Source organism: Microcebus murinus, chromosome 5 (genome assembly GCF_040939455.1).
Source record: "Microcebus murinus isolate Inina chromosome 5, M.murinus_Inina_mat1.0, whole genome shotgun sequence".
In the NCBI taxonomy this organism is placed as follows: domain Eukaryota; kingdom Metazoa; phylum Chordata; class Mammalia; order Primates; family Cheirogaleidae; genus Microcebus; species Microcebus murinus.
Window position 1 is genome coordinate 69,759,497 of NC_134108.1, and position 72,089 is coordinate 69,831,585.

The 72,089-nt window shown below is 40.0% G+C and overlaps 1 protein-coding gene across 2 annotated transcripts; it reads left to right on the plus strand.

Moving 5' to 3' along the window:
* The first annotated feature begins 11,386 nt into the window (after positions 1–11,386).
* TBX18 (T-box transcription factor 18) lies at positions 11,387–42,746 on the plus strand. Of its 2 annotated transcripts, XM_012755454.2 has the most exons (8): positions 11,387–14,265; positions 15,417–15,621; positions 17,836–17,937; positions 20,937–21,108; positions 27,465–27,632; positions 31,168–31,232; positions 36,186–36,280; positions 37,845–42,746. In XM_012755454.2, exons 1-8 carry the CDS (start codon positions 13,974–13,976, stop codon positions 38,567–38,569), a joined length of 1,824 nt encoding a protein of 607 aa, XP_012610908.2. In that variant the 5' UTR covers positions 11,387–13,973; the 3' UTR covers positions 38,570–42,746. The 2 variants fall into 2 exon arrangements, with proteins under 2 accessions (XP_012610908.2, XP_075859250.1); XM_076003135.1 differs by lacking the exon at positions 11,387–14,265 and having other exon boundaries at positions 14,761–15,621.
* The last annotated feature ends 29,343 nt before the right edge of the window (positions 42,747–72,089 follow it).

Here is a 72,089-nt window from a genome sequence, read left to right on the forward strand (position 1 = left end):
CCCTCAAATAAGCACAAGCATGACTGTGTGAGCCTAGCTGACATGGAGACAACAGAACTTGACAAAGAAGGAGCCTACATGTGCCAGCCCCATGAAATTTAGCTGTCTCTGTCATCCAATGGCAGAGTGTTAGCCTTCTTCTTTTTATACCAAATTGGTAGATTTTATAAATAAAGGGTCAGATTTTATTCAATCAAAAGTATTTATCAGTTCAGTTTTTTGAAGTAGACACATTTCCTGAACTCATGGAGCTTATATCCAATAGAGAAGATAAGAAATATTTGCAATAATTTATGTGCCTAAAAGAGGAAGAAATAAGATGCCATGAGGGGTTAATTCAGAGGAGGATAAAACTACTGTCAGCTGGAAAGTGGATTCAGGATGATAAAATGTTGTTGCTACACGGTACCACTGGGATCATCTTCTATAAATATTTTAGGTAGAAGCTAAGGATGTTGAGTGATTACTCAAGTTCATGAAACCAATGACAGAGCCAACAGGCTCTGGGCCCCTTCTTCTCACTACAACAACCCTTGGGCCCCCTCTTCTCACTCCAAGTCCTTGCCCACCCTGTTATATCATATGGCTTCTTGGCCCTTTAGTCACGAGGCTGTCTCAAGCTGAAGTAAATTATCTGTTGTTTTAGATTTGACCAATCAATGCATAAACATTATGAAGTTTCTAACCTTAGGAAGATAACAATCTGGCAAAACAAGTCAAACATGCACATATACTTCTCTATGCTTATCTAAAATATAACTAACCTTGGGAAATATAATATAGAGACTTAAATACACTGGATTTATATTTAACCTATTATCAACCCATACGTTTTAGTAGGAGGAGAAGGGTGAAAGTAGGTGCCAACCAAGTGAAACAGGTACAAAAAAGAGAAGACATCTTTGGAGGCCAGCTGTCTGGATAGTTTCAAGTGTGCATCCAGAACAGAGAATTTGTCTCCATAAAACCTAGCACCAGTGCTGGGTCTTAGCAGGTACTCAGTTCAAAAGCTCTACATAAGAAGTGGTAGGATAAGAAATGATGAGGGAAAGAGAATGTTACCTTGTGTTTTGTTCCTGCCCCTCGAAGAGAATACTTTCTGCAGTACCCTGAAAAACTTTAGTACTAGCCTCTCCCTCCAAAATAATATTCAGATATATTTACCTTCTTTTGGAACTTATTCATGCCATGACTCATCCCAATATCAAGGTGATCCAGACAGCTGCTACCCCCACTGGTGAGTAGGAATGGGGCTGCTACAGAGCCACAGCTGTGTAGCCAATGTGGCTACACAGAGCCACAGATGGGCCTGGCCCACTTCTACCCTTGCTGGTTCAAGGAAAGGCCCATATTACCAACACCCACTTCTCTCTCCCAGAAACTGGCTCCACTCTAAAGAGTGGAGAAATCAGGAAGGACAAGGAGAGAGGGTAAGGGAGCTCAGAGACCTTGCTTACTTGACTGTACTGATAGGTCTTAGAGTCCAAACTTCGGCATTCTCATTTGCTCTGAGGCCCCAAAGTAGAAGTCCCCTTGACTGTTGTGCAACTGTGGAAAAGGAAGAAGGAAACTCAAATTTGCCTCTTGTTGATGACAATAAAAACAGCAATAATAGGCTAAACACTTAATGTTTCCTTGGTGTCAGGCTCTGGAATATCCTCTCTATAAACCTATGGGATAGATTGTCCCCATTTTATAAAGAAAATTGGGTCTCCAAGAGAGAGAATGAGAGAGAGAGAGAGAAAGAGAGAGAGAGAGAGAGAGAGAGAGAGAGAGAGAGAGAGAGAGAGAGAGAGAGAACCTTGCCAAGGGTTATTGCAGAACCCCAACTGCAGAAGCCAAAAGCCAGAATCCAGGCCTGATTCCAAAGTTCTTTTCAGACACCAAATTGCCTCTATGTAGAGAAGTAGCTTTAATCTATATGTAACAAAGTAAAAATAGCATAAGAAGAGTCTGTGTGTGCTGAGGTGAGGCAAGGACAGTGGTTTCCCAAATGAAGCAGCATCTAAAACAACATGCCATTGTTGCTGCTGCTAGTATCACCACCACCATCATCATCATCACTACCTTAGGGAATATATTGCTTTCTATAAGGAACTGATATGATTTTTCCTTGTGTTTGATGAGGATCATGTTCCACTTTTTACCCCTGCTGCTAGAAAGCTCCTCTTTAATAACTGTCTGGTACTCCACATGCATATCAGAGTTCTTATTTTCTTCTCATCTTGACTTTGGATTGTGATTTCAATTTTACCAAGTCCTAATCTTTTACTCACCATTTACATATTTATTATATGTCTTCTCAAGAGACTTCTCAAAATATTAGTGGAATAAGGTAAGGTATGCATTGCATTAAAAAGAAAAATAATTTACCTGGGCAGGGCTTTCATCTGTAGCATCACACAGATTCTTTAGTCCTTTGAATTCTATTGCTAAAAAAAAAAAAAAAAAATCTGAAGAAAAATCAAGACACCATCTGGCTGCCTTTGGAAAGGCAGAGGTAATTCTGGTCTTTGATCTGCTCTGCACATGGACTCGGAGAGGGAGAGAGGACCAAATCTCTCTGACACAGACAATCGTTTGCTTTATTAAACAAGTGTCTTGTATTACACACAGAGAGTATGCATTATGTGGATGCACACAAAAAATTATGATGAAAAGTAGATACTGAGCATACTGAGTACTTTGGGTTTAGAAACATTAACGTCACAGCTGTTTCTAATAATTTTTCTCTAAATGCAAGCTTATTTCCACAACATGTACTAATGTAACTGCAACTGCCCCGAAATGTTTCATTTTTCTGAAATGAAGTCTTAGAAATAACTACGCAACTGAAAGTCCATAACCACCTTAGATCACAGCCCTATATGCAGGTTACTTTGCTTTCATTTTTTTTTGGGGGGGGGTGGTCTGCTATCATGCAAAATGGGGCAGTTTGAAACTGTTGACCTACTTATAAACTTGTGAAATGAGCCCTTCTAAAAAAAGGAGGAAGAGAACCTTATTAATGACAGAAGTCAAGAAAGTTACTAGGTGAGTGCCCTGGGATTTAAAATGGAAATGGCAATGGAAAAGCAGCTCATTTCTCGCCCACTATCTGGGGAGATGACAACAGTAACAGGCCGTGGGAACTTGACTGGGAAATATCCCGCGTGGAGACTTAAGTCTTTTTTGTTTGTTGGTTGATTTGTTGCATTAAAATTCTGGGGTCAATTCACACTCATGCAGAAGGAAAACATACATTAAGGTTCCTTTCAGGCTCCTCATCCAAATTACGTTTCATTTTCAATTGCCTCCCTCCATCGATGTGGATGCTCCCTTTTCCAGTTGGCTTTATATTTTTATAAACGGCTGTGAGATTTCTCTTACAGCCTCTCTCCGCGTGGGTTCCACACGGACAGACACAGGCCAGTGCAGCCTTTGAGCTGGTTTCGAGCAACTCCGAGCCGCCTCCATGGAGTCCACAGCAGAGGGCAACCTACAGGGCTTCCCTTTCCCGCTAGGTTCCAGTTGGGCACTGCTCCGGCTGGGCCCGGGGTTCCGGAATCTCCCAGAGCTGCCACCGGCGCCAAGTGGAGGGACAGGCACAGAGCCGCGCACAGGGCGCGGGGCCAGGCCTGAGTAGGCGGGACGCGCCCGGCGAGGCTGCTCCTCCTCAGGCGGGGCTCTGGGCAGTGCGGCCGACCGTCCCCAGAGGGCGCCATGTGCCCCCACCCGGTGCCCGGGTGGCGCCCGGCCGCCCACCGCTTGTGGGGGTTGGGGGGTTCGGCGGAACCGAACCCCCCACGAACCCCTTTCTGCTGGGGGTGAGGGGTGACACGCAGACCAGAGCCGGCCGGAATTATCTCCCAGACACTGAGGGGTGGTTAACAGTCTCTGCCAGACTCCGTCCTTCCCCGGCGGGAATACGCTGTCCCGCCAGCCCTCGGCAGCCCAGCCCGGCGAGGGCAGCTATCCCTGCTGTAACGCCCAGGAGGTTGAGTCCAGGGCGTGGTCAGGGTCACTCACTAGGCAAATACACGCGTTATCGCGTCGCAAGCTGAGCCTCCCTGCGCCCGCCAGTGCCCGGCAGCCGGGCGGGCGGGGCCGAGGCCCGAGGCCCGAGGCAGGGCGTGTTCGGTTTACGCCAGCGGGGGAGGCGGTGGGCTCGGCGGCTGGCGAGGTCGGCCAGGGCCTGGGGACGCCCGAGCCCAGAGTCGCGCCGCAGAGCCTGGGAGCCACAGAAAGGCCCGAGCTCCCCGAGACGCAGCCACCGCACCTCCGCAGCCAAGCGGCGGACGCCCAGCGCCCGGGCGCCCCAGCAGGAAAGCGGGGACCGCGCCTCCCGGGAACTAGAGTTCCGTGCCCGGAGGCTTAAGTTTTCACTCCCTCGGCTCTGAATCTGTTTTCGTTCAAAAATCTGGAGGACAATTGCAGTCCCAACTCCCCCCACTCCCTTCCGGCTCTCGCCGGGTAACCCGCACCGACTGCCCGAGGCGACTCCGCGCACTCGCTCGCGCGCCGCGGCCCTTCGCGGGCGCCCTCTCTGGGATGCGCTTCGCCTCCCGGGCTGCCTGGGCAGGGCGGTGGGAGCGTGGCCGGGCCGTCGCTCGCGCGGTGGCGCGGTCGTAGGGGCTCAGGAATGCTTCTGGGGGTCTCGATGAGCGTTATTAGCGCCTCTCGGGGAGCCGGGCGTAGTGCCGCGCGGGTGGCGCGCGTTGGCCGGGGCTGCGTGACCTTCTAGGCCGGCGCTGGGAGGCGCAGGCGCGGCGCGGGGGCCCGCACTACTCTGCAACCCTCTGCGGGCCCTGAAACACGGGGGGCTGAGAGGCCTTTTCAAGACAGACGCCCTGGGAGATGATGTATTTATTCTTCGCACTTACTGTGTGCACTTAGCACCGAGAGGGCTGTTCTTTGCACTGTAGCTACGGAAACCCACGGGTCCGCAGCCCCCGACTCCCTGCGGTCACTGAGCGCCTGGATGCAGCGGCCGGCGCGGTTCTCTGCCCTGGGCGCTCCAACAGGTGGCGGGGACCGCGGCGACCGGTCGGGCGACTTCCGTTAGCCTGGCACGCTCGGCCCAGGCGGTGGGGGAGGGGGCGGCAGCCGACCATTCCGCTCCGGGAAAGGCGGCGCGGGCCGGGCCGAAGCTAGGATCCGGGAACGGGGCGTGTGCTCGGGGAAGTGCAAACTCAGGCGGGCTCAGAACTCGGAGAGGCTACACCGCCGCCGCGGAGAGCTTCACTAGACGCGCCCTAAATCTCTCGTAAAAAGGATTTCATTGTGAATGGCTGAGACGAATCTCCTTTTCAAGTGACTCGAGCAATCAGAGGAACTCCTCAGGGATCCAAAAGAGTCGGGGATTGTCACTCTTTCCTCAACACCTCCCCCCCACACACACACACAAAACTTTGCCTCCTACGTCTTTTTTTACTTTACACGCACACACCTCGCTGGAGAATTCTCCATGTGAATTAATTAGGGGGGTCGTTTAGGCGTGGCCGTGCCTTTCTCCCCCAACACGCCCCTTCCACAGACGACTCCGAGCCCGCGGCCGAGTCTGACTCCCGCTCGGCCCCGGCCGAGCCCTGCTCGCTCGGGCCGGGCGAGCCCAGCGGCTGCGGAGCGTGGCGGCTGCAGCGGGCGCGCGGCTGGGAGCGCGCAGCTTCCCGCGGCCGCCGCGACGCCGGTGTGAGCGCGGGCCGCTCGCCAGCTCCCCGACGCCTCGGCTGGGTTAATTTTTGTCGATTGTTCCTCATCACGCTGAGATAGTCTGTAGCTTGAGGCGGTTTTTATTTATCACCCTGCACATTTGAAATACAGTCAGACATAAAAATAACTGACTCTGAGACTCTGCTGCAATATTGGAGCCGTCGGGGAATAATTTGGCTAACTGACTTGGACGTTCCACCTTCTAAACAGAAAGGCAACTCTCAGTCAAACTGTAAATCAGATTGTCTTCGGCAATGAAAAAAAAAAAAAGGCACCAAAACCAGAAAGAATGAAAACTAAATGAAAGAAAACTCAGATATTGACCAAAGCAATGCGAGCTTCAGAAACCCAGAGTGGATTTTAATTTCAGGTGTGGAACCTCATTGGAAATGTGAATTTCTGAAAGTTTTACCAGCGGGATCCGCCCCTGGGACGTTAGGGTATCCCCGAAACTGGACTGACTTCTTCCTTTTTACTTTATTGCTAGTTTTGTTATTAAGTAATATCAAGTAATAAATACTTAAAATATTAATAAACCCGAACTAAGCTTACTCTCTGGTGAAATCGTTGGAGTCCTCTTATAGAGCTCTCATTATAAATGGAAACAAGGGGACGCAGAATGGCCTGGAAAGGACAGCGGGGGAGCTTAGGGGGCCGCTAAAACACGGATAAGAAGGAAATCAGAAATTTCCCCGGTGCTTTCCTTGTTCCCAACGTTCCTAGGATAGATGAAGAAGAATCTGCTAGTTTTTTTCTGCGCCTCAGGGATTCCTCTCCGTGCATCTGGAAGCCCACAATATTAACCGCCGCGTTTCTCCCCGCCTCACGTAGACCCAGCGATCAAAAGCCTGGCCAGGACCAGCCCTCAGCAAGGCAGGAACTGGAAAAGAAGAGAAAACCAATACAGGCGACTACTCAATAACTGATCACAAAGGGGAAATTCAAAACACAACCAAATAAAACTTCTGCCTGAGAAGGGCGCATCTGCTATTATTTTGCATTATTTCTCTACCCAAGTAAATTTCATTCTAGCGCAACAAAGTGGAGACCAGTCTTGGTCAGAGCTCCACCACGGAGATCTGAGGATGGTTCTCTTGAAGTGAACCCATAGCGACTTTACTTGCAGACACCTGCCCCACTTTTAGGGTATTTAAACAGGTATATATTTGTTTGAACTTGATCAAGACCATTCGCATTACTTGCTTCGAATATTTCTCCAAATAAACTGGAACAAGAGAGCTGTGACTCTTAAAATCCACAAAATTGATTTAAATTTAAAGATAGCACAAGGAGCTTCAGGTAGAAAATTAGAGGAATTGTTTTAAAATAATTCTCACCGCGTAAGGGAAGATATCTTGGGTAGTTGATAGCACTTGATACCCATAGATAATACTGAATAAATCATTATTGCAATCTAAACGTGGTTTCAAACGCTTTAAATAAAATAATCAAAATTAAATTTAATATTCTCATGGGAAAAATATCAACAAGTACTTAAATTTTTTCCTCAAAAAGCAAATTGAATTGGTGCCGTTTTGACATTTGCCTGGTCCAGTTCTTAAGCTGGTGGTTTTTATACTGGCCTCAAGCTGGCTTTGCTCAAATTGATATCTCTGTTCTTCAGAACGGGAACTCAATAAATGCAGCATGCTCTGCTGACGGGTACCTCCTGGGTTGTGAGTAATCCTTTGCCAATAGATGGCCTGATGTCCTTTTCAGTCTAACCAGCTGGGAAATAAAAGAAAAATGCTTACCTCTCCACATATTTATTTTTATTTGTTAGGGGTTTTTTTTCTTTATTTCTAGTACATCAAGATGAGTTCCTTTTCTTAGAATCTCAAACCACAAATATCTCAAAAAATATATATTTCAAAAATTAAATCTACAGATGTAATACACACTGTGAACCCTATAAAATGCGTTTACAATGCTGACTTAAAGAAAGAAATTTATAACTTTCATATGTACCTTCCTTGTGCAATAGGCAACTGCCATATGTTTCCGACTTCCATAATTCAGTTTTCCTGGACATCTGTAGCAGGTAGTGAGTGCTTCTTAAAGTACATTTTATGTAATTTGAGAAGGAACCTGCACCAAAGACTAAAGGTGAACAGAAAAAAAAAAAAAGCACAAGTCTTTCTAGAAATGCTAGTTATTCTAAATTTACATCACCTCTTATGCATGGCCTGAGATAGTTTTTTTCCTTGGTCTTTCTTCATGTGACTGAATTTGGAAATGTAGTAATTTGGAAATTCCAAAACATATCAATATTTTGGTAGAATTCTTCTTGTTACTACTACTCTTTGGCCTTTTGCTTGAAGATTTTCATTTGACTCTTCCCAAAAATTCAATTTGGAAATCTATTCCAGTATGATTATTTTATTTGAAATAAAGTTTAAGAATATTATATTGAAAAGGAAAAAAAATCCTAAGCTCTTTCATTTTTCATCTATCTTAATTGTTCATGATACACTTCTTAAAGCATGGAAGAGTTTACACAATTAAAAGTGAAAACAGAACAAAACAAAACGTCATGTAGAAAAGTCATAGCTTCTTGCCAAATTTTTGCTTATGTGTTTAAATGCAGGGCTCATTCCCAGTGTTTATAGTATTTTTCAATAGCTCACTTCTTTTTACGCAATTCCAGTGCTAGCTTTAAATTAATCTGTTAAAAGTTCTTTCATTCAGCTGAAACTGAAATGCCTCATCTGTCAGTACAAAAATATGAATAAATTCCAGCCACATTTTTCATTGTTTATACTTTCAGCAGATTATATGAATGTGCACAAAATTTCCACTGTTTAAGAACTGTCGGTATCTACAGATGTAAAATATGAGAACAGGACCTAATTTACAGCCAATTAGAGAGTGTAATAATTTTTATTAAAAGCTAAACACCAAACCTAGTGATTCTTTAACAGGGCCTAACCTGGAACGTTTAGTTCCATTTTCAATTCATTTTGTAAAGCCAGCAGGCTCAGGGTAACCTTTGTCTATAGGGGAAAATAGTATTAAATATTTAATTCAAAGAATGTGAAGCTGCATATTTAAAAATATCGATTTAAGCATGATTCTATAGACCACAGACTATTAAAATGCCTATTAACTAGAGAGTATTATTTAATTTCCCGATTCAGTGTCTCAGTTTGATTCACATCCAAATCGATTTGTTGCAATATTGGTGTCAGCAATGTCCAGCTACCCATCTTCAGGTATTCATTTACATACGAGTGTTAATTCCATTACCTCCTTCAAGCAATCTTATAATTGGATCAGGTATTAGTAATAGAGACAAGTGTGGCCTTCTTGAAAATCTTCTCTTACTGAACCTTCACTGTAGTGTTGTGAGAGGAGTGTGGATCAATAAATAAAGAAGAGGGTGGTGATTCTGCCCCCCCCCCCACCTCCCGCACAGTGTGAAAAAAATAATCGAAGTATGGTGTGGAGATAGAGCAGATGCTGGCAGAGATTGATCATGAATCAGGAAGCTCATTAGCCCAGCGCGTGACTTTTCTTCTGGACGCATCACAAATTCATTATTTCCTCACTGCGCCCCAACTTGGATCAGAAGCCCTCTTCTCCCCTTTTCTTTCCCTTCTCCAAGCTGGAGAACTTGTGGGTAGAGGAGGGAGGGAGGAAGATATGTTTGCCCTGGGAGTACACACTCCTTTGACTCTCCTGAAACCGCGTGCACCTCCCTGAGGTCCAGGGAGAAGAGAGCATTGATTGACAACGCTAGACGAGAAACTCTATGAGCTCTAGCTCGACCGAGTCTGGCTCTCGACTTGAGAATCTCGGGGGCTGTTGGGAGGGAAGAATGAAAAACAGTGGCCAAGTGAGGGGGTGATGTCTGTGTGCGCAAGTCTGCGACTGGAGCGAGCAGAGAGGAATTGCGGCTCGGGATCTCTTTTTTCACGCGGCCTGCGTTTGCTGCGCAAGCTCCAGAGCCAGCTGGAAGTCTGCGAGAGCAGCCGTCGAGCCCCCGACTGCCTGACTTTACTCCCGTAGCCTTTGTAAACATACAGGCTATAACATTATTTTCATTAACCAATATCAGAGGGAGAGGCCAGAAGAGTACGTGCAAAGAGAAGGAAGAGAGAGTGAGAAAGCGGAGGAGCAGGAATGGAGAAGAGAGGAAGCCCTAGCCCCGCTATGCGGAGCTGCCTGGTGACTCCAAAGCGACGTCTGAAGTCCACTGTCCCCAGTTAGGATATGGCTCCTTCCCAGATTAGATTACAAAGGAAGACAGCCAAATGAGTACCCCTCTTGGTGCTTCGGTTTGGCCCTTGCTCCACCTCTACTTTCCTACCTGTTTCTTTATTTCTGTTCAGTTCATCTTTTAGCTAATAATAAAAGTATTTTTATGAGGGGGAAGGAAGTCTGGGTCCAGACTGGAAAGTCGGGGACCACCTGATGCGCCCCGAGTTCAGGGGCCAAAAACAGACTCTCACCTATGCCAGGGTTCACCTCCCTATGTCAGATCTTGAGGCTGGGAAATCAAACATAAGGATTAAAAACTTAGGCGATATTGTCAAATGTGAAAGAAAAACACATCAGTCTATCTAGAGATTGAAGTTCTGACGCCTATGGCTTTTACATTTACAATTAAAAAAACAATTATTTATAAATAAAATACAAATGCTTTATAAGTCAGGTAAGGCCAAATAGCAAACTAGATATATGCATATATATCAATGCTGTGTAAACAGGCTCCGGGCTAAAACGCACAGTGGGAGCCAACAGAAAGTATGAGTTTTTTAAAAAAAGAATCTTTCGGAACTGTCCAATTTCAAACTTCACCAAGAAAAATAAAGAAGAGACCGGATACGCTTTTCAAACATAAGTCCATCCACCCAACAGTTAGCGTTCCTTCCTGCGAGACTCGGATGCCACAGTGTACCATTATTCCAGATCAGGATGCTCAAGGATCTTCTGTCCTTCTGTTTCCCCCTAAGTCCCTGAGACTGACTCATTCTGTTCATGCTCGTCTCCGGGTAACTTTTATTTGATATAGAGTCCGGCTGGCTGCTCTTGCAAGAGGCCTGACAGCTTCTTTCAGTTTTGTTTCCTTAGCATAGCTCATTCTGAGAAAAGATATTTTCTCTCCTAAAACGATAGGAGGCACACACTCCCCCGCACGTACAACCCCTCATCCACCACGTTTACACTTGCACAGGTGCATACGCGCATGCACGCACAGGCACACAAACACACCGACACGCGCACGTGCGCGACCGCGCGTCGCCGACCTGTCCTCCGGCTAATACGTGCCCTGTCCTCCCTCTCTTTGTTCTCCCATAAAGAGCAAGAGCCTGGCTCTGCCCTGGCAAGAGCATGCCTCTCTTTTGAGGAAAGGCCTTGCTAGGGTGATGGCTTCTCCATCACTCTGAAGGCCGCTACTCCGCCTGTCAGCCAACTTGGGGTTTCTTTCCCTCTCCTGCCCAGGCGAGGTTCGACACCCCTTCACGGGGGCCAGGGTGGGGGAGGACTGCAGTCTGCGACCCTCTGTTCCTGGGTGGGGATAGGGTTAGCTGGTCCTGCCTGGTCGCGGTCCGGGAGCTTGAGCCAGATTCAGCGCAGGTCCGAAGTGGCGAGCAGCGGCGCGGCTCTACAGCTGTGGTTCTCGGTAGCCTAGACTAAGGGGCGAGTGCCCTTGTTCTGCCCTGGGCGCCCCGCACACACTTGGATTATTTCTAAGGGCTACATTCTGTCTGGCATCGCGGAAGTCGGTGAGGCCAGGCTTTCCATTTGTGGACTATGCGGTCACCAGTCCCCAGGTGTCCGCGCGCCGGGAGCCTGCTGCCAAGGGTAAAAGCGAAAGAAGTGGAGGAGGAAAAGAGGAGGGCTCGCTGCTGCTGTGTGATCCTGAGAGCGCCTGTGGCTTTGAGCTGCGGGACAGAAAAAAGGACAAGAACTCATCCACAGAGTAGGCTTCACATCAGAAACCGCGTTTGTCCCTGGCAGTTTCTGGGGACGAGCAGCTCCCCCTGCCCTGGCAGCGGGGCCCAAGCCGACCTTAGGGCTGGGGCGACTCCACCCCTGGGCCGCAGCGCCGCCAAGTCTCCGAGGGCGACTGCAAGGACGACTCGGAGGAGCAAGCGGGTCGCTCCTCCTTCGGGTCAACAACAGCCTAGGCCCAGGGCGGGGCGCTCTGGCTTCTCAGGCAGCTGAATAGGGCTTCAGGCGCCCTAGCCCTACAGAGCTTCGGGCCGCGACTCCTGCCAAGTCCACCCCCACAACCTCATCCCACTCCCACTCCCAGCCCAAGCTCTCCAGACGGCCTCTCTGCGCTCTGCTGCTCGCGGCTGCCTTGGGCCAAGCTTCAGAAACAGGGTTTACGCTTATTTTTTAGGCTATGATACAGGCCTAGGGTACCGCGGAGCCTGGAGTCCCACATACGTATGACCGGACTGCTCCAAAGCAGTCCAAAAGCTTTTTTTAAAAAAATGCAAAACAATTTCTTGCAATAGAGTTCGTTTCTCAAGCGTTTCAAAGAGCTCTCCTCGGTAAGGAAATTACAGAGTCCTTTTTGACCCTAAGGTTGCTGGGTCTGGCTGGGCGGCGTGCACGTGCCTCTGGGCACCACCTGTTAGGTTCCAGCTCCTGCCGCGGGGTCCGGACTCTGAGGAACCGCGCGTTCCCCCTAGCTACGGTAAAAAGATAATCCCAGAGGCAAAGCTACTCCCAGAAGCTACTCTACTGAAAGTTTACAGAGAAGTTCCAGGTAATCGCTCAGCAAATGGCTGTGGAGCTTGAACTGAACGAAGAAGAGGCAAAAAGAAATCTTTTGTCGTGTATCTTACACCGAAGATTAATAGTAATATGCATTATTAATTTTATTCTACATGAGATTTGTTCTGTTCACACCAAACATATTTTTTGTTAATCCTAACAAAATGTCGAATTGAAACTACAAAAACAACTGTAACGTCTGCATGTTTGGTATCATTCAATTAAAAAGCTCTACCTTCTTTAGAATTTGTTTTAAAGAAACAAGTGGACTCCTTAAAAGCCTGAGATAAATGTGGTAAATTGTCAAAAGCAGGACAAATACAAAGTGACGTTAAATCACAGAGAAAAAATTTTAGTGGGGAATTTTATTGCGTCTTAAAAGTTATTTCACTTTGAGAAGTTTTTAAGGGGTTTTAAAATTGTCTATATCATTAAAGACATACAGAATGACAATCCCTTGGCTTATGTCTTAAAATAATTACCACTCTTTGAAAGAAAAGGGAGGCTCTGGAAAGGGCATGATTTTTCTGGCTAGTTTATAAGAGGGACTGAGCGTTAATGTAACATTTTGCATTCTTAAGTATAAAGGTTTTAAATATTTGTGAGCCCGTCTCCCTCAAGAAAAACCTCACAGGAGTAAAACTTAAATAAGCCTAGCAGATGAAAAGTGGGTGCTACTAAACTCAGGAATGTTTAAATGAGAAAGGAGGGGCCTTGTGGCTGTGAATACTCCACACTCCCCAAATGTTCCGAGTTGTAGCGACATTTAAGTGATACGGAAATGGGACGGGAATTTAAGGTTCCTTGAAAGATTCTTGATATTCTAACTTGGTGAACGTCTGGGTTTGAAGCCAGGAGCCTCCGCCTTCTAGGTCCTGGGGAAGAAAGCTGGAGACTCCAGGGCTAGACTGGGATATGGGCTGCAAGACCGACTGGGTTCAGAGCGCGTGGGACTGGCACATCCAGGCCAGACGGCGGCGCTTTTCACTCCTACTTTTTCGCAACCATGTAAGGAAGTGGGCGCGGGCTGCGCGGAGTCGGCGCCTCTCGATTGGCCGGCCGTCTCGGTGATTGACAGGGCCCCAGGCTCCGCCCACGCCGCTTTATTGACACTAATGAGCAAGTTCTTCCCACCGCTCTCCTGCCTGGAAGTGCTGACAGATGAAGGCAACAAATTTCAATTACAATCCCTAATTTGTGTCCACAGAGTGTTTTTTTACCCATGTTAGTCCTCTCTGGCGCATCAGTCGAGGCAGATCTTGGAGCAGCAGGAGGAGGTGGAAGGGGTGGGAGCGAAGGAGTGCATCAGTGAGAGCGCGCGCGAGACCGAGGGAAGGAAACTTGGCGGGCGCGTCGCTGGTGCCTCGGATCCCGACAGGAGCGAGAAAAAGGAAACGCCAAATTTGTTTTTTTGCCTGCGGCGGGGCAGGGGGCAGACCTCGGGAGGCCCCGCGAGCGGTTCGCTTTTTGGTGGGGAAGAAAAGCGAGTGCGTGCGTGTGCCCGCGCGGGTGTATATGAGAGAGGGGCGGGCGGGCGCCGGGCGGCGGGGATGGCCGAGAAGCGGAGGGGCTCGCCGTGCAGCATGCTAAGCCTCAAGGCGCACGCCTTCTCCGTGGAAGCGCTGATCGGCGCCGAGAAGCAGCAACAGCTTCAAAAGAAGCGGCGAAAGTTGGGCGCGGAGGAGGCAGCCGGGGCCGCGGACGACGGAGGCTGCAGCCGCGGCGGCGGCGCGGGCGAAAACGGCTCCTCTGAGGGAGACGACTGCGCTGCGCTCCCGCTGCCGGCTGGGGCGGCGCCCGGGCCCGCCCGGAGCTGCGCAGACCTGGAGCGTGGAGCTGCGGGTGAGTCGGCCCCTTCCCGCCTAACTTCTCCTCCGTGCGTCCCCTCCTGGGCCCCGCCGGCCCACGCTGCCGCCTGGAATTGAACTTCTGTGAGTCTGTGCGTGTGCGTGCGCGCAGTGTCCCTACGTGGCCGGGGCAACTCAGCCACGAGCGCATTGGCCGTGGGTGTCAGGCGCAAAGCTCGCCGCGCAACCGGGTCACCTCCAGACGGTTGAAATGCCGCTTCCAGCCTCGCTTCGCAGGCTGCCGCCGCCCACTCGGCGCCCCGCGCCGGCCGCAGCAGCAGTTGGCGGCGCCGCGCGGCGCAGCTCTGTGCTTCCTGCATCTGCCTCCCTTGGGGTTCCAGCCAATGGGTGCTCTTTTTCTTTCCTAACTTTTAAAAGCATGGGGCGGGAGTGGGGGAGCGACGGCATAACCCCCCCGAAACCGGAACGGATGCCCTAAACCGTTTGTGCAAACCAGGAAGAGGGCGGCGTATTTGCAAACGTGGTTTCCCGGGGGTAGCGGAGCCGTTCCCTTCCCTTCGCCCTAGAATCCTGCCAAGGCCGACGGCGACCGCGGGCTGGCTTTTCACGCTCCTCTAGCGGCTTCTCTGCTTGGCTAGAGGCGTAGGCCGTGCCGGGAGTTTGGCGGGAAGAGTCTGCAGAGCCTTTTAGAGGATGCCTCGGGTCGGGCCCAAAGCGAGGCGCCTCAGATGCCCATAGCGAAGGGAGGCCCAGAGTCTTGGGATCAGAGTCCCGGGCGGGCGTCCGGGCGCGTCTGCTGCGTGCGCTTTGGGGCGCGGGAGGTGTCCCGGGCTGCACCGGGGACTCTGGACTGTGGAGCTCATCTCAGACTCCGTCGGGCACGCGTCCCAGGCCCTGGCAGCGGCGTGACACCTCTTCTGCTGGGGCCTTGGCCCCGCGAAGGCCCAGGGGTGGGGTGGACGCGGCCTGCGCGTCTTTCCCGGGCTCGGGTCTTAGGGGCCCGGACAGACCACACTCTCTTAACGATGGGCCTGTTCGTTAGAAGAACCCGATGGCACCAGAGCTTTCCGTTTTCCTCCGGGCCATTTTCCTCTTCCCAGCCACCAGCCGAGAGGGGCCGTCTCCACGGCCCGCTTCCCCTCTGGAGCCCTCACTGGTCCCCCCTCTCTGTCCTTTGCTGTCCAGGCGGCTGTGAAGATGGCTTCCTGCAGGGCGCTTCGCCTCTGCCGTCCCCGGGAGGCTCCCCAAAGGGGTCCCCGGCGCCCGCCCTGGCCCCATCCGGGACCCCGCTGCCCGCGCCGCAGGCTCCTCGGGTGGATCTGCAGGGAGCTGAGCTCTGGAAGCGCTTTCACGAGATCGGCACAGAGATGATCATCACCAAGGCCGGCAGGTAAAAGGCGAGCTGGCGCAGAAGCGGCCCCCTCCACCCCCAGCACCCTCGGCCCTGGCCCCACTCCACCCGCAGTTCAAAGGAGAGGGTTAGGAAGAAGGGCCTGCAGCGCGATGGGGGGCTCTGGTTAGCATTTTGGGACTGGCGGCACGAGGCCTAGGATGGTGGTTCACTTTGGAGGCTGGCTTTGCATATCTACCACGAACGCAGTCAGTGAGGGGAACAGCCCGACCTCTCTCTCTGGTTGAATGCCAGGGGCAAAATTACTGTCGCCCGCGGATGCCACAGCTGTCGCGGTTGATGTTCCCCGTAGTTACAGATTCGAGGTCATGTTTACAACAGTCCAAGCATTTATTTAGGCTCTAGTTATCAGTTCTGGATTTAGGAAACACATTTCATTTTTTTTCAATTTTCCTTTTCTATTTTTTAAACACAGTTAACTCTTCAGTAAACTATGGTTTGCTTTTTCATGTTTGAAACTTCCAGGCTGGTTCTTTATCAAAAGATTTCCTCGCAATATGAAAACAGGACGGGTTGCGCTATTTTTATATTAAACTAGAATAAAAAGTCACTGGAATCACCCGTAATACATGTTTAATACTGTGTAGCTGCAAGAATAATTACCCTTTTTAAAATATCTTTCCTGTTTATAGATTCACAGTGCCTGGTTACATTTTTTTCCTAAGTGGAATCCAACAGGTTAGCCTGATTTGCAGAAGAATACTAAAACAAACAAACAAACAAAAAAATATAAGACGTTATATCGGGTTTTTTTAAAGTGTGAAATTTGCACATTTATCTGTTATCAGAATAAATGAATTTGTTGGCCAGATCACACTAATTTGAGGTAGGCACAGAAATATTTGCATTTTAAAGCTTTCAGTTCATTTAGTGCAATGAAATCTGAATAGTGTGCTTCCTTAAAAGGAACACTAGTTAGAAAGCACACACAATTCTTTCAGGGAGTACACATGGTAAAAACCTGGATAGCATAAAAGTATCCAAACTTATTAGAAATTACAAAAACATATTTTATTGAATCCATATGCTACCTTCTACATTTTCACAGAGCTTTTATTAATGATCCAAATTCAGTCTTCAACAACACAAAGCAACAGTTGTCTTATAAAGGATGTAGTTAAAGACCTTTACTCTTTATCTTACAGGTGCACTGAAATAACACTAAAACAGCCAGCATATTAAACTGTTCTCGTGCCTAGTTAGGAATAATGGACTTTCTTTTCTCTGGAAGTGGTCTTTAATAGTATTACTGTTATAGAAAAAATTGGTAAATAACAGTACTAAAATTTGTGTTATACATTAAATTAGCAAAAATTAGATTAACTGGAAGGGTCCTAGACATAAATCAGTAGATGAAACATTTTTTTAAAAGAGCTCCTGAATTTGTTTTTCATATATAATTATTTGCTGTTGAATTCTTTGCTGCTGTGCCTTCTTAAAGCGATAGGTGCATTTACTTTAGCATCTCCTTTGATACACATCTCTGGGAAGCCCAAAGAAATGCAGATTTTCATTTGTTTTAATTATCAAAGTTTTGAGTGTGGGGTTAAATTAGAAAGCATTTTCCAGGTATGGCGGGGGAAGGAATGATTTGGTAAATATACATTGTGTTTAGTTTCTGCTTTCAATAAAGAAGTTTTACTATACCTTTCAAATTTAGAGCAACTTTTGCACTTCACCTTTACCATGCTGCAGACAGGAAGTCCTGTCTCAATAAAGAACATATTGTTTGGTTATAGCATGGCACATTGGCTCCTTGTGGTTTTTTATAACCCTTTTAAAGTTTCACATTATAATATATTTTATCACTTTCAGAAATTCAAATTTTTTATTTCTACCATTTGGTACATTTTATTATTTGTAGTATTAAAGTAAATATGCATTTTGTTTTTTAAAAAAATAAAGTGCTTTCTTTAGTGCCATTACTCTAGCGTACAATTCTTTTACTTTTAGCTATACTGACATTTCAGTAAACATGGAACACATGTACATAGGGTGCAACAAATTACATTTAAAAACCTCAGTTTTGATGTCTCCTATGTTCTGACTCCTTGAATTATATTACCAAAGTGAATGCTATAAATTTGCCCATATTAAAACTAGAGATTCAAGAGGTTTCTTTGCTTATTCATTCTCCATCCTTAATCACAAACAAAAAAACCAAACCCTTTTTCTCCCCTCCCTTATAAATAGGCGCATGTTTCCAGCAATGAGAGTGAAGATCACAGGATTAGATCCTCACCAGCAATATTACATTGCCATGGATATTGTGCCAGTGGACAACAAAAGATACAGGTACAGTGATTAGAGACAGGGCGATACGAGAACTGCTAGGATTTTGTAAGCTAGTGCTTGTTTGATCTGTGAGGACTGTGATCTTTGTTTCCAGAAGTCTGTAGAATTTCCAGATCCATAATCCACCGCCCATGGGTTCCAGCAGCCCAGATGGTGCCTTCTCTTGTAGCAAATGTGGAAGCTTAATTTTTGCTTGCTTTTAATAGATACAGTAATGTTTTTAAGTATCAAAGACTTTTAAATGGGGCTAGTTTGGTGTTGCTAAACTAAATGCATCTTTTATATTGGCTCACATGTCCCTTAGAATTTTGAGAGAAAATGTTATGTAATGTTTGTAGATATAATTTATATTAAATAATGTTATATTTTCTTCATGATCTTTTTGATCTTCACATAAATTCCCTTTATGTTGTTATGTTCAAGAACATGTCTGTAGGCTTTTTTAATTTAACAAAATTAAGGTTTCTATAAGAAAGAAAAATAAAATCTTATAATTTATTATGATATTAAAATATCTCTAAACCGGTAGTTAATTGTTACCTTTCTTTTGTTTTTTAGTTGATAGTTAATGTAATGATTTTTAAAAAAATCTTTATAATATGTTGGTTTTGAAAGAGAATATATTTATATAGGTATGAAGTAAACTTTGAAGATACACGTTTTTTAAACTAACCTTTGCTCTTTTTCTTCTGCAAGAAAGCAAATCAGCAATTTTCAGCACACTGCTTTTTATTTTTCTGAAGTGTTAAAAATGCTAACATTTAAATAAGGGGGTTTTAAGTGTTTGGAAGATCAGAAGATGCCATTTTAAATTTTGGTCTTTGTTTCTTGTTTTTAAGGAACAGAGTGTTCAGTAAGTTTTTAAATGAAATCAGATTTGGTTTTTAACACTTTAAAAAATTTAGGGAGTTTTTTTAAACAGGCTTATGACATCAAAAATACTCAGATTTAAATTAGTACATGAGCATAGGAAATCCTACAAAAATAGGTAATGAAAAGGACAATTGTATTATTTGTTTTGTGTATAAGTTGTATTACTTATTTTAAGTCGTTATGGAGTTTTGCTAAAATTTTCTACTGCATGACAAGCTAGAAGGCATCGAAGTTCATTCTTTAAATATACTTGGTTTAAAACCCATATTCCAACTTGGGTTTTGTTTTGAGGAACATAATATAATTCTTAATGAGCTTAGAAATTATCACTTTCTTTTCTGAAGTTGTCTCCTATATCTTTCTCCAGACATTTTCCCTATATTTTAGATGGTTTATTTTACTTAACTGATTCTTATTTACTCTCACAGAAAGCAGGGAAATTTCACAAATTAATATTAACACACCAGATTTTAAAATATCAAATTGTAAAACATAAATTTGCTTTCATTTACATTGCTTCCCAAGAAGAAATTTTTTAGCATTTGTCTTAGTATGTTCTGTAAAGAATGTGTAACATGTAGTATTTATTCTCTCAGCGGGTATGGAGTTTTGAACTATTCAATATGCATACTTTTTCAAGGTTTTGATAGAGCATATTACTCTATTTATTTTGATAGTAACCCAATTCATTTCCACAGTGCAGTTTTTTTCTTGCATTTCTAAGATTTTCATTTTATTTTCTCCAACTTTTTCCCGAGTGTTAGGAAAAAAATTGGCTTGTTCTTTGATTCAAAGGAGTGGTATTTGATCAAGTTAAAAATGATTGTCACTTATTAGAATGCAAAATTAATATTCACAAAGGCCCACAGTTAGGAATTTATTTATTGAAATTATACCATACCAATTAAAGGAAGGTTTTTTTTAAAAAAAAAATTTGCCTTAATTTTATGATGTGTATTTTTTCTCAAGAAAGGGGAATTAAAGACATATTAAAGGAATTAAAGGCATATTGAGCTTAAAATGAAATATGTGATCATAGTTGAAACCAAGGGACTTACCAGAGATGTTAAGAAAATGTTTCATGATCTTTAAAAGAAATTTGTATACTACACAGAATTTTGAGACTATTTGCAAATTATTGCTTTAAATTATATGCTATATTTTAACACAAATGAAAGGGAAACATCTAAGTATATAATTTTATTTTATACTCTTCTTAATATACTAGTTTCTAGTTTTTTATTTTATATTAACATTAATAGTAATCTGAATATAGAGTTAAATATTAAGATCTTATTTATTGAAATATTATTATTTAAATGTATTCTTACTGAATATATTTGACATATAAACAATAGAATGTTTGTTTCTTAATTAGAAAAGTAATATTAATTAGATATGCCATCATTTTCGAAGTTTGATTTATTTTTTGATTAGTAACATTTGAAAACTATTTGAAAGAACAGTCAAGAAAGAAATATAGGTGATAAGGACCTACATTTTATGATAATACAAAATTTTAAAATTAAAATGAATACTTTGTCCTTTAATATAGAAAAAATAACCCCAAATAATTCCAATTCCAAATAACAGATAAAACTTTTTTTCTATTAAAATAAAAGTTCCTAGAACTTTTGACAATTTCCTCTTGCCTTTCTACTGTCTATCTCATCATAGCCTAAAATGGGAAATGATCTTGAAGGAAGTAGAGGACACTTTATGATATAACTCTCAAGTATTTTTGAGATTTACTTAGAGGTGGGCTTGACAACTTAATAATTTCCTCATTTCAGTTGAATATCCAGATGGAAAATGGAAAACATCAGAACACAGTGAATAAGTATGATTCATAAGAATTAAAATACTTGTAGTTATGGTGGTGACAGTGTGCACATTTTTCACTAAGCCCTTAACATATCACTTACTCTGAGTTGCTAGTAAGCCATTGCTGCCTCAGAAAGTTACTGAAAAATGCTTGAAATCTTATTTTGGATGTCAAGAGGAAATCAATTTATTTTGGACCTGAAATAAAAAAAAAAGAGTACACATTTTGTCTGATTCTACTTAGTTGGAAATTCCAAGAAATGAGTAGACAGTATACTGAGAGCCTTGTCATTACCTTCTAGGTATGTTTATCACAGCTCTAAATGGATGGTGGCGGGTAATGCTGACTCCCCTGTGCCACCCCGGGTGTACATTCATCCGGACTCGCCTGCCTCGGGGGAGACTTGGATGAGACAAGTGATCAGCTTCGACAAGCTGAAGCTCACCAACAATGAACTGGATGACCAAGGCCATGTGAGTAGATGGCCTGTCTAATGCATCTCCATTGGATGGCACAGGGATATCTAACTATACTGTATCTACCAGAAGGAAATGGACACCTCTAAGATCATAATATTCGTTTCTTGGTTGATCAGCATGTGCATAGTATGTACAAAACCAAGTTTGTATTTGCATAGACTTTGCCTGTGAGGCATTTAATAGGTTAAAACTAGATACTGCATTTGTACTGGAATGAAAGTACCCAAGGCAGAGACTTTTTTAGCCAAAACATTTGTGTGAAATCCCATGAGGTGCTAATTATTATACTCTGACTATGAATACTTTGGAGTTGGCTTAACAGGGGTAATGATTTATTGTGTCCTGCCTGCCTGCATCTAGCTCTTTTCCCAGTTGAGGCTCATTGCTTCTCAGTAATTGCCCAGGCTTATAGTGTTTGTGTGTTCCTTCTGCAAGTTCCCAATTGTTTTGTAATAACATCTAATGTGTCAAAATATGTTACAACAATAATTTCCTTTCATTCCTAAAACTGCTGAAACATGATACGTAAGTCAAAGTTCAGCCACTTCAATAATACATTTTTTAACACTTTATTAATTTTTATACAGTATTGTTCCTAGGCAAGATTTCTACATTATTATTTTAATAAGTAAGTAACTCTGGATACATACTGATTTGCGTCCAAAGCTTGCACTTTTATTAGGTTTCTGTTATTTGAGTAGGTTTTGATTGCGGCAGGATTGAAATGTCTTTTGAAGAACATATCATACATAAAAGAAATACCAGCTTGTTTATTTCTCTAAGGGTGATATAAAAATAGCATATTTATGAGAAAATCTTTTAAAACAAAAATGCAAACTGTCACAAACTAGTAATATAGCGAAGACAGGATATGGTTTGCAAGTTGCTAGACAGTATCTTAAGGAAATGACCTTAATGAAAGCATTTGAATACAAATTTCATTGTGGTCCCAATGCAGTATCTAGATTTTTTAAGGTGCATCTAGTAAAATCTCACGTTGTCAGTGCTTTTTTGTCTATTGATTGTTGCCTTTTCAGATTTAAAACAGAAAAGTAGCATGGTAGATTTCATTTCTGAATCCAACCTCATGTCCCATATTCTAGGGCATTACTTTGTTTCCCTTCTTTTTATTCTTTATTTTTATAATTTAACATGGTCAAGTTGTCACAATTATTTTTCACTTAACCTCAGTGAAATAACACTGATTTCTTCATCTCACTGAGGGAGCTGACTTAAATGTTGGCAGTACATCCATTGAGGGGTTTTTGATGTTTTTTGGAATAGAAAATTTTAGACTAAATGCCATTTAGTGTCACTTGTTATCAACACCTTAAGTATATTATATTTTTCTAAGTCCTATAGTTTAACAATGTTTGTCTTAAAGAGATAATTGGGCCTAAGAATAATGTATTATCATATATAAGGTACAAATGTATTAGTAATTTAAATTACTATAATCATTTTATAGTTCTAATTCTTTCAGTTCAAATTATTGGCCTTATAGCTAATATCTGAGGTGTCAAACATTAGATATATCTGGTAATTTATCCACCTATATAATTTTAACTTTGTAATTTCACTACACTTTATTTAAAACAACATTCTCCAGAAATAGCATGTGTATGTGGGGGAGGGGTGTGTGTGTGTGTGTGTGTGTGTGTGTGTGTGTGTGTGTGTGTGTGTGGTGAGAAAGAGAGAAGAGGAAAGAGAATGAGAAAGAGAAAGATTGATTGATTTTAAGAACTTGGCTCACAATATTGTAGGAGATGGCAAGTCCAAAATGTGTAGGACAGGCTGGCAGACTGGAGACCAAAGGAAGAAGTGATGTTGCAGTTTAAGGCTGAAAGTAGTCTGCTATCAGAGTTCTCCCTTCTGGGATCTCGGTCTGTTTACTCTTAAGGCCTTCAACTGATTCAAGGAGGCCCACCCAAATGATGGAGGGCAATATGCTTTACTGAAAGCCTACTGATGTAAATGTTCATCTGTTTTAAAAAATACCTTCACCAGCAACATCCGGACTGATGTTTGACCAAATATCTGGGTAATGTGACCTAGCCAAGTTGACATAAAATTAGCTATCATGCAGCATTTGTTTAAAACACAAAAGAATAGATTGCAATTTGAAATTTGATTGCTTAACCCTAAATAATTAAAATATTTTACTATTGGGAAAATCAGAAACATAGCAGAAAGCAGGCAAAATCTACAGAAGTATGTGCTGTTTTCCAGTGAAATTTTTCTTTCAAGGTTGTGGCAGGATGATAAATGGGGGTAATTGATGTGTGTGGGAAAAGGAAGAGAGATATGTTTGTGCAGTTCAGGAGCAAGGAAACTGCCTTTGCAAATGGTAAACATGTATGTATGTACAAGTTAATAGTAGAGGAGAATGTAGGAGGGAAAGTGCTCTTTTTTTGTTACTCATTTGAAAAACACTTTTGAAGACTATAGAATGTGAAAGTCATGGTCTGTGCTTTGGGTGAGTTTCTAGCCTAGATAGGGAGAGAATCTGTGTTAATCTGCACACAGATTAACATCCTGCCAGTTTAGAGAAGGACAGATAGCACCATGGCAGCCAGGAAAGACTGGGAAAACTTTGTGAAAAAAGTGTCTGTTGTGTGTTTATTTACTCAGTTTGATGACCTCAAAAGACACTAGATTAGAGATTAGGAATTTGTTTCTAATTCTCTTGTGATTGTGACTCAGGGTTTAAGAAGGCAGTAGTGCCATTATGATAGGACTTTCTAATTCAGTAGTCCTTTTCCTGGTACAGAGGCTCTTGTGGACCTACCCCTCTGCTCTTAGGTGGTTGAAGTTCCTCCCCCTGCCGCCCCCAGCACACACCCCCCTCCCAATCTAATGGAAGTAATTCTAATCTCTAATAAAGCTGTAGACTCACATGAGAGATGATTTTCTTATTTGCTTTCTAAATTGCTTTCTCCCCTTTTATTCTCTTCTCAGTTCCCAGTTTTACTGTACTAAAGATGTGCAAGTGTGCAGCGTAGTGACTTGAGAACTCCATGTAGACCTAAGACCTTTATTAGTTTAACACAAAGTGGTTGCAGAATCAAATCCTTGCAGTGCGAGGACTTGACCTAGGATCACATGAGACATGAGATGGTGTGCCAGTGTGGTTTTCCTCAAAGTCACTTTTCAGCTGTCCAAATATTAGGGATTATTTAGAGAGGCATATTGGTGGGAGTCCAGAGTGGAAATGTCCCACCACTCCACAGCTAATTTTTGAATGTTGTGAAGACTTTATAATCCCTGCCCGATCCTTGGGGAATCCATAGCCAGCTTTTTGCTGGCTTTTATACAAACCAAGGCTGGTCCTTGGGCTACCCACATGCAGATGGTTCATGTGCTTTGGTAGGCTAATTCCTTCTCATCATGTGTATGTTTCCCTATTCACCTGGAATTTCCCATCTGAAAAGGAAACATCTAGGTGAGCATTTCCCTGAAAAATTAGAAGACATTTTATAGGTAATGGTGCACTTTAAACCTCAGCAGCAGTTGTAGCCTAGCGCTGGGATGCTTTGGAAGGAAGCATCTCCAGACAGCTACAGCCAGGGGCCTGTGGGAGGTTCTGTGCCCCCAGCCGCAGAGGACTCTATACCACTGTCCATTTCTCCTTGAAGATCAAGTGGGGAAGCAAAATGTTATTAGGGGAGGTTGTGGAGGTCTCGCTGGTGGAAGGAACTTGCAATGGCTGAGGTACGACACATCTGTGTTTGTGGGCATGTCGCTTCTGCTCTCTAAGGCTTGGTTTTCTCATGGGTTATATTGGAATCATAAAACTGTGAGTGAATCAAATGAGTGCATGTTTATGAGGAGTGCTTTGTATATAGCATCATGTGTAAAATAGAAATAGGGCCACCTTGCTCTGGTGTTCGTGATTCACTGTTACAGCCTTGACCCTACCCTACTGAAGTGAGTCAGTACCTGCTGTCACCAAAACTTGCAGGGAGCCACATTTTTGTTATCCGTTTCCCCTTTGGTCCTTGCTTGACAAACTCCATCATGGGAATTCAGGTCATCTGGAAAATTTCCAGTCAGCAGGGAGTGTTTTCCTATTGAGCTGTTCTGTAAGACTAGATCCAGCTGTCTGTCAATCAAACCTCAGGCACTTTTGACTCATCACATCAGAAATAAACAATATCATGCTTCTTTGGACTCAAATCTAGTGTCTTTAAAGTTGAAAAACATTTATTAACATGTACATGGGAAAGCACTCTGTGTTTGTGGACATAGATCCATATGACTGTCTGTGTTAATAGGTAAGACCAAAAAACCAAAATTCTCTGTCTAAACCTAAACAGAACAGAGAGCATAGAACATATCCATCAGATAATGTGATGGACATTATCATTTTGGTCTGCTTGTTTATTAGGCCAGAAATTCTGGATCTACTTGTTAAATGAGCAAAACATTATTGACCACTCATTATTATAAGTTTGACAGTTCATTAGAAAGCCAATAATGCTATCTTATAAAGAAGAACTGAGGCTTGTTTGTTATTCTCTAAACATTTCTGTGGATACACTAAATTTTTTCTAGGTAACATTGAAAATATATTATTTTGCTTGAACAATCTTCAGAGTATTATTGGCAGTTGCTCCTTAATGTGCAGACATAGGCATATACATCAGCCATTTCTGTTCCTTACCCCAATATACCCCACCTGAAGTCATTTTTGAAATATAGTAAGGATATAAACAAATAAAATTTAAAAATATATAACTCTATAGAAAAATATGCTTGAGACAACAGAGTGTTCACAAAACAAAAACTTACTTTTCATTGACTAGTAAACAGAAACCTATAAAATTTTTGTTTCCTTCGTTCCAAGTCAGTCCAATCTTCTGGAATTGGCTATGCACTTACTTTTAGTTTATAAATGTTGTTATTTTGTTCATTGTTATTTGTTTACCACTGGCACTTTGTTTCTTAGTTTGGAGAAGAGGAAGAGTTCCCCCTTAAACTCTCCTATTACCCAAGATATCAAGTGAATGTCATTTTGAGAAATAAAGAGGGAAGGGCAGAAAGTAGGGTTAACATTAACAGTTATTATATTGTTGGTCATTTTTGCTATTTTATGTTCATATCTAAAAGAGTATGTGAAGATCAAAACTTCTAAAACACCAGTCAGGGAGTTGGAGCTTAATCGACTGCCTCTTTGGGCCTGGCCCAGTGATAACGCCTGCCTGCAAAATATATATTCATAGTGAATGCACATAAACGTGGTGGTGGGAAGACCAGCCGTGAGCCAAGGGACCTGGCTTCCGGGTCCATCCCTGAGGATTCAGAAGTTTCTTGCTCGTGTAGACGTTAGCTTCTTATTTATAAATTGGAAGATTAATGTCAGTTTTTTCATACTTAAATATGTCAGTGTAATGTCACACAAAGCCCTGCCTATCAAACAGAGAAGGGGAGTGCCTTCCCAGTTGGAGGGCAGGAAGCAGACCTCAGCTTCCCCCTCACCTATTATTCTTTTTTCCCCAACATATCTCTGGAAAAAAATAAATAAAATAACTACCGGGTCCAAATATCTGCAAGGTGCCCTCAATCTTGCTGATATATTGTAGTTCCTCCGCTATAGTAAATAATGTGATGCACATTTTTGTACACAAAAAGCTTTTCTGAATTTGGAATATTTCCTTTGGGTAAATTCTTAGAAGTGGCACCATTGGGTAGAAGGTAGTTGAACCATGTTGTCATATTTCTCCAACAGAGTCTGAGAGAGCCAGCGTTTCCATTCTTGGGAGCCTGAGTTTTGGAAGCCGCCTTGTGATGGAATAGTGGACACTGGGCTCTCCTGGCAAACCAGAGACTTTGTGAGCCACATACAAAGCAGATGCTAGTGTGTCCTTAAAATCCCCTTTGCCTTTGAATAGACATATGTAGTCACTGATTAGGGAAAAATTCCCTCTGAAGAAAACCTTGTGTGCAAATACTTATTTTTAAAGAATGGCTGTGGTGCAATTTAAATAATCATTTCAATCTCATTTTTAGTTTTATTGGTTTGGACTTTGTATTCCATTGGGCTCATTATAAATAAAATGCTTAAGCATTTATTCCTGTATTTTTAGCAACAGAAAATTTGATGTTAAATTCACATGGTTGTACACAGTGCATAGTGATTTTTATTTTGTATTTTTATTTACATTTTACAAAAAAAACTTCCTAGCTCTCCCTGTTCAATTCTGATATATTTTATTAAATTGGAATAAAATATGTATCCTTGGAAATGTTAATTTCCAACATGGATTTATTTAACATATTAAATATTTAGTCATGGTGTTGAGGTTGAACAGAGGTTCCTGATAAATTTCACTTTTCTTTCTTTGATACAGATCATTCTACATTCTATGCACAAATACCAGCCGCGAGTCCACGTCATCCGTAAAGACTGTGGAGATGATCTTTCTCCCATCAAGCCTGTTCCCTCAGGGGAGGGAGTGAAGGCATTCTCCTTTCCAGAAACTGTCTTCACAACTGTCACTGCCTATCAGAATCAGCAGGTATTGTTCTCAGAATTGGTATCTTTCTAGACTTTTCATTGCAGGTATAAATAGGAAGTTAGCTGTCCTCACTATGTCTAAATATTATGAATTATCATAAAGGATTTGTCATATATGACATATAAAGAGAGAGAGCATGCATGTGCATGGGTGTATAGTAATAACAATTGTTTATCCATGATTCCCCAAGTAAGGCTACTCCAGTGAGGACTTCTTAAGACAAGAATATGTCTCATGACTGATAGTATAGGTTTACTTTCCATTTTGAGATATTGAATCATGATGTCATAATTAAAATTAGAAAGCATGTTTACTGCCTAGGAAACAGACATGTAAAGTACAAAAATGATGAATTGTATTATAGAGCATGGGATTTGGTAGCTCATCTTATTTTAAAACTACAGCCCATGAATTGTGAGAAATATTTCAGAAGCATTTATCCTGTATGGTCATTTTGGTATATATACAAAAAGGGCAATATCTTTCAAGATATGCTTTAACTGTGATAAAGGGTGATGTACATGCTCGTAGTCTGAGAGATCAGCAGTTGTGGAGTAACCCTTTCACAAAGTTATAAACACTTTGAGAAGTGAGTGAACTATTTCTTTTCTGTGTGAGTCAATATATGTATTTCTTTAAGGCTGTGTCTACATGTGTCAAGTAGGTGGAAAATTGAATTGGAGGCAAATATGTAATCTGTGCAACCGCAGCTAGTTTTCATAAGGAATGTATGGAGGTGGATGTGCTCTGTGGTAGATTTTTTTTTTTTTTTATTTCAGCAATCAGCAGAATTGTTTTAGGTAGGTCTTTACTTCTTGTTACAGTTATATACATCACAATTAAAAATATAAGTCTTCATAATCTCTCCATTATGGTTTCTGTTGTAAAGTGTGGGAGATCTGGATCCCATCCCCTGTGTTCTTTAGGGCTGAGCGGCTTAGCAGTTCCCATCTGTGTGGAGACGCCAGTCCCACCACTGAAACGGCTCTGTCCTCTCATGCGTGCATCGCCACTCTTTTATACAGACTTTTAGGAAGGAGCATGAAATAGAACCTTTAGAAGGTCCAGAGATAATTAGGAAGAGATAATTAGGGACAGAAAATGATTTGGGGGGGCAAAAAAGTAATGCATAATGAGAAAATAGCAGAGGTGCGTAGTTCCCTTTTTTTTTTTTTTTTGAGACAGAGTCTCACTTTGTTGTCCAGGCTAGAGTGAGTGCCGTGGCATCAGCCTAGCTCACAGCAACCTCAAACTCCTGGGCTCAAGCCATCCTACTTCCTCGGCCTCCCGAGTAGCTGGGACTACAGGCATGTGCCACCATGCCTGACTAATTTTTTTTTATATACATATCAGTTGACCAATTAATTTCTTTCTATTTATAGTAGAGACGGGGTCTTGCTCTTGCTCAGGCTGGTTTTGAACTCCTGACCTCGAGCAATCCGCCCGCCTCGGCCTCCCAGAGAGCTAGGATTACAGGCGTGAGCCACCGCGACCGGCCGTAGTTCCCTTTTAACAACCCAAATTCATCTTGTCTTTCTCTCTCATATACACATAAATTAACTGTCTTTTATGTGTATTTTCTCCCTACACTCTGTAAGTACAGTAAGTGTGATGCCCTGGGCTTTTGGCACATGTTGGTGACTAATGCCAGTTAGTGCACACTGATGAGTTGATTAACATGGCAAAAAAAATTAGAGGGGAAATTGATAAAGATAAAATGGAATCACATTCACTTTTAATTTCCTGGCTATTATTTTTAATAACTTCTGGAAAATTGGTAAGCAGACTCACCAAGTTGTTAAAGCATGGGCTCTGCAACCTAGGGTCCCAGCCCATTTCTACTGCTAGCAACCACCTGATCTTAGGAAAATTACTTAAGCCTCAGTTTAAAAGAAAACATGAAATTGGGATAATAGCTATGCATAAATTATTTTGATAAATTAGTATGCATAAAATGTAGCATACAGGCTATGCACTCAATAAATACAGTGATGTTAGTGTAAAAATAATGATAGTAATAATGATATATCTCAATTTAGATAAGGAATCATTATATAAATCTATATTCTTTAAATAGTATTTTAAATGAATATGTAAATTATTTGATGTTATTTAACTTCATTGAAATGAACAGAAAATTGAGCCATAATGATCTGTAGAGAAGAATTGCTTCAACTACAGAATGGCAGACATAGTGAATTAATTATCAACCCTTTCATTATATCATTTATATGTAGTTTTATCCACATCCTAAGACAGTATCATATGGAGCACATGTGTCTTAAGTGTTGCATGGCTGATTGGAGGATGGCTGAGAGCGTGCACAGGCAACATAGGGGCCTGCAGATGACTTTCCAAAGATGCCTTTCTTTGTCTTAGTGCTATCCAACAGTTTTGTCCTTAGCCAAGATGGTGCAATCAGAAGTATGTTCATTAACTTTGAAGAGTTCATTAAGCCAAGGAATTTAGAAAGCAAAGCAATGATGTGCTTCTTAGAAAATAGGCTGTAAATTCCTCTGGGCAAAGTAGAGAGACCTGGTAAGAAACAGATGGAATGTTATTTATTAGTGTTGAGTTCAGGATGGCATAACTAAAATAAAGAATTTTTTAATGGAGATGATTAGACCATTTGTAACAATCCTCTTCCCCAAAATGTTGATGTCTTAGTGGGCAAGAAGCTGATTGTGAGTCAAAAAATTAGAACTCTAGGTAAAAATAAAACATTGTCTATAGGAACCATTTCATTATCCATATGTATTCCCTAACATCATGTTGTATACCTTAAATATAACATAATAAAATTTATTTTAAAAAGCTAGAAAATAAAACACCATTTATTTCTACTACATGCAGTATGGGATTTAATATTATTAAAACCTTCAAGTAGTGGTTACCGCTGGTTAGACATTCACTGTAGTGCTCTGACCAGGTTAGGACTCCACAGATAAAAGACAAAAGAATAAAACTGTCAAATGAGAGCCTCAAGGAAAGTTAAAGGAGAGACAAAGAAAAACACAGAGGTAGAAAATTAAAGGAGTGTGTGTATTATTACCTAATTCTGAAGAAGAGAAGACTGCATAGCAGCTTAACGATATTCAAAAGTAAAAATAACTGTTAAACAGAAGTTGAATATTTGTTGTCCTACGTGACCTCTAAAGTGAGAGAAACAGGATTAAACCACATCCTAGAGTTAAAAGGAAGAACTTCAACTCAGAGAGGATTGTCAAACATACAACTAGTTATCAACAGATGATTTAGAATCTCCATCCCTAGGAATATTAGAAGTATAACAAACTTATCTATTACATTTATGCAGATTAGAAAGGAGTGGGGAAGTGTTTTTTTCACAGTAGGTGAATGTTCTAGATGATTTCTGAAATTTTCTTTTAGATTTACTGCTAGGATATTAAAATGCCTGGGGAATGGAAGAAAGGTAAACAATAGACTCCTCTAACAGTTAATTTAGTTCTGCAGTCATTTCTGTTTTTAAGAACCTTACTTGACATTTGATGTGATTTGTTTTTCTGCTCTGCAGATTACTCGCTTGAAGATAGATAGGAATCCATTCGCCAAAGGCTTCCGAGACTCTGGGCGTAACAGGTAGGTCTCAGTGAAGAACATTCTGGTTGTGATAAACATATTTGATTTTTGTATTGTGAATTTTTCGTTATAAAGTCAATGGATAAAATTACTGGCATGGTATTGAAATAATTTCTGGTGAGGATTTAAATTTGTTAATACTATTGGGCCTCAGAGGTAACTTATTTTTGGAATGTAATGATGTAGAGTGCCCTAAGGTGAACTCTCACGCACGATGCTGAGGTGAAGATGAAAGCTCTCAGGGTGTACACGGTGTATGGTTTTCTGAAGGCGCCTTGAGGAAACCTGCCCCAGCAGGCCCAGGGGCCTCCGTATTCCAAGTAAACATCCTTGGTGCCTCTACTATTGGTTTAGAATTACCTTAGTGATGACACAACTATCTATTATTTCTGTCTGTGGAGTATGTTGGGGTCTCTTGTTAAATCAGATTTCCAGCTGGAATATGAAACTGCTCCCCATTGCCAAGAGAGAGCTTATGTTCTTTAGTTTCCAGATTTGTCTTGGCTCCCCTGACAGCCACACACTTGTTTATTTTTTGTGTCATGTTTTATGGTGTTTATACTAAGTGGGCAAGCTACAATAATGAATTCCACTCTATTACTTTTATCAAAAAGCAGATCACCTAGTCGGTATGCCAAGAGTTTTTGAATTTATTGGTATGGTTCTATTCCAATACGGTTCAGTACAACATTTTCTAAAATAGTAGTAATAGAGAATAATAATAATAATAGACTAACATTCTCCAAATGCCTTTTCAGGGTAAGGCTTTGATTTCAATGTTTTCAGAAGCAGCCTGTTTTTAAAAAGAAGCATTTGAGAAATTTTTTTTACTTTTGAAATTATTCTAATACTCCTCAAAAACTTGGTATTACTAGGCTCTGTCTACATGCAGTCAAAATGACCCTAATTATTTTTAGAAACAATTTTACTTGAAAATTCAGAATGAGAACAATCCAGATTCTCAGTTCTTTCAGTTAACTAATTGGGCAAGGTAGATGATAGAGACATTTTCTCAAAATACACTCAAGTGCTTATAGAAACTTGTCTTTTTCATATGAAGTGGTGTCATTTAAACACCATGCAACATGAGAACTAAAATGCACTGAGGGTAGAGTAGCCTTCAACTTAGTGCAGGTGAGTCAGTGAGGCTGATTCATAGCAGGGCTTCCTTCTGAAATTCTTCACTCTATTGGAAGGTTGGCAAGTATTCTTAACACATAAAAATTGTGTGCTGTATTAAAATTATTTGATGTCTTCTTAGATGTCTATTTCAATATGGAGAAAAAAATTGTTTGGCTTTTGTTACATTAGCTCTTGTTAACCTTGCTTCTCAGAGGTGTTTCTAAAAATTGAATGCAAATTGAATCATACTTTAATAACCAGAGATGATCACTTACTAAGGTAACTGAAAGGAACCTTTGGGATAACTCCTATTCCACGTTGACAAATGCTTTGAAGGAATCATCTTGTGATTTTTTTTATAGCAAAATAGTATTTGTCCATTTAAGAGTCTCGAATTACTTTCAGGTTACTTTTTCTTAAGCAGAAAAGGAATTTATTAAAACTCACGTTTCAGGTGGGGCAGCACTCAGGCTTGGAGAATATACAACCAGGAGCTATGTCCAAGCTATCAATTGCTCTAGCAAAGACTTCACTGCTACTGACCTGGGGGTCAAACTGCTTATACCCTGTCAGTTCATTTTTGAAGCAAGAAATTAAAAAATATTTTTAAATGTATATTTGGAAAAATAATGATAGTGAATGAACTTTCTACAAGAAGTGAGATGATAGATGCATATGACAACTTTCCAGGAAGAATTCTAGATATGTCAGCATAATGAAAAGACATTTGGTTATTTAAATTTGGTCAGTGAAAAAAATCAGTGGCATTGGTGAAAATAAACTACCAGTCCTGTTATTTGGTATGGCGAGGTCAAAATGCTAGCTTTGGTATGGATTTTTGCATTTCTTTGGTGTTTTGAGAATAAGTAAGCATGGCATCCATGGTACTTGCTGCTATTTCTTCCCTGGCTCCAAACATTTAAACTTTTTAATAGACGCACAGAAGATAATGAATTATGTTTTAACATTTTCTAAATTATGTTAAAATTTTTAATTTTGCTCCAAGTGTCTAAACAATATCTTGGTACAGGTTATACTTGTTGAGCCTATACAAAACTTTCTTGGTAGTGAAATAAAGTTTCAACTTTTTTCCTCATTGAAATTATTTTTCTTATCATAGGTTATTTACTGCTCACTTTGGAATGCTAAATATCCATAAATCATTATTTTTCTTTTAAAAAGTCTAATTTGAACATTTTCCATTGATACATGCAACAGGTAGATATGGAGAAGAGATAATCAGTCAGCTTTAAGCATTTCTAATTTATGTAGTATTTTCCTTTTTTTTTTAAAAAAGAGCCTAGCTTATATATAAGACTTGGTGGAGGGTGGATTTTAAAAAATATATTAATAGAGAAGAAAGCTCATGGGAAAAAGTTAAATATATTTCTTTATTACCCCAGTTCTGTTGTGCTGTTATTACTGCTTTTTAAAACAAACTATTTTATCCCCCCCCATACCTGAAATAAATAAATTGAGCAGGACAAGAAATAAACATCGACTTGTGATTGTTTAAACTTTATAAAACAATTTGCTTTAATTAAAAATTATCCTTTTCTGGCTATTTATGGCTCTGCAGCCTATTTTATAGGAATCAGTAGCTTCAGCCCTTAAAAGCTCTCCTGCAAGACATTTGCTACGTGAGAGAGAATTTATGTGCTGAGAATAGTTTCATTCTTCAGTTAGGCCTTAGGTTTGACCCTATAAAATTTTTTACTCAGGAAGGTACAAAAATTTCTTCTCTTTAAATACTTCAGGAAAAACATAACCATTTTACTAAATAAACTTGGCCATTTGATAGCATAAATTAGGGTGGTGATAAAATGTGGAAATTGTTCAAAGGCATCTTGTATAAATTATCGCCTTGGCTACACTCCTGCAGGAGGTGCCTTTTATCTTTTCTTTAACTAGACGGGAAAAGTCTCCATTACTGAAGAAAATGAAGGCTTTTTTTAAAAAGTCCAGATTCAGCTAATAAATATTTTATAACTGTTTCCTGCAAAATATCTGAAATCCTTTCTGGAACTTGCAGTGTGAAACAGCAGCCTCAGAAAAAATGTCAATAGGTCCAGATCAGATCATTTGTAGATAAGTCACCTTTAGACTATCTCTAAAGCTTAGGGTTGTCCATTCATGATGATCAATAACTTCTCCCCAAGAATTTGGTTTACGGATTTGTATTTGCATAATAAAGTTTATATCGCTAAAGCAAATAATGTAGTAATGCACATCTCTATAGTTAATAAATTTCTAAGTCCAGTGGTTACATGTACATTATCTTGGTAAATTCCCCTCAAGACTGTTCCATAAGCACTTTGGTATCTTGAATATTTAAAACTACCATTACCAAAACTCATCTGTGTGGTAATAAAAAGCTGTGTCCTGGCATTCTTTTGCATTTAAAATAATCTTGTTTCTAGAAAGTCATAAACATTTCACATTGGTTTAAACTGAGAAGAGGGTAATAAGCTGAACAGCACCCAGGGTTCGTTTAGTCCTGCATTGTATACAAGCCACAGGCAACGTAGGGTTTGGGGACTTACCAGGCCTGCCAAACTGCCCAGGAATCAATATTTTATTGTACAGAAGATATTACTGAGTGATATGATCTTGGATTTGGCTTATAGTTTGGCCACACGTATGATGATGTCTGGTTTGGAAAAAAAATCACTTAGAATGAAACAACTTTAGAGCTAGGAGGGATTTCAGAGCTTTTGCAATCCCATCCTCACTTTGTGGGAAACTGAAGTCCACGGAGGTTAAGAAAGTGACTTAAGGTCAGACAGTGAGTTTTAGTGAGTTGCAGCCTCAGCCTAATTCTCCTGACCCCAATCTAGTGTCCTTACCACTAAATGATCCTCTGTCTGTGGCATGCTGCTTACGTCAGAAGTCAGATTCTGTTCTTCCCTCTCACTCAGGGCCAGGTAAAGCAGATGCAGGTCCCCTCTGTCCACTTTGGCAGCCCCACACTAGCACTTTTTGAGGCTGTGGACATCTCTTTAAAGTGCTCCCAGAGCACTCCTTGAACCTGCAACTTAAGGGATGGGTCAGGTCCACATGTAGTGTCATGAAGGATGTGTCCACGCATGCACATATGTGAATGCACATGCACTACCCATCCACATATGCACAGCTGTTTCCTGTCACTACAGAGGCATGCTCCTCTCCTCATAGAGTGAGGACAAAAATCAATAAATTAATGGAATTATAGCCTGAAACCCTACGGAAGCCTATTTTGTGTGTGAAACCTCGGAACAGAAGGACAAGTAGTGTCAGATAGTTTTATCTCTACACAGATCACTTACCACTGGTGTTTAGAGAGCTTTAAGTGACTTCCTATGGTGGTTTTCTCTAGTCTTGGTTCATAGTTCATGACTTGGAGTGCAGGGGATCCAGAGGAGGCAGCACCTTGAGTCAAGGTATTAAAGATATCCGACAATCACAAGAGATACCTGGGTATTACTGGACACCCCAGGAAGCAAGCATTTCCTACAGTGGAACTATAGGCTTTCTGGAAAACATAATGTTATCTAGATTAACAAATTGCTTTTGATCCCCTCAGATTAGCTGAGTTTTCCAAGAATATTAACAGGTGTCTTGTGTGGCTTCCATCCTTTCGTGTTCCTGATGACAGAATGGTAGCCCATCCCCAAAGCATTTCTTCCTACCTGTGGCTCCTAACCTGCCAGTGTAAGGGGTACTGTCAATACCAGTGCTGTTTGCCAAGATGATTATTACTGGTAGAATCTCCAGGTGCTACTGGAGATTACTTTTTACTCCAAAAGTAACTAGACTACTTTTGTCCACCCCAATCCTCACCCTTCCCTTTAGAATGGGTTTGGAAGCCCTGGTGGAGTCATATGCATTCTGGCGACCTTCACTGCGGACTCTCACCTTTGAAGATATCCCTGGAATTCCCAAGCAAGGTAACTCACAAGTCTCCTGAGTCATATAAACATCCAGTTCCGGCCTATAAGTTCAGGCACTGGAAGTGTACAAGTCATTATTTACACTTCCAGTGGCGACCTCATCACCAACACCCTCTTACTACAGAATCCATCTGTTCTTTCTATGTTATGGGGGTGGACCAGGAAAAATGGCTGTTGTGGTCCTAAGTTAAACCTTGGATATTTTAGGCTGTTTATTTCATGACCTTGACCTCATCCTTAAATCTTGTATTAAAATTAGAGGTAGAATCGTGGGCTCCAATGCCAGGTACACTTCCCAAGAAATTGCTGATGCTGGTCTCAGTCCACCCTTTCTTGGTGGCTGCTTTCTTCTCTTTCCTTCAGCAGTGTTGCCTCCGGGCAGGGTTCTCCTGTTGGGTTAAGGATGAGATGGTCAGGCACACTCAGGCAGACCTCCCTGGGCTCATCGCTGAACATTTCCCACCAGCCAGGGCTCCCTCAGAGGGAGCTGCACGGAAAGGAATGGTGCCTCCATTCTGGTCTGCTCAGTCGGTAGGACCTTCAGCTCACTCCTCACCATGAGCCTGCCCAGCTCCCTTTGAGAATTTAGCATGCTGGGTTTTAGGTAATTATCACTGGTTGGATTGGGCTTTTAGATTATTTTGAGAAGCCATATAAAACACCATTGCTAGAGCATTGAAGGTTTTACAGCCTGTCTAGGCCCTTGGAATTCTCCTCTCCACTTAGTTCTGTGAGGTTTGCAAAGATCAATCTGCCGGCAAATCCAGAAGGGGACAGTCAACCACCATCACTGTCACTGGTGGGACACGGGGTTAACCACCTCTCTAAGTTTCACAGGACTCTTTATTTGCTGGCCCTCTGCTCCTGTGTTAGCATGTGATGCAGCAGCCTGTTTTCTGGCTGGAAATGAGATTTTTGAAGCGCTACTCTAGGGCCTTACTACAATAGCCAAGATCTGCATGGTACAGTCCCTGATGCACACGAGCTTTCATTGAGAAGTCACAGATATATTTGAGGCAGTGTTTGTATCTTTGACCAGTTTGGTTCTTACCTTTGAGTGACTTTTTTTTCCTTACAAGAAATATATTGATACAGAGCAAGTTTTGCTAAAAGAGTAAAAAGGTGGATAGAAGAGACATGATGGTTACACTTTTGAAACAAAATAACAGTAAGATGAAATTTATGTTTTATGAAGTTGCTGGTAAAGTCAATATTCGTAATATTTACCATAGTAAATAAAACTTTGAGAAAGCTAATTGAGGCAGAAAAATGAAAATTCCAATTGATAGTGTCCTATTATCTTCTGTAAAAAAAAAAATATCCTGGGGAGATAATTTGCCTTAAAAATATTGACAGAATCTGTATTTAAATTATTTCAATCCGAATGCAATTAGATTATGAATTCCTTGAAAGCTGAGACCATCTCCTTTTCCTCTTTATAGCATCCCCCAGCCCTGCCTTGCAACAAGCTTATTGCATGCTTATGTCTAGCTCATATTTACAAGATTGAAAGGAAAAGATGGCCATGGGGTCGTTCTTTACATTTGAACTTCTTTTGTAGGCAATGCGAGTTCCTCCACCTTACTCCAAAGTTCTGGGAATGGCGTTCCCGCCACCCACCCTCACCTTTTGTCTGGCTCCTCTTGCTCCTCTCCAGCCTTCCATCTGGGGCCCAACACCAGCCAGCTGTGTAGCCTGGCTCCGGCTGACTATTCCGGCTGTGCCCGCTCGGGCCTCGCCCTCAACCGGTACAGCACGTCCTTGGCCGAGACCTACAACAGGCTCACCAACCAGACCGGCGAGACCTTCGCCCCGCCCAGGACTCCCTCCTACGTGGGCGTGAGCAGCAGCACGTCGGTGAACATGTCCATGGGTGGCACTGACGGGGACACCTTCAGCTGCCCGCAGACCAGCTTGTCCATGCAGATTTCGGGGATGTCCCCCCAGCTCCAGTATATCATGCCTTCACCCTCCAGCAACGCCTTTGCTACTAACCAGACCCATCAGGGTTCCTATAACACTTTCAGGTTACACAGCCCCTGTGCCTTGTACGGATATAACTTCTCCACCTCCCCTAAACTGGCTGCCAGTCCTGAGAAAATTGTTTCTTCCCAAGGAAGTTTCTTGGGGTCTTCGCCGAGTGGGACCATGACCGATCGGCAGATGTTGCCCCCCGTGGAAGGAGTGCACCTGCTTAGCAGTGGGGGTCAGCAGAGTTTCTTTGACTCTAGGACCCTAGGAAGCTTAACTCTGTCATCATCTCAAGTGTCTGCACATATGGTCTGATGAAGTCTTTAAGTTAAATTGCATTTGAATCTCTCCAATGTATTTTCTTTCTTCTTTTTCTTTTTTCTTTTTAAAAAGGCAATATGGAAAGCAACTATCTGTAGCTTGTAAAATGTACATATAATAGAAAATGAAGGCTCACTAAAGTTTTTTGACCTCATGGTGAGATTGTAATTATCTATGGTATAGATGGATACTGTATATACGCAGCATGTGGAATGTTGCAGCCTCTGTTTTTACCCCAGTTCCTCCTGTTGCACAGAGTTTTGGCATGCATGTGGTATGTTTAACCAAAGTTCTCAGACTCTTTTTAAAAACAAAATGGTAAACTTAAAACCTGGCAGCAATACTCACCAGACGAAGACTTATAACTTAATTTATCAGAAAAATGCTCTGAACAGTTTCATACTTGAGTGTTGATAACCAGCGGTGACCAGCAGATAGTCCTGGGATTTCTGTTATCCTTGGACACAGTGTGAGAACCTAGCATACAAAAGCCAGTTGAAATCTTAGTATTAGCTCTGAGGTATTTGTAATCATGAAGGATTAGCTTTTTTGTTCCTGCTGCTGCTTATTTACCACATATATTATGTGACCTTGGGTCTTTAAAAATGCATAACCCACAATAATTATTTCCTTAAGGAAGGTAGAGGAGAGGCTTGTGATTTTTTTTTATTATTATTTTCGTTTTCCATTGGGCATTTAAGAGGTACTTATTTATCTGCAGAGAATACATTTCCAGTATTTTGGATTTGTGACTCATTTTATTTAGTTTATCAAATAGGCCATTAAAGAATGTCCTATAAAGATTTTTAAATTCAGACTTTCACCAGGGAAGGAATATATTGTATGAATGGAGAGGCAAAAAGAAAATAAATCCACCTCAAATTCTTTAATTCCAATGAGAAATGTATATCTTTTTAAACCAAGAGGACTAATATTGTCACCTATCCCTTAGGTTTTTATATAGTTTGGTTTTTCATTTAAGATATTTTTTTCCATCCTGCTTTGAGCTTCTTGACCCATGCTGTATAAGTAAGGAAAAATGCATTCATGCTATTTATTTATGTCTTGTAACTCCTACGAATTGGAAACCTCCCCCCTCCTTAACCTTGTCCCTCTCTCTCAGTCGCTCCCCAAACAGCTAGGTCCTAGCCTTTATGGTGTTAAATAACTCTACAAGGAATTTCAAGAGGTTGTCTCTAGCTATCTGTCTTCTGAGAAGTGTAGTGCAAAGGCCAAAGCCCATTACTCTATAAAGGCCCTCTCGGAGTACTGAGGAGGAAGATACTAATTATGATAAAAGAACTATAAAACTTTTAACCTCAACAGCATTTTTAACCTTGGAACTGGAGAAATGAAGACAGTAGTGTGTTGTTTTTTTTTTTAAATCTCTAAAGTAAGGTATGCATGGTTGAAGAGTTAAAAACAAGTAACTTTGGTAGCACATTACGAGATAAATAGAAAAGACTAAAAATACATTGATGAGGAGCATTACTGTCCTGATGAGAAAGTAAAATGATGTATCTGCACATTGACTCATTACATTTTATATATTTGTCAAGCAAAAAGAAACGTGATTTCCTTTCTTTGCTAAACAGAATTGTTTTAACTCATTCCTAATTTATGTGGGGGAAGGGTATAGCTCCTGATCTGCTTCTTTATTTTAAAACTGCACAACTGTTAGAAATTAGGGGGATATACTGTTTGAACAGAATTTGCACAGGATGTGATTCTGTTTAGTAGATACTGACAAATTTCCTCCTGGATTCTGTAGCAGTTCATCAAATTAATACTGATTTTTACATTTAATTAACAGGAAGGGAAATGAAATATTTGCAATAGGTGTATCTATGAAAGATGGTTGAGTATGGTATTAATAGCCTAATGAAGATTTGGGAAAAGGCTTTGAGAACGAGTGCTTGGTATAATTCAAGGGGAACAGAGAGTTTTCCATCTTGAGAAAGCATGGAAAGTAATGCTCTATACCTTAGGTATTAATAAGAAGAGTGTTTCACTTTTTGCTTTTGGTAATTTGAGATGACATCTATATGCGTAGAATGTTTTATTAATCTTTTTTTGGTAAAATTTAGCAATATTGTACAAATGCTGTTTCCTTTAGGTTTTACTGTAAATAGTAATCACCATGTCACTTCAAAGACTAGCCTTTTATTGTTGTATTAAATGACATGCATACATTGATAATTATAATTATATATCTGTATTTTATTAAAAAATGCTTAAGAAATTATATTAAAGTGTGTTATTAAACCTTTTTATGATTTTGGAGGATAATCATTTTAAGTGTCCATAAATATTGTTCCATGAATTGGCACACACATGCATACCCCAAACACAAATTCTGTAGCTCTCAATTACAAGGCAGGTTGAAACGGGCCTGCTGTTCATTTTTCATGTGTTAAAATATAATTTCTTGGTGTGTTGACCATGTCATTGAAGGTGAAGGCCCTGACAAATGTTGAACACATGAAAATTTGAATGTGCAAGGAAGAGGGCAAGTGGTATGTTTTGTTTTAAGTCCAAGGGAGAAAGGCAAGGATACAAGAATGAGCTGCTTGCACCACTGACCAGTGATGACAGATGACTTCTATGCCCCTTGACTAGTAAACATTCCAAGGGACATCGTGCTGGGGTGAGGTTGCTGCTATCAAGACCAGTCACATTTTGAAAATTAACACTTGCTTCCATACAAGCTCCCTCCCAGAGGTCAACAGCTTTTCACAAGTGGAGCACCCAGTTGCTGACCCTTGATTTCTGGAATGTAGGGGGTCAGGAGACCTCGGTGGCCCCCAGAGGAGGTTGGGGGCACAGTGTATCCTATATAGGGAAGGATCGCACTCACTCTTTACATTAGTTAGCAAAATTTTGAGCAAAAGGAACCTCACTTTTAAAATGTAAATAGCTCTTCATCACCCCCCAGATACAAACCCACCGGAAACTCACACCTTAAGTGTGCAATCAATAAACAGCTTTGGAGATAGCTGAAGGTTTGCTTAGGAGAAAAAAGTAATTTTTGTAACAGGGCAATTCTAGGAAGATTTGGGCAGGACTGGGGAGGTACCAGGAGACATATCCCTAACTAAACTGCAGAGTCCCATGAAGTCCTGGTGCAGAACCATTAAAAATAATCATGTCATAGACTTTTTTCAGGAGCAGTGTAGAGTTGGTGGATGCTATGCTTATGCTCTCTCTAATTAGGTTTGTAAAGAATCCTTCAAGTGTAACACAGTATTGGATTTCCCTGTGGGGAATTTATTGGGTCATCTACATGAAGGTATTCCTAAGCTTTCCATTGGGAATTATAATTTTATTAAGTTGTTACCATGTTGTATTTTAATTGCATTGTTCATCCTTTCTGAAAATAAGTTCTCAGATAAGTTGAGAGTGAGGTTGACTATGTGAGCAGTTAAGTAGACATACAGCACATCATTCTAGAAACTGAAAGCTTAAAAATTAACATCAGTGATAGAAATGAGCAAATAATATATATTCAAGTATAGAAACATTCAATAGATGTATAAACTTAGTATCCCTCTCTATTATGATAGGTTTTAAAATTATTTTTATGGAATTTTGGTTTGGTTAGAATATCATTACCTTGAGAATTAGGGAACTTGGTTTCAAACTATGGATTTCTCAATCATGATGTTGGGCAAAAACTTAACAATTTTAGGTCTCAGTTTTCTCATGTGTGAAACAAGTGGCTAGAATGAGAATTGTTACTATTCCTTTTAGTTTCAAATTCACATGATCCTAGTATGTAAATATTAGCTTAATATTAGGAAACTAGTTTTATAAAACTAATATCTTTTGGAATGTATGTCTATTTATTTTTAGATGTATATACAGTTTCTATATCTTTACGAGGAACATGACACTACCAGGATTATTTTCAATTTGTTGATTATATAGAGTTTATCTTTTAAATGGAACTACTCTTTAGTTATATAGGACAAATTTTAGTATTTTAATATTTGAAAGGTAATGTATTTGATACTTTATAGTGCATATTAAAATATATTAATAAAATTTTCTTTTCATGATGCTCTTAATTGCTTGGCATAAAATTATTTTGGAATATTAATGACAATCTAATATTAATCTAATATCTAGAGATCATTCCAAATCCATTCAAACATTTAAATCTTCAAGAAAACCCTTGAAGTTGTCTTTTTGAAGGGTTTTATTCATGCTGAGACTCAGACACATAAAATAATATGAAGTAGTTTATTACTCTGCACTTCTCTGAGTTTATACAAAGCTGGATCAACACGCACATCCTATGTCTATGTTTTAAATCATATTAATCAGGTCACTAAAATAACTTAATAAAGTCAAGACATTTTTCTAAATAACTATATTGAGCTATAATTCACGAACCATATAAATCACTTATTTGAAGTGAACAATTCAATGGTTTTTAATATATTCACAGTTGTGCAACCATCACCACAATCAATTTCAGAACATTTTAATCAGCCTGCAAAAAACTCCATGCCCATTAATTGTCACCCTCCTTTTCCCTCCATTCCTTCTTTACCCCCCAAGTCCTAGGCAACCACTAATCTACTTTCTCTCTGTAGATTTCCCTAGCCTGGACATCTCATGAAATGGAATCATACAGTATGTGGTCCTTTGTGATAGGGTTCTTCCCTGCTTACCAGGGATGTGTGAGGGCCCTGGTTTCCCCACATCCTCACCAATTGTCATTATCAGTCTTTTTGATTATTGCCAACCTAGTGGCCATGAAGTGATGTCTCAGTGTGGTTTTGATTTGCATTTCCCTGATTATTAATTATGTGAGCATCTTTTCCTGTGCTTTAGTGGCCAATTGTATTGATTGATTGATTGATTGATTGAGACAGAGTCTCACTTTGTTGCCCAGACTAGAATGAGCCGTGGCGTCAGCCTAGCTCACAGCAACCTGAATCTCCTAGGCTCAAGCAATCCTACTGCCTCAGCCTCCCGGGTAGCTGGGACTACAGGCATGCGCCACCATGCCCGGCTAATTTTTTCCATATATATTAGCCAATTAATTTCTTTCTATTTATAGTAGAGATGGGGTCTCACTCTTGCTCAGGCTGGTTTCGAACTCCTGCTTTCGAGCAATCCGCTCGCCTTGGCCTCCCAGAGTGCTAGGATTACAGGGCCAATTGTATTTAATGGCAAATTGTATTATGTATTAATGTATCTACTTTGGAGAAATGTTTATTCAGCTCCTTTGCCCATTTTTTTTTTTTTTTTTTTTTTTTTTTTTTTTTTTTGAGACAGAGTCTCGCTTTGTTGTCCAGGCTAGAGTGAGTGCCGTGGCGTCAGCCTAGCTCACAGCAACCTCAAACTCCTGGGCTCGAGCGATCCTTCTGCCTCAGCCTCCCGAGTAGCTGGGACTACAGGCATGAGCCACCATGCCCGGCTAATTTTTTTATATATAAATCAGTTGGCCAATTAATTTATTTCTATTTATAGTAGAGACGGGGTCTCGCTCTTGCTCAGGCTGGTTTTGAACTCCTGACCTTGAGCAATCCGCCCGCCTCGGCCTCCCAAGAGCTAGGATTACAGGCGTGAGCCACCGCGCCCGGCCTGCCCATTTTTTTAATAGGTTGTTTTTTTTTTATTACTGAGGTATATGTATTCTTTATATATTCTAGATACACATCTCTTATCAGATATATTATTTGCAAATATTTTCTCCCATTCTGAGGGCTATCTTAGCCATCTTGATGGTGTCTCACAGCACAAAAGGTTTTAATTTTGAGAAAGTCCAATTTAATTTTTCTTTTGTTCCTTATGCTTTTGGTATGAGGGCCAAGGCATTTTGATGAACTCTTTTAATCTAACTTTTTACATTCTTACTACTAGTAGTAGTAGTAACAGAAGTGCAACTTTAAAGTGCTTTTCAGATGTATAAATTTAATAGTACTTGATAAAATACTCTTCCTCCCAACACACCTGAAGTGTTCTTGGGGAAATAAATTATTCCTTCAGGGTCTTAAAGGGAAGATAAAAGTATCCCAAAGCATCCTGAACTTTTTATTACCACAGAAAATGGTTGGCACTTTAAATATTTATTCAATCAGTAAATATTTATTATTGACTATCGACTATTTCTTTGGCATCGTTTTAGACATTTGGGATACAGCTGTGAACAACACTGTTGGTGTCTCCAAATGCCTTATAAAAGCTGAAATGCTGGTTTGCTGGAGAAGAAACCTTCATATTGCAATATATCACAGTTGGCAGGAAAAAAAGTGTTGCCTCTTGGCTTTTCTATGAGTTGGTGCCCTCACCCTTACTACTACGATGTTACATATCCCAGATGGTCACTGCAAAATGCTTGCTCCTATGCCAAGGTACAACAGGGATGCATTATCGCCTTAACTCTGAGTTTGTTCTGTGGTTTTCTTTGGAAACCCTAGCATCATTTAAAATTCATTTTCTTTCAATTTGGCTCTGTTTGCAGAACTGTAATAAGATATTTCTCTATTAATAGCAAGAAAGGAAAACCATGCTTGTTTAGGGTTTTGGAGAACTGCACATTTTTCTTAAAGGTATTTGGTGAAATGGATTGCAGAGATTTGCAGATTATTTTTTCTTAATTTGCCTAATGAATTTCAAGGGAAAATTTGTTGAACCATATGTTTTTCAAACAAAAATAGAAGCTGTCACTCAAGAACAATAGAGAATCTCAAAAGGCACTTCTACCAAGTAACATTACACAGCCCTAATAGTCCCTGGCTTTGGTAAAGTTGGCTCAGGATGAATGAACATCATGGTGGACTCCTTGTAGCATCTGCTCATTTTGTTTTTCTAAGTTCAATGACCTTGGTGTATGAGGAAGAGAAGAACTAGAAATTGTACACATGTCAATGTTTGCTGTCTACTCAGTTTTACTTTGAGGATATTGAGAGGGTGAGGAGACAAAACATAAAATTTATAACTAGAAGTCTCTTAGAGATGGAGTAGGAGAGAGAGGTGTGTAGGGACATATGTGACCTCCAGAGGTAGCCACTGTGACCCATCTGCAAGCTTCAGAGAATGTTTAGCAACTTCAGTGACAGTCCCCTTGGCAGTCGCCATCAAGCATTTCCAAGCTTCCTTGTCTTTCTTCACACTTTTCCCTCAGTCTGAATGTCCTTCCCCACAGGAAGGACATTTTCAAAGGACTTAATCATTTTCAAAGGACTTAATCAAGGACTTCTTTCCTCAGTGAAGACTTTCCCAGTTTTCATCCCTCCCATCTACCTTTCCCCAGGAGAAATAAACTCTCCCTCTAAAATGTTGCCACCGCACTCAGTGTACACTTCTCTTGAGGAATACACCTCAATGTGTGCTTCTCATGGAGGCCACCCAGCCCGGTTATAATGGGAGTCCACAAGGGAGGGAGCTCATTTTTTTGCCACAGGACCTAACAAAGATAAAGTGATTAATACAGTAGTGAATACATAAATAAATGTGAATTAAATGAATAAACCAATGAATTTTGTAGGCCTAGAATTAAACCTCAAATGTGGGAGATCTGGAGGTGTTGCTTGGTGAGTTGCTCATTCACCATATCAGAAGAGGCACAGAGGACTGTAGTTTCTTCAGAAAAAGATAGGAAAGGCTTCTTTCTTTTTCTCTCCTTCCCCCTCAACCCCCATCCCCGTTTGGGCAGAGTCTTATAAACAGAGGATTATGGCTGGCACCTAAATAAGATGCTCTCCCAAAACTGTATGAATTTTATCATCAATATTTTCCAAAGCCATTAGGATGTTATGTGAATCCAAAAGCAAACTCCTAAGGAAAGAAGATATTATATACAACTTGCAGATCATTCCATCTTGGGAGCTTCCGCTGGCTAAACTGTAGTTTCAGGAACGACTGTTTCTGTTGCAGGCAACCCCTAGAGTCTAATCTAGGAATAACAGTATGAAAGTGAGGCTTTTTACATCCTAGGGCATCCTGCTAGCCACAGATGTGTTGATTGCGGTGAGACAGAGTGAAAGAAAAGCCCAGGTTTCACGAAAGATGGGTATGTTGGACCCTGGTGGTTATGGGCTCAAGAGTTTCTGAAGGGGGTTGCTGTGTTAGGTTACTAACGTGGTTACGTCTAGATTATTAGTTGTACATCCGTGCAAGTGAACTGATATTGCAATGAATATCATTTCATCTGGGAAAAAGTGCTTGCTTTCTGAAATATAATAATAAAATTATAGAAGAAGACCTAGAGATATCTCTAGTCCCCATAGATTAAGGGTGCTCTGTCAGGCAAAATTTTTTTCTCTCTCGGTAAGAATCCAAGACACTTTGGAGAAAAACTTTGCTCTGAAATAAACCATGTGGGTGGCATATTAGGGTGAGCCCCTACACGGAGTGAGGCACTGCGTACTGGGGCATGTGTGCTCCTTCTTGCTGTCTGCCTCATTCCTTTTTCTCTGGAGCATATGGGAGTACTGTCGCTTGGTTTTTCCTCAGATTCTGGAGCTAAGAGCCACCCAAGAGGTTGGGGGTGAAATAGGCATAGAGTAGGGGCAGGAGGTGTCGAGACCGCAGGAGGACTTCCTGAGTTCCCCATCCTGGCTTTTACCACAGCTCTGCTTTGAGAGTACCGGGTGTCTGCCCAGATTAATAAAACTATACTTTGTTTCTAATTTTTTTTTCTGTTTTCCATGTGTGCAATCTGTCCTAACTTCATGGGGAGGGGCATGAGTGACACCCTGAGCCCCTAACCACGTGTGTTTGCTTGTTTACTCCACGTTCAGTCATTCATCCATCCCTGCATTTAGCATTCACCGTGCACTTGCCACGTGCCAGATTCACTTGCTGCCCATGTGGTGATGAGCATGAAAAAGCTGTTCTTCTGGGAGATTTCAGAGCCTCATCAGTGGATCACATGTGCAAACACATAATCATGACAGAATGCGGTAAGTGTTAAAAGAAAAATGTAGTAGTCCCTTTTCTGATGCCTTTAACTGAATACCTGAAACTGGGGAATTTATAAAGAAAAGGAATTTATTTCTTACAGTTATGGAGGCTGAGAAGCCTTGGGGCCACATCTGATGAGAGCCTTCTTGCTGGTGGGTCTCTCTGAAGAGTTTTGAGGCAGTGCAAGGTATCATCATATGGTTAGGGGGACTGAGAATGCTAACATGCTAGCTCAGGTCTCTTTTCCTCTTCTTGTAAAGCCGCAGTTCCCCTCCCATAATAACCCATTAATCTATTAAAGCATGCATGGATAAATCCATTCACAGGGGTAGAACCCATGTTGGCGATTAAACGTCAACATGAGTTTCGGAGGGGACATTCAAACCATATAGCGAGAGACATGTACCACAAGCAGTGGGAAAATTGGAGTTTGTGACTAAGGTTATACGGGGGAGAGGGAGGGATCAAGGAGAGCTGTGAAGATGAGAAACCATTTGATAAAAGCCAGGGAAGTAGGTGGGAGTTGTGGGGGGGGGGCGGGGGTGAGTGTTCTAGAACAGTGATATACAATAGAACTTTCAGCAGAGATGTAAGTATTCTCCATCTGGACTGGCCAATCCAGTAGCCACTAGCGTACATGGCTATTGAGCACTTGAAATAAGACTATTCCATCTGAGGGTCTGCATTTTAAATTTTATTTAATAATAATTCAAATTTAAATTGAACTTTAGCCATATGTGGCTAGTGGCCACCATGTTGGCAGTGAAGCCCTCGAAACTCTGCAAAGCAGGAAGTAATGTGCATCCTAAGAGGAGTCTGGGTAATGCGCAGTGTGGGAATAGCCCTCTCAATGCATACTTTATTCATTGTGTGGAAGCTGCTTCTGGAAGGTTTCTATGACTAGCATGACTCTATGACTGTGGCAACTGACTAGTGCTGCTGTGTGACTCTGCCAGGCAACTCACTCTTGATGAATAAGTTTATTGAACACCTAAGCGTTCTTTTGTCAAATGGTTAGGCTCTTCACAGTCGCAGCAATGACCCAGGACTCATGTCATTTCCTGTTCATCAGGCAGAGGCCAAAAAGTTTACTTGGGGAGTTATGTATTGTGATCTCCTTTGGCAGGGTTTGTTTTGGGAGGAGCAGCTATTGATTTTGAACAGGGAAGACTATTCACCGTGTCTGTGATTGGCTTCCTGGCTGAAGAATGGTTGGAACCCCACTCCTTTCTCCTTGTCCCCTGCTCACTCTCTCGGTATTGCTCCCACTGTGGAACCCCTAGAGAAAAACTTGTCTGCTGTCATCTCATCCTCTTCCCCTGCCAAACCAGGCCAAAGCCCAGACAATCACTTACTGGTGAATGTGATTCTTTCACTTGCCTTACTCTCATTAAATGTATTAAGAAGACAATTATTCCCAGGGAAAGATGGAAAAAAAATTAATGCAGAGTTTTCCTCATAGAAAACAACTTAGAGTCTGCATAGCTTTTTATAGTACGTGCTACATACACATTCGCATACATTATTTTTTATTTAGTCTTTTTAACAATCCTGTGAGATGTTTTTATCCTTATAAATGAGGAAACCAAGACACACAGAAGTTAAAGACTTAACCACGATCATTTGGACTCTAAGGGACAAGCTGGGATGCAGCCTAAGTCTTCTAATGCCTAAATGGCATCTGACAACATGGAAGGAAGGAGATTAGGGCAATGATAATGATTAGGGAAATAATTCTGGCTGGGAGAGGAGAGTGAGAGAAGAACAGTGGAGGAGAGACAAAAGGGGAATAAGGTGCTCCTTGCTGCTTTCTTCTCTCTTGGTGGGGATCCAATCCTTATTTGCTCTGAGAGAAACTGTGTGGATGGCTGTTGACCCAGCAGCTGGCGCCATCTTAGGGGGGAAGTTCCCATCAGGGAAAACCTGGTGGGCAGGAACAATCAGCAAAGCATATCTGTCAACACAACTTCCCTTTCTCTTGCCACCTACTTCCATCCAGTGAACAGTACCCTACCGCAAATGGGCAGCTGAGGAATTCAGAGCTGGGGTGAAGCCAGTGGGAAAGTCGTAGTGATTTTTTAAATAGTTTATCATTAGGGATTGGAAAGGGGGAAATGAAACTGGCAGCTTTCCCTTTTATAATGTTAGCTCCCCTGGAGGTACATATATACAACTTCACAGCTATGGGAAATTATTACTAATATTTCTAAAATGAGGTCTTCAGAGAAAATTCTTTTTTCCAGACTTCTTTAAAAAGGGAACAAATAAATTTAGGTAAAAAAGATAAAGAGAAGAATAATATTAACTTATTTCTTGTAGGTAAATTTTATCACATTCCAAAGTTCACTGGTCTTGTAGCTAAATTGGCTCAAGGAATATCCCATTAGCTTGAAGTTTGAATCTTATGATTGTTGATATAATTGACTAATAATCTTATAACATGAATTGTGATCCTGAAGCTCTTTTACATATATTAGTTCCCCAAATCTAAACAAGGATGATATTATTTAGTATGATTTTATAAATTAGTGAATGACAAAATATAGGACTGACCTACCCAGGGCTATGCAGCTGGAAAGGAGCAAAATCAGGATTTAAACTCAAGTCCATCTGATCCCAGAATTGTTTTCACAATAATTGGTATGTTGCAAAACATAATGTTAGGCAACAGAAGAAAAAATAGATAAATTGGACTTCATCAAATTTAAAATCATTAGTGCATCAAAGGACACAATCAACAGAGTACAAAGGCAACCCACAGAATGGAAGAAAATATGTGCAAATTATATATATGATACAGATTTAATATTTAGATAATATAAAGAACTTCTAAAACTCAACAACAAGAAATGAACAATTCCATTAAAAAATGAACAAAAGCTTGAATAGACATTTCTGCAAAGACGATAAACAAATGGCCAATAAGCACATAAAAAGATGCTTAGCATCACTAATAATTAGGGAAATGCAGATCAAAATTATAATGAGATACTCATTAGAATGGCAACAAAACACCAACCCAGAAAATAAATGTTAGTGAGGATATAGAGAAATTAGAATCACTGTGTATTCCTGTTGGGAATGTTAAATGTTGCAGCCAGCATAGAAAACAATTCCTTAAAAAATTAAAAACAGAATTACCATATGATCTGGCAATTTCATTTCTTGGTATATATGCAAAAGAATTGAAAGCAGGGACTTGGACAGACATCTGTACACCCATGTTCACATAACATTATTCACAATAGGCAAAAAATGGAAGAGACCCAAGTGTCCATCAGTGGATAAATGAGTAAACAAAATGTGGTATCTGTGTCCATAGGTTCTGTATCTATGGATTCAACCAACCACACAGAAAATATTAAAAAAAAAAAAAGGAAAAGAAAAAGATGCTCTCATTTGTATTAGACATGCACAGACTATTTTCCTTGTCATTATTCCCTAAGCAATATAGTGTGGTTGAGAGCAGTGGCTCACGCCTGTAATCCCAGCACTTTGGGAGGCTAAAGCCAGAGGATTGCTTGAGGCCAGGAGTTCAAGATCAGCCTGGGCAACATAGTCTCTACAAAATATTTTTAAAAAATTAGCCAGGCATATTGATATGTGCCTGTAATCCTACTTACTGGGGAGGCTGAGGCAGGAGATTGCTTGAGCCCAGGAATTGGAGGCTGCAGTGAGCTATGATCTTGCCACTGCACTCCAGGCTCGGTGATAGAGTGACATCCTGTCTTAAAAAATTATAAATTCAGTGCAACAACTATTTACATAGCATCTACATACATTGTATTAGGTATTATAAGTAATCTAGAGATGATTTAAAGTATACAGGAAGATGTTTGTAAATTACATGCAAATACTACACTAGGCATCAAGGGACTTAACCATCTGTGGATTTTGTTATCAATGGAGGGTCCTGGAACCAATCCTCCAGGGATACCGAGGAACAATTGTACCTACCTTGAAATATTATTCAGCTTTAAAAAGGAATGAAATTCTGATACATTACATCGATAAACCATGAAAACATTATGCCAAGTGAAGTAAGTCAGACCTAAATGACAAATATTGTATGATTCCACTCTTTTCAATGCTGTATCTTAATGTAGGCTTCTTGAAGACATTTTATGTGGTAGTCAAACACAATCCTTGTTGTACCAACAGTGCAAAGAACCAAATGACAGTGATTAAAATCAGACCAGCATGCTGCCTGCCTTACAGGGGTTGTTAAGATGCCATCGACTCAAAGATGCATTCATGTTTGGAAGCTGTTTAAAGTATTAAAAATTACATGGCCTCAGACTTTTGAGATATGATACATTATAAATTATTTAAAATATTTTATCCAATAGTTATGGAAAGTCATATCTGGTTGAAAGGTCAGGGGAAACGCAGCTGACGTGGGATGTAATCTCAGTTTACTTGCTCCTTTCTCTAACCCTGCCTTGCCTATCAATCCTTCCAAGACTTATCTTTCCCAAGCAAGCAGCGGCTTTGCAGATGCACTACCTTCGAGGTGTTGTCAGGAACTTAAACCTGTTGTCCAGATTCTTGACTGAGCTCAGGGAGGGAAACACCTCCAGTATATGCAGAGCAGCTTTGCTCCATGATCTGTGGACACTTGGCAGAAGTGTTGATGACAGTTGCAAGAACGTGATGCACAGCAGTATTCTTCACAGCAGTTGAATCTGTGTCATCAGATCCCCAGAAACCATGATTAATAGCAGCACTTGAGTTTGTTCTCAAGTTGTATATTTGGCAGTGGTGAACTTTGATCTACGGTTTCACTTTCAAGAATCATTTTGACACAAACTTTTTCTGTAATCCTTCCATCTCACTAAGCTCCACACAAATACCATGTAGGGGCACATCTAATGCCATTTCTATAAGCTATGTGTTTATTATTACACCATTTAAAACACTTTTAAAAATGTTTGGAACTCAATTTATTTATTATAACATATTTGCATGCCAAATTGTGCTGACCAAAAACGTGAATTTCAGATCATGTAGACATAAGTGAATGAATGAACAAATGAATAAAAGTATAACTTCAATACCCCTCTTCTGGATTACTGAAGGGACAGAAGGGGTGTGGTGTCCAGATATTGAATAGTCAATGTCATACAGAAGAATTCCATCACCTGGAAGTGGCCAGCACAGGATTTCTCAAGGTCAGTTTTGATTAGGAACATGGAATGGAAAATTAACCCTATGGGGAATTATGAGTCCATGATTTATTCTCAGGTAAGATTATTTTCCTTTCACATAGTAACTGGGCTAAATTAGTATTTTCTCATGTTTTCCCCTTCTATTCTTCGCCCTCTACATTTCAATATAGAAAATACTTTTTCTATTTTCTTTATAATTTTCTTTCTAAAGTATTGCTGCCCAGTAGAAACATAAAATGAGCCACATATGTAATTTAAAATTTTCTAGTGGCTGCATTAAAAAAGAAACAGGTGAAATTAATTTTAATAATTTAGTTAACCCAATGCATCCTAAATGTTATTATTTTACCATGTCATTATAATATAAGACTTATTTATGTTGGGTTTTACATTCCTTTCTTTTTTTTTTTTTTAGTACTCAGTCTTTGAACTCCAGTGTCTGGAGTTCTCAATATAACAGCATATCTCAATTTGGATGCAGAATTTCCAACGTAGCCCTTCCAAAACAATAAAGTTGCTTGTAATAGAAAAATATATTATGTCGTTTCTGTTTTAAAATTTAGACTTAAATTAATTAATATTGAGTAACATTAAAAATCTGGTTCTGCATTTACATTAGCGACATTTCAAGTGCTCAATAACCACATGTGTCTAGTGGCTACCATACTGGACAGCATAGTTCTCAAGAATCAATGAGAGAAATAGTTCCTATGATTTAGGAACTTAATTTCATTCTATTAAACACTTACTGTAGCATATGTAGTCTTACTCCTGGATTATTGGAAAAATGAGAAGTATGAGCATTGAGATGCCTAGGGCCTATGTGGTACTGGAAACTAAAAGAGCATATTTCCTTTAGAAAGTAAGGACTGAAAAGAGAAGCCCAATAGAGATGTAACACAGGATCATTGGGAGTGATTTAAAAGTAGTAGACAATATTTTGAGCCTTTAGCTTTATGTTAACAATATAAATGTAAGACCCTTGAATTTGCAGAATAGGATTGACACACAATAGGTGTTTAGTAAATGTTAGCATCTTTGACTTTTTTCCCTTGTATCCATCATAGTAGCCATATAGTAGTTAATCAGTAAAAGGGGGAAAAAAGAGTATTTATCCTTATAGATGGTAATGGTTGTGACTCAGGGTGGGTTTTCATATAAAGATAACTTTTAGATGATTGTTGAAGAAAAGAGGAAATTCTTTCATACTCTATGAAAACAATTATTGTTTATGATAAGCATTAAGTATACCTGGGTGTGCTAGAGTGATATGTATTTTGGAAAGAAGACATAGTTGGCATTGGGTTTTGATTTATTTGCTGCTATATTATGACAGAAAGTGTTGGGGTGTCAGAGTGGAGCAGGTGGTGTGGAAGCAAGTGAAATTTCTTAGAAAAACGAAGGAACTTGTGGGCTGGCCAGCGGGAAAGCCCAGAGTGTGGCTGGTCCTCTGTTGCTTGGTCCCTGGAGAATAGAGGTTTATTCCCAGGCTGAGTCTCCTCGGGATGGCCTGTCTTCGGTTTCTCCCTCTGCCACATGGTTTTAGATGCAATCCAGGCTTTCCAAGAGGGCACCATGCCAAGGTTTCTAGGCTGGAGGACAAGATAGCAACTTTTGATGGAAATACGCCTGGCCTGCGTGATGCAGTGATTTAATTAATGATGTTCAAAGCACTAAACTACCATCAGCTGTAACAGTTACAGGAACTGAGACTCCATGAAGAGCATTGAAGTAATGGAAATCCAATAAAAAGTAACGTCGAGTTGGCTTAGATAAGGGGAAAAAGGGAGATATCAAAGAGGAGGCTGGACATCTTGTCTGTGCTGCTGACCCATCATAAACTTCAAGAAAGATCTGCTGGGCCCCAACACCATCCATCTTTCATCCTGAAGTGAAAATAGATTGGATAAAGAGGATTATCACTGTGGCTTCTAGAGACTATGATCTGTTTCTGCTGTTACTGAGTTTATAAAACCAAAAAAAGTAGTGTGCTGTTCCCAAAGTGACTCATTTATGGGCTTCCACATTGGGATGATTCTGTAAGTTCTCGAATCATGTGAATCTAAAATGTGCTACCAGGACGAGTGTCACTTTAGAGATTGGATCAAATGCAGTATCTTGTGAAGATTAGGATCACATCAAAGTTATTTTTTAGTTCCTTTTGATCTGTTGGCATATTTGGTTTTTTAAAATTCCTGCTTTGAATTTTAGTCATTGACATTATGGAAAACAATATTTTTTTTCTTAAATTCTTTGGAATTTGGTCTTTCATGTTAGCTCTTTTATAGGAAAGTCTCTGTTTTCCCAAATAAACAGCTGGGGGTTTCTTGTCAGTCTACTTCTTTTCTATCAAGAAATGAGGGGTATGCCTTTTCAGACACCAGTAAGCATCTGTGACTTAAAGTGAGGGAAGGCAAAGAGCTGGAGGGTTTCCCTTTCTCCTCCTTCTTGCTGGGTTAGGCCATTCCTGCTCCTACACTCCTCTGTAAATCTTAGCTGAGGTTGTGAGTTGACTAAGGGCTCCACTAAAGGCTCTCATACATGTGCCACTATGGGCTTTGGGAAAAGAGGGTAGAGAGAGTTTTAATAATGCTTTGTAGGCCGGGTGTGGTGGCTCACGCCTGTAATCCTAGCTCTCTGGGAAGCCTAGGCGGGCAGATCGCTCAAGGTCAGGAGTTCGAAACCAGCCTGAGCAAGAGTGAGACCCCGTCTCTACTATAAATAGAAAGAAATTAATTAGTCAACTAATGTATATAGAAACAATTAGCCAGGCATGGTGGCACATGCCTATAGTCTCAGCTACTCGGGAGGCTGAGGCAGGAGGATTGCTTGAGCCCAGAAGTTTGAAGTTGCTGTGAGCTAGGCTGACACCATGGCATTCTAGCCACGGCAACAGAGTGAGACTCTGTCTCAGAAAAAGAAAAATAATGCTTTCTATGTGCCCAGTAAAATTCTAAATGCATCACATGCATTAGTACATTTGCTCCAAACAATGAGCCTGTAATAGATGCTGTTACTATTATCCCCATCTTACAGACATGCACACTGAGTAACAGAGATTAAATAATGTGCCCAAGGTCTCAGAGACTGTAAGTATCAACGTCAAGATTTGACCCAAAGGTTCTGGCTCTAGAGACCATACTTTTCATCACTGTCCTGCCACCTGAGCTATGTCATGCAACTTCAAAGTTTCCAAAGAACCTTATAAATGCTTTCCAAAGCATCTCAGTAGTAAGTGAGGCTTATGAAATTAGTGGGCTGCAAGGCTAGGATTAAGGCCCGGGTCTTCTCTCTGTCCAGGGCTCTGTCTACTATATGTCACACACACTGTAGTTTCACAATAATATGTGTTGAATAAATGAATAATCTGGAAAGAGGAAAGGGAAAAAGTGTTTCTGAACACTGTGATACTGCAATACTGAGCATAGATACGGGGATACTGGGAATGGATATTCTTAATTCTCAGTTGTAGGACAATCTCCTTACCCCTTCACAACACACACACACACACACACACACACACACACACATACACACACACACATACACTATTTAGTTTCCAACTGGCATACCATCCAAAATCAACTGATCAGTGTGTCAAGTTCTTTCACAAATCCATCCTCTGAGAGTTTCTTGCTGAGAAATAAAAAGTGCAATAATTTTCCCTTTTTGGTGAGAGATATTTCTTATTTTACACCTTCTGCAGGGATTGCCTGCCCAGACCCCGGCACACACCCACAGAGCGCACACAGGATGACTGTCCAAGATTGTCCCCTGGATTTCCCCAGCTGGGTGGGGCCCTCCACAGCGACCGAGGACAAAACCTGCGAGCCAAAGCACATGAGCTCTTGAATGTGGCCTGTTTCTTTCCCCGCGGCTCTGCAAAATCAAAGTTCGAGGCACCACAGGAGCTCTCTTAAAATGTCCTGGCTGGGTTGCTGCAGCCCAGATGTTGTCCCAGTCGCTGCGCGGCGAGCCCCGGCAGTCAGTCGCACCACTCGAGCCGCTCCTCTGCAGACCCGCTCGCCCCCGTTGGCACCGCTCCGTGGATGTTACAGATGCCACAACTCATTTCTTTGAAGTCAGTGTGTTTTTTAAAAAAACACCCTTTTCGACAGAGTTGGCCCAACTTCTCGTTACATAAGCTGATCTGTTGGAACATCTGTCACCATTGTGGCTTCGGCCTCCATCCTCCGCTGAAGTATAATGAGTTGACATTAATAAATAATGAGGCAGTGGTGAGTTTAGCACACATATTACGAGGCATTGAGGCTCAAGTGGCAGACTTTCTTTCATCTTTCAGGAAGACCAAAAGCCTAGATTAAGTAAACAAGGGAAACGTGGCTAGGCCCAAGATGAAAACTTCCAACTGTTGCTGGCTTAAGAAAAAATTATAATATGCCTCCCATAATTGACAGCCTCTTAATAATACAGATTGACACAAGGTTAATGGGAATGGCTAGGGATCCATAGATGGAGACATATTAACACGGTATAATTTCCATTCTACACCCCCTTGGTTACTACTTCTCTAAATGCCCTTTTCTGTCCAGAGAAAGTATTTTCTTAGCAGAAATAACTATTGTAATTCAATCTCATGTTGACCTCTACTAAAGAACAATGCCATAGTGGTATGATGCACTTAGGTAATACCAACATATCTCATTGAATGATGTCACTTCCTTGGTCACAAACGCATTGGTGCTGTGAATGTTCGATTGCTCATAATTCTTCTGGGGTTGGGGGTCGTTCTGTATACCTGCTATGTGAATTCCTTTGGGCATGGGTTAGTGAATGCCCTTTGTGCAAATAGAAGAGGGGGCAAACTGGTTATTCTCTAGTGTGAAATCCAGTGCTTCTGTAATTCAAATATAATTCCATTTATTCATGGCCAAAGACAATCTAAAATCAAGGCAAACACACATAGTCAGGAAAATGGCAAACAGACTGTGGTTACAGGCTTTATTCTTTAGCATGTGTGCACACACACATACACACCTGTTTGCACCCTGTTAGCCTGTACTATGTGCCCCGATTCTGCCTGTCTTTTGCGTCATGATAGCTCTCTAAAGCCAGGGACAGTACCTGTCTGGTTTAGCTCATACAGCTCCAACTTTCTGTCATGCATGTGGATGTTTAATAAATACTTAACGGCAATGGAAACAGTGCTGTGAGGACGGCTGCTATCATTCCCATTCAGAAATGAACGAATGGACGGAGAGAGATGAATTGCCTGGTGCCAATACTAAAAATCAGTCGCAAAGTATAACTTGGAAGGCTGAGTCCCTGGACTGTGCCTGGGTTTCTTCAGATTTGGGCATGGATCACTGTGGTGTTGGCTTGCTAAAATTAAAACAAAAACACAGACCTCTGGGTGCTTACATTTTAAAGTGAAGATAGTCCGGATGCCAAAAATAAGAGTACCTAAAAGCAAGAACACAGCCCAAATCCCTGGGCACTGGTGACAAAGTGGAAGAAAGACAGGAATTTTCTCTGCTGGTGCAAAGCCCAGGAGTTCCTTTAAAAAATGCTTACCCCACAGCTCAATGTGGTTATGAAAAACCTCCATTTTGTTCTCCAGCCAGCATTCAGCATCATCTACCAGTCACAGTTCTTAGACATAAGAGTGTGACTCACTACAGGCTTGCAGGCAGGATCACAAAGACAATTGCTCCCATCCCTCCTCACCCCCTAGACTTGACCTATCTGAAAGCAATTGACATATTTGCATGTCTATATATTGCAAGTATAAATGACAGCTTGTATTTACAAATTTAATGCAAATTCTCATGTAGAGACTGATTTATTTTAATCACCATTCTTTCTCTGCAGACTATGATGCTATGTAAATATTTGTGTTATTTTTGCTTGATTCAACACAAAAATATCAGTCACTTTAATATGTCTGTGCCCAAGCTGTTTGCTAAAATACTGGATAATTTTGATATTCATTTTTATCCCTGGACTAAAATCCTTCAATTAGAAAGAATAGTTGAGTTGTCAATGTTATGAAAACCCATGTGCTATATCATCTTCTGTTTCTTAGCAATTCATGACTTGGTCTTAGAACTCAGAAAGGAGAGGGAAAGGAGTATAAAAATATTTATACATATTAAAATGTAATAACTTGAGATATTTTATATCCTATCTGCCTAGAGTTTGACTTGTTATAACAAAATCATTCATAACTTCATAGGATACTATGTAGAGCTTAGCTCTGACATTTTGTGTATCTGTCCAATTTCTGTTACCAAAATATCTTGTGACCTCTTTCCACTACTGGCTTTGGGCTCTTTGGGACATATTGCAAGTTGTATATCCAATAACCATTCTTCCTTTCTTCTTTGCTATCAGAATCTCAATTTTCTTTTGGAAATTATTTGCCTTCCCAGACTCCCTTGCAGCTATTGGTGAGCATGTGAACACTTCAGGCCAATAAATTATAAATTGATATGTTTTAGGGATATCTTGAAAAGTTTTTGCCTTCCTAGTATAGGTACCACCTCTTATTTCTTATTCCCTTTCTCTTTTCTTCTTCTTCTTCTCTCTTAAAATATAGATATAATCCTAGAGGTTGAAGAGCTATTTTTGAGAATTGGAATTGAAGCATAGTAAAGATTTATTTAAAATTGAAGATTTGAGTCAGATGTAGAGGGCCTTGTATGTCAGACCATGAACTCTGCATTCTTTCCAGTGGGCCAGGTAGAGCAACTGACAGGTTTTGAGCACAAGAAAGTGGCAAGAGTAAAGTGGAGTAGAGGGCCAGTGATAGGGAAGAAGGTTTCTTTACAGAATTGGAAATTGGAGGCATGGATGTGAGGAGGCTGGACCTTAATTGAAAGACTAACATAGGATCCGGAACCATATTACAACATACTACTGAATCCGTAACTAAAACTGGGCTGTGGTCAGCATAATAGGAAATTAAATGTTAATAAAATCTGGAATCTAAATTTTAGGTAGATGAACGATTTAGCTGAACAGCCAGTATATATGAATATCCTGTTTTTCTTTCCTGCTTTCCCTGTTCCCTGCCTGCCTCTCCCCTTCCTCCTCCCTTTCTCCCCTCCCTCCCTCTCTTCCTCCCTCTTTTCTTCCTACCCTCCCTATTTGTAGCTTTATTCTAATCCAGGAATGATCAACTTTGGGTAACTTAGAAGTTTCATTGTGTGTGTGTGTGTGTGTGTGTGTGTGTTTAGCCATTGAGCTAGGGTAAAATCAGTGGAAAGGGTACATTGAAGATCTATCTACTCACCAATCCAAGGAGAGTAGTGACTTATGTTAAAAAGTTAATCAACTTTAACTTGCAGTTCCAAAATCCTTCTTTTTTGGATGTGTGAATTTAGTAACTTCATTGTTAGAATGAAAAAATCATGACCCCACAATGGCAAAATCATGGCAAGCTAACTGGTTCTACTTTCTAATGCTGCTTTTTGGTCCAGAGTTAGGGTTTTGAGAGGAAATAGTCTGGGTGGGCATAAGTTAAACTAAACACTACTTCCTGCTCGCACTCTTTTCCTTCTAAGTTAAGGAAAATCACTGGTTTTGTTTGTTTGCTTGTTTTATGCCTGCTGCATGTTGGGAAAGCATTCAGATCTTTCGCAGTGAGCATTCAGTTTATTGCAATTTGAGGGGTGGGCTTGAAAAGTGAGAACGTTGCTATTACCCTTTCTGTAGACAGTCAGAAACAAACAAACCAAGGAAATCTATAGGCTCCTAACAGATGGGTTTTAAAAAGTAGGTCATGTTTTGAGCCCACCAACTTTGATGACATCCCTCTAACAGAAACTGGATTCCTAAGTGTCAGGACAATACAAATGAGGTTCTAAAATGGTCTCTGGATCTGTTACAGTTTTCAAGTACAGCTGGGAAGAAAGTTGTGGAGGGAGGTCTCTAAGGATCTCAGGAAAGTAAAAGCTGCACTGGGGAACTCTGAATTCTCTGTCTTGTTTGTTCCCTGATAGAAGAGATTGGGATTGATTTAGTCATGGGATTTAAGGAATTAAGATGATATGGATATTTCAGGTGGGAAAAAGGTGTGTGTGTGTGTGTGTGTGTGTGTGTGTGTGTGTGTGTGTGTGTGTGTGTTGGGTGAGGGGAGGAATATTTTTCTCCTTTTCAACGAGAAACTTAAAGCATATGGAAGCTAAAGTCTAACTAAACAGATTTTTGCTGCTTTAGTTTAGCATAGTCTGTTTCTGACACCCGGAAAGCTAGGAGGGTAAGGTGTGTGGTCTGTGAGGAGGGAAGAAACCCACCCATCTTCTACCTGGTCTAGGATGTGTATACCAGGGAGGCCTTTTTATAATGGAATTATGTACAGATCAATGTATAATTAATGAGCTTGAAGCTCAGAGGAAGAGGGTTATAGGTCTACGAGAGCTCACAAGACTAAGATAAAGTACCGTTGTGTCTTTTCCACTCTATAGCCCTGGAGAGGGGAAATAACATAGATTCAAATATCTGTGGTTTCCCAGGCTTCGTGCCTCACTGGTGAGTGAGAACAACGATTGGAAACCAGGAGGTACATTTGTACATCAACACGGTTTTGCCTCCAATGGAATGAAGAATGAAATGGCCTCCTCAGATAAACCCTTCTTGATTGTTTGGCCATCCCAAATGCTAGTGCATCAGAAATATGTTTCCCAAGCTCAACTCCCTCCAAATATTGTTAAGATAGAAATACTTTTCCATTGCTTTTTGTCTTGTCTCCAGAATGCTTGCCTTTCCTCCTTCCCTCATGATCCATCGATGTCCAAGATCCAAAAATATTTCTTCTTGTCTAGCTTATTTATCTTGACTGTAAATTTGTCCAGTACAAAAATTCAGCAATATTGGCTGTCACCAGGCATTGTTCACACTTGTTGCCTATGTCTTGATTTTTGTACTATTATTTTCCACAATTGAGTCTTTAATAGAAGAGGTCCACAACTTACGAATGTAAACGTATTTGTGTCATCAATTCTATCCTTCCCTTTCCAGTCAACCCAATGGATATCAACCCATTTCATGTTTACACTGGGTAAGAAGAGAAGGGGTCAGGACAATGTAACTATAGCAGTAATAATGGTTACATTTTGTTAAAAAAAAAAATATATATATATATATATACCATACCTTCATGGTATTTGAATACACTAGAATTGTTCCTATCTCCACACTGCCTCTTTTCTCTTTCTTCACACACAAAACCATTGAGAGGCATAGCTTTATCCAGTATATGGAAGCTATTGTTCAATTGAATGGAAATAGAATGGTTTTTCTTGAAAAGCCTGAATCATATCCTCAATTGTATTAGTGGCTCTTGCACTATGAACACCACAAATACTATTTATGCAAAAAAATGCTAACAAGAGATTAGCAAGAAAATCACATGCCCAGCATATAGACAGCTGCTGAGCAGAATCAAACCATAGTGCATGTCTTGTGACTTTTTATGAAGACAAAGAATTTAAACTGAGGACGTGAGGGTTGGATGCCCTAACTCATTACCCACTGGGGGAAACTAGGTGCTATTCACCATGCACTTAGAACTCATTCTGAAATACTCCTATGGGAAGAATAATGACATATAAGATATTTGATTTCACCCTGGCTTTCAACAGGGGGTGTGTACTTTGTCTTAACTTCATACGGATTCTCCCAGCTTCTTTATTTTTATAATGTAGAAGCCCTTATAAGAGAAGGAGAATCAAGGACACTTGATAGGCCACAGAACTTAAGTTTTCCTCAGCTTTGACTTTCTTACCTATCCTGAGTTATCATATTTTTCATCTGACATTCTGAACTAATTCTTTTCATTCTACAGGCAAAAAAAAAAAAAATCATATGATTTCTATATGACCTTCTTATAAAAACTTTGCGCCAAATTTGCAAGTCCAGGTCCTTATACTTTCTAGCTTTAAAACCTTAAGCAGTTTCATAACTCCTCTAAACCTCAGTTTCCTTATCTGTGAAAAGAGGATAATAATAGTGCCTACTTTATAGAGATGTTGTGAGGTCAAATCATCTCATAAAATGTAAAGCACTTAAAACAGTGCCTGACACATAATAAGCACTGTGTTAAGTGCAGCAGCATCATGTTAAATATATACACTGAACAATGGGATTTTATTTTTATAAAAAAAGAGGTTTGGGTGGCATTAGATATGAAAAAATGATGATGAAGTTCTCTAGGCTATTTGGTAAAGTTAATCAGAGGGAAAAGTTATAATTATACCAAATATACAATATACAGTACTGAAACTTTCATATTTAAAACCACTGTATCTTTGTTATAAAAGAGATATTTATTTGCATGTCAATTTTCATTGGGGCTTTTTAAATATGGAGTGTACTTAAACAAAGACCTGGGGTAGCTTAGAGTCTAAAGATAGGTAGTTATCAAACATGGAAGGTGGAGATACACACACTGCTGGCAATCTTTCTTACCTGTCTCTTGGCCATATTTTCTTGGGGTCAAGCAGGTATATTGTAGAATAAAAAATGCACAGACCAATCTGATAGGCAGCTCCCTCACCACCCTTCACCTCTCCCCACTGACTTCAGTTGGGAATCCCCAGCAATCCCTTCAGTTGCTAATTAGATCTCACCAGATCTGTCCACTACTTTACTTACCAGTTTGCTTCCTACTATGTAACATCAAAACAAAGAAAACCCCAGTAAATTAGAAAAACTTATCTTCATGTTCTTTCATCTTTTCTAACATTGGTACACAATGTAAGATTGCTCCATTTGTGACTTCAAAATTTATTGGACCACTTTACTTATTTTTAAAAATGAGATCAATTATATTGAAATTAAGTTTCTTCTGCTCAATGATTTGGACATTTCAATCTAGAAATGGTTACAAACTTTTAAAGAAATACACCCAAACATGCATGGCTTGGTTAGCCATGCTTACCAAGATGTTGACATCAAATAAAGAATCTTTGCAGAATCAGAAATCCAAACCCATCACTTTTGGATATGATAGACAATATTTGGAGAGCCATGTTTAATAGGTTCAATGTTTAATAGGATGTGTAGATTAAATTGTTTCATGAAATAGATCGATAGAATCTGCATGAATAAAAATTGACATTCAATTCAGTAAATATTTATTGAAGTACATTGTAGGAAAATTACAGCCTCTGTTCCCACCTCCCTCCAAAAAAGCATTCATTTAAGAAAACTGAATGACAGCAAACGAATTAAGAAAGATTTGGCAAAGAAAGTGAAATATGACAAATTCTGGGCCTCAGAATTCATTTTCATCTTTTTTGGGGGATATGAAAGTCACTCTTAGGTTCATATCACTAAGTTCCAGTAGTTGGCAAGATCTAGATATTTCGTAATAAATAATTAGGTAGAATGTGATTCTGGGGAGGGCAGACTGAATGAGGCAGAATTTTTTTTCTCTATTTAGTGTTCTTTTTAGTAAAAACACTGAGCTATGCAAATGATCATGGTTTTAGATTTCATGATCATCATTTTCACAATAATCTAAAGAGTTTTTATACACAAGCAATTATCTAACATAAATAGATGCATACAACTTTAAAAAATAATAAACAGTTGTGTACAACACATTTACTACTTGCTAACAAAGACTGAAGCTAGCATATTTTATTTAGACAGAAAAGGATCATTCTGGATGTTATTCATTCATTGTTTTAATAATATTAACTGAATAATAAATACTAGGCATTCTACTATCTGCTGAGGATTCAGGTAAATAATCACTGCTTCCAAGATATTTACAATTTGACAGTCTAGGAAAAAAGTACAGAAATAAAAGTTTGGAGAGGCTATAATAAAAATACATGTGGGATATAGTAGGATCGAAAAGGATAGGAAATATTTTGGTTAAAAACAATTTGGCTGAAAATAAATTAAGTGCTAACTAGTTTGATTCTGGTGATCATTTCACTATATATGTATATATATCTCACAAAATATCAAGTTGTATACCTTAAGTATATATAATTTTTATTTGTCAATTACACATTAATAAAGCTGGAAAAAAGTCTCACTAACTTTAAAAGAAGAAAAGAAATTTAGTGCATATTCAGTGAAATAATGTATGGGCCAGAAACTAATATTCCTAATTATTGCTTTTTAATATAGCATTGGTATTTTGTTGCACATAGGAGCAATTTTTCAAATTCGTTATTAGTCTCTACACATTTTTTTTTAACCATTTCCAAGAATTAAAAATAAAGAAAGAAATCACCTAGGAGAGAAGAGGGAGTCAGTCCTAAATCCTATTTTGGTAGGTAAGAGCACAAGTAGGACTCGGTCATCAAAGACCTCCTTGATGTAATGTTTAAGTTGAGTTTCGAAAGATGGCTAAGTGCTTTCCAACTAGATAAGAGTTAGTAGTGGAGTGTGGATAGGAGAATATCTCATGCAAAGGGAAGTGCTCTTAGTCCAATTTAATACATTTTGCTTCAGTATTCTACTTGGTTTGCCTCCTCTGAAGCACGTGGCCTGAGCACTCCTGAGCTTGGTTCAGAGCAACCAGTAGCTTCAGTGGGACTGAGCTGAGCACAGGTGGCTGAAATCAAGGCTGCGGGGGTGGGGCAGGAGTGAAATGGGGCCAGAACAATAGGAGACTTGGAGCACCGAGGTGTTGGAACAGTAGGGAATGAACCGGATCCTGCAGGGGGACTACAAGGAGGAATTCTGATAGCTTGGAGGCTTTGCTACAGCAACACTGTTGCAAAGATAGTAAACTCTGGAAATAGCAGTGTGAGGAAGCTGAATCTGGATCTCTGGTCTGGAGCATAAACTATTCAGGAGGAATGAAGTAGTTCTGGGTTATAGGTGCCAACTGATCACTAGCAGGGGCAGAAGAAAACTTTCTCTGGAGGAATGTTTCCCCAAATTAAAGCTGCAGGACTTATGAGTCCACATGTAAAAATTACTAAACACATTGGAAGGTAGGCCACTATGAAGGAGAGTCAGTAAAAGAATAAACAACAAATATGAACCTATATGGACTGCTAAGTTTGAAACATCTAAAAAAATAAAGGATGTATTATAATTACAAAGATGAGCATACAACAAAAAACAATAAAAAATGACAAACTTTAAAAAAATCATCTAACTTCTAGCACTGAAAAATTATAAATGTTGTATTTTTTTAAAAAGCGGAATGTGTAGGTAAAAATAACATTAAGCACAATTAGGGAAAGAAGTAGTCAGCTGGAAGAATTATCTGAAAAAAATCTATCTAGAAGGTAGCAGAGATAGCAATATGAAATATGTTAGCAAGAATGAAAGATACAGAAGATGGAAATAGAAGGTCTTATATATGTTCAATAGGAGTTCAAAAAAGAGCCTGGTGAGAATGGGGGAGAGGAAATATATAACAAAGTATTTGGTCATAAATTTCCAAAACTAATAAAAATTATGACTGCACATTTCCAAGGAGCACAACATAGGTCAAGCAGAAAAAAAGAAAAAGAAACCCATCCTAAAGACATCAGAGTAAAATTTCAGCACATTAAGACAAGGAGAAAATACAGAAAGCAACCAGAGAGAAAAGGTAGATCACTTAGACAGGAACAATAGTTACAATGACAGCAGTGTTCTCAATAGCAACAGTGGAAGCCAGAAAACTGGGAAATGATGTTTTGAAAATGCTCATAGATAACAACTGCCAACCTACAATTCCGCCCTCCTCTCTCCCATCCCCACTCAAAAGAAAACAAAACAAACAAAAACAACCAAAAACCATCTTTCAAGAATGAGCATAAAATAAATTCTCTTATAGATAAACAAAAGTACAAGACAATTTACTACCCAGCACTTTTTTCTAAAGAAACTCACAAAGGATACATTTTAAAATAATAAACATTTAGGTAAATCTAAACATTGTACAAAGTAAAATAATACCATGTAATTTATGGTGTTACAAAAAAGAACTAAAATAGTGGACAACCGTACTTTATAAGTTTAGTGGAAGACCAGTTATTCTAAAGTTCTGTATTATTCATATGGGGATATTATTTAATTTTAGAATTTAAGTAAAATATGCATAATAAAATTTCAAGTATAGCCATTAAAAAGAATAGAAATAGACTTGGTGGTGAGCTGGTAAATGTATAACAATTGGCTCTCTGACAACAAAGTCCTGGTTTGTCCTTTTTTGCAAATTTCTGTGGTGTAAATACTCTCATGATGGCCAATTTCAAGCTAACAACATGAAGTCACTGATCTTCACGTTAAGCAAAGGAACAGAGCAAAAGGAATCAGAAAGGATACTTTGAAGGATGAACTAACAAGACAAAAGAAAAACCAAGAGAGTGTTATATTCTGAAAACCAAGTTAATAAATTGTTTCAGCAAAGAGACCATGGTCAACAGAGACTATCAGTACTCACCAAATATCCGTATTTATTTCAAGCCTCCTTATGTTACATTGGTGCTATGTGACTAGATTCTCACTGGATTCTGGGGTGGATATCATAGTATTTCCTGTCCACAATTCATTAGGAGGGACAAAGAGCCAACCTACTAAAATAGAAGATTCCCCCAGGCTAGCAAAGTCATGTAAGACTCCAACAGATACCTGCTGTGTCCTGGGTGCAGTGCTAGGTACAAGGAATGAAACAGCAGATAAACTAGGCATTTTTAATGATTTCATAGGGATTATACTCTTGTTTCAAGTGTTTTCAAGTCACAAGACTATGTAACTTGCTCCTATAAATAACTGCTTTCACAATGTGGTGGTATATTCCCCAAGAAGCATTCCTGGTGGTTCCCAGAAGGTAGTGATACTTGTATGGCCCCTCGCTTCCTCCTTCTGCACATCAGGCAGACGCAGCCCCAGGCATCCAGGAAGCTTCTCTGGAAACTGATTCCTTCAAGGATGAAGGCTATTGGTCTCCATTGCTTTGTTTACCATAGTCAGCCACATTGTATTTCAACACTGGCTATGTAGGTAAGTTCAGTATTAGGTGAAATAAAAATACAAATATACATGCACATCAATAGATGAACATAAACATACACAAGATTTCAGTGGCTTAGAATCACCTAAAAATATTCAGTAGTGGAGTGTACTAAGGCCTGGAATGGACCTAGAATGTAGTCTTGTCAGAATGGTGTCTGTATATTTCACCAAATTCCAGACAACTAGAGCTAGAGAAGACCCAAGAGGTCATTTAGTACAGAGCTTATCAAGCTTTTAAAAACCACAAAACATAGAACTATATTTCAAAACATACACACACACACACACACACACACACACACACACACACACAACCAAATAACTGAAACAAAAGTCTCATGAAACAACATATGATGCAGTGTTACATTTTCTGTCCTATTCTATCCCCTATCCTATCCCATCCTTTATCCTATCCTATCCCACTCCCTACCATATTGTATCCTTTCCTATCCTATCTTTTTTTTTTTCTAATATGTGTCCATTGCAACCCACTAAATTGACTTTAAGTCCCACTAATGGCACAACTCACAGTTTAAATACTGTTTTAGGCAACCTTCTTATTTACTATTAATAGAAGAGAAAACTGAAGCTCAGACACACCAAATGACTTTTCCAAAGTCACAATTATTGCAGAGCAGGGACCACAGCCCAGGTACCCTGGTCCACAGGGTTTTGTTCTTCTCTCAGGGCAATCTGCATCTCTATTCAGCTCCCTTGGAATAGGATAAGGGGAAGAAGGAAACATATACTATGGCCGTGCCCTGCTTTCTCCCTTCTGTCTATCCTTGGCCAAGGTTGCCAGAGAATGAGGCCCTTCAGAGCCAGCTGAGATCTTCTGCTGAATGCTGAGTGGCTCCACATCAGATTCCCTGCTCCAGGAATGCAGGGACTTGAAGACAGACTACATTTTTCCTAAGCTAGACAATTTGGTCTGCAGGCAAACCAAACTGTCACACAGAATGGGAGGTGAGTATGCCCTTGTCCCTTCATTTATCTTCCTTTAATCAAACAGACTGAACGTTTTCATTGGAAAGGGAAGATTGTTATCCTTGGCTTTCTTGTGTCTCCAGCAGTATTTTTCTTAGGAATGTGTTAATAGCTGCAAAAATTTTAACACGTCTTCAAGTGCCTCTCATGTTAGGAGATTCTTCTCAGTTGTGGGAAAAGTGGTTGTCAGTTTGCCTGGTATTTAAGTGAAATCAAAATGTTTCTGACAGGTCAATTATGCTCTTACTTCAAATGTCCTGTCTTTGCTGGACACACAGCCAGAAGCTTCAGAGGGAGAGACGTTTTTCTTGCCAACTCTGATTCCTCCAGTCCTCATTCACTCCCCAGGCAGCTGGGCCCAAAGAATGGTTAACTTCACAGCCAGTGCAGGGAAAGATTTTGGAGTTTCCAGTTTCAAGATCCTGTGTTATTTGGTCCTTTTGTAAAAAGCTCCATTGCTCTGCTGACAAAACTTTACTTGTATGTCTTATTTGAAGAAACAAGAATATTTAAGTAACAGGAAGTATATTATGTAGAAGGCATTTCCAGAGGAAGTTGAGAGCCAAATGTGCAAAGAAATGGAAGCCTAAATATTGCTATTAGAGTTTTTGTTACCCCTCCAAAATATATTTATTTAATGGAATTAAAAGATAGAGCAGAGGAGGAACCTGAATTTATCCAAGGTTGTAAATGCATTAGTGTTCTACTGAAAGAGAGCTTTGGCTCTGAAAGTGGGAGCAATACTTAGAAAGAAGAATTAAGCAAAGCCAGTGTTCCTCTGTAAGCCTGTTGAAAGTTTTCTCTATGTTTCCTATTCAGTGTACACATGCTTAACACCTCTCCTCTCTTTCTTATTTTAGAGAGAGGAGCAGGAATAGGATAAAATGAATAAAATCCTTCCCCAGAGCAAACTTCTCTCACTTATTGAAGGGCTTTCTTTTTATATACCCTTTGGAAGCCAAGCAAGGTGTTACTTGGAAAGTGTGCTTCACAGGGCAGTCCTGGAGGCACCTGAGGACAGTGTTCATAAGCTCAGCAAGAAGGACATTTAGGCTTTAGGCAACTACACTGCGAGCTCCTTGAGTGAAATTTTCATGTTCATTGTATCCCAAGAACTGAGAAAGTATCTAGTATATATGCTCAATAAATGCTTGAATAAAAATAAAAATCCTGAAGGAATTGATATAAATATAAATCTCATTTATATTTCTATCTCTGTCCTTAATGAGTGGGTTTTCCTGGAGCTATTTATGGAGATCTTAGAAAGTGGATTTCATTTCCTAAGTCAGGAGGTGAGTTACATGTAGAGATGTACATCAGTACCTCTTATTTCAAGACCAGAGTTGGGTCCAAAGAGAGAAAATCATCTTTGAATCAAGTGTTTACATTCTAATCAAAAGATGAAGTTCTCTGCAGGGGCTCTTGGCTTACTCGGTATCCCTGAGAGATATAGAAACAAACAAAGGACAAAATGTATTTTAAAAGGCTTTTCATGCATCCACTAGCTGCCCTGTAACCTGGTTTCAGAGCCTATTGCAGCAACTTCCGTGGCCCTGGGCAGGCCAGGAAATATTTTTAATTTGCTCAGGCCCTAAATTATAGACTATGTATTTGTAACTGTTTTGAACAGGTCAGCAAAATCATAGTTTTCAACAAGTTTTAAAGGTGCCGTTTCAGTTCAAAGGTTAGAGTGTTTGACATTATATTGTTGAAAAATAAAATGAAATTTTGGTTTTTCTTCCCCTGAGAAGTGGTGAAATTGAACAGTATCCAAGAAAAATGAATAAATAATGCTTATCCTGTATTAAATTGCTGTATTAAATTGCTCATCAGAACACATACTTTTTTTTGACAACTATCAGTTGCAACAGGCACTCAGATTGGCTCAACAAATTGTCAGAGCTTTAACACAATCAGGAATAGACAAATGATCTTTGTGAGATGTACATTGAGCTCAATTTTTTTCTCAGGACCTGGAATCCTATTATAATACATATGGGTTTAATTTAGGTGCTGATAAATGTGCACCCAGAGCAAACATTATTTAGATTGTAGCACTTTGAATTCAATAATTGACTGTTAATATGCTAGGTTCTTCACTCAAACTTCATTTGAGTTCTTTGTTACACCAGTCTATAATATACTCCTAAATATTTTAAAACTGTGTTAGCACTGAAATTCATCTTTATGTTCTAGTCTCTAGCACCAGGATTCTTAGTGCCTAATGAGTGCTTGTTGAACACATGAATGGAAATCTGGGTTTATTTTAGATATGTGTTAAGAGAGGTTTGCACCTTTTAAAACTATTCCTGCAATTCCAGTAGCTTCCACCAGGTGGACAAAAGAGCCACTGTAGTTTGCCTACAGGTGAGAATAACAAAAGGGGAATAACATAAAAACATGAGTGAGCCCAGTTATAATTCTTTTGAAAAAATTCAACTACTCATTAATATGTTTTTTAAATTTTTTTAATTTCATGAAATTATGGGGGTACAAATATTTGGTTACAGGTTATGACTTTGCCACATCCCAACCAGCATTTGAAATGTGACCTTACCCCCTACAACGCTCACCACATCCATTAGTTGTGAGTTACCCACCCCCAATCATTAATATATTTTTAAAAATTAGATATGTTAGTAAGAGATGAAATAAACATAGAAAAATTTCATAGCAAGATTCTTTAAAAAATGTAATATTTGGGCACAATATGTTAATTCTTACTCATCTTGTATAATTAACCATTTTTATTCTGGTTTCCTCCTTCTCCTCTCAAGATACTTTATAAAACAAGTCCTACCTTTAGCTTATCTAGAAATGGATTATTCTTAGATTACTCACAAGCTTCTTTTAGTTTTAAAATTAAAACTGCTCTCCAAATTTCCCCCTATTGTGTTGTGAGATCGGCGGCTTCCCAATTACTTATTTAAAAGGACACTTAAATTTAAGGACACTTAAATTTAAGGACACTTAAAATTTAAGGACACTTATTTAAGTGTCCCATGGACACTGATTTCTCTGCTCAGCCTCTGCTTTCACACTTTGCTACTCATCTCTATTCATTCTGTCCTAAGGGAAATACAGAGCTTTTATTTTTAATAATACTTTAAACTTTCAAAACATTATTAAAAGTGATAGATTTTGTTTGTTAAGCTTGGGAACTATGTCTTCTAAATATATTTTAAAAGGAAGAAAATCTCTGAATAAACATTATGTTTTCAATGTGTAATTCCCAAAGTGATTTTATGAAAGAGCTTTAATAGGTCCTTTAGCATTATCTACTTGCTGTTTGGTTGTAGATTATCCAAATCAGTTTTGGACTGAATAAATGAGATGGTGTTACTTTCTAGTTCCTTGAATCAGGAATTAGTCATAATATTATTCTGTACTGTAATAAGCCAAGTAAAAAAAAGCTATTCCTTTGGGTTCCAACTTGAGCTAGTAACAAGATCTCTGAGCCTTAATTTTTAAATTTTTGTTTAAGTGCCTACAAAGCATCA

Bases quoted from the DNA above. Each gene is read 5' to 3' on its own strand.
- TBX18 (XM_076003135.1), top strand. From the start codon at position 14,960: ATGCCCATAGCGAAGGGAGGCCCAGAGTCTTGGGATCAGAGTCCCGGG. The intron at 21,109-27,464 runs GTGAGTAGATGG...TCTTTGATACAG, and splicing joins AACTGGATGACCAAGGCCAT to ATCATTCTACATTCTATGCA. The intron at 31,233-36,185 runs GTAGGTCTCAGT...CCTTCCCTTTAG, and splicing joins CGAGACTCTGGGCGTAACAG to AATGGGTTTGGAAGCCCTGG.